The sequence below is a fragment of the Macaca fascicularis genome, chromosome 16 (genome assembly GCF_037993035.2).
Source record: "Macaca fascicularis isolate 582-1 chromosome 16, T2T-MFA8v1.1".
Taxonomy (NCBI): Eukaryota; Metazoa; Chordata; class Mammalia; order Primates; family Cercopithecidae; genus Macaca; species Macaca fascicularis.
In genome coordinates, this window is record NC_088390.1 from 10,557,926 (window position 1) to 10,628,393 (window position 70,468).

The 70,468-nt window shown below is 39.0% G+C and overlaps 2 protein-coding genes and 1 long non-coding RNA gene across 5 annotated transcripts in view; 1 reads left to right on the forward strand and 2 right to left on the reverse strand.

Annotated features, from left to right (window-relative positions):
• Positions 1-18,057: 18,057 nt before the first annotated feature.
• MYH1 (myosin heavy chain 1) lies at positions 18,058-44,410 on the reverse strand. 2 transcript variants are annotated; one of them, XM_015437642.3, is made up of 40 exons: positions 44,346-44,410; positions 44,066-44,096; positions 42,279-42,518; positions 42,035-42,178; positions 41,763-41,919; positions 40,655-40,682; positions 39,790-39,904; positions 39,598-39,690; positions 39,403-39,466; positions 38,644-38,742; positions 38,453-38,556; positions 38,180-38,318; positions 37,846-37,964; positions 37,611-37,760; positions 35,077-35,247; positions 33,964-34,273; positions 33,504-33,571; positions 31,639-31,726; positions 31,439-31,556; positions 31,016-31,139; positions 30,791-30,927; positions 30,436-30,691; positions 28,601-28,843; positions 28,333-28,509; positions 27,395-27,540; positions 27,223-27,313; positions 26,739-27,128; positions 26,264-26,390; positions 24,510-24,628; positions 24,156-24,352; positions 23,254-23,437; positions 22,807-22,972; positions 22,589-22,713; positions 21,759-22,067; positions 21,468-21,671; positions 21,009-21,134; positions 20,748-20,918; positions 20,386-20,490; positions 20,175-20,270; positions 18,058-18,318 (listed from the first exon to the last, which is right to left on the reverse strand). In XM_015437642.3, the coding sequence occupies exons 3-40, from the start codon at positions 42,480-42,482 to the stop codon at positions 18,166-18,168; spliced, it is 5,817 nt and encodes a 1,938-aa protein (XP_015293128.2). In that variant the 5' UTR covers positions 42,483-42,518; positions 44,066-44,096; positions 44,346-44,410; the 3' UTR covers positions 18,058-18,165. The 2 variants fall into 2 exon arrangements, with proteins under 2 accessions (XP_015293128.2, XP_005582955.2); XM_005582898.4 differs by having other exon boundaries at positions 42,279-42,522.
• Positions 44,411-47,008: 2,598 nt separating this feature from the next.
• MYH2 (myosin heavy chain 2) overlaps positions 47,009-70,468 on the reverse strand; it is a 28,926-nt gene continuing 5,466 nt past the window's right edge. For both annotated transcript variants that reach the window (XM_005582896.4, XM_005582897.4), the window contains exons 6-40: positions 70,007-70,034; positions 69,809-69,923; positions 69,618-69,710; positions 67,570-67,633; positions 67,357-67,455; positions 66,201-66,304; positions 65,534-65,672; positions 65,050-65,168; positions 64,811-64,960; positions 63,530-63,700; positions 63,098-63,407; positions 62,428-62,498; positions 61,172-61,259; positions 60,967-61,084; positions 59,403-59,526; positions 59,179-59,315; positions 57,490-57,745; positions 55,686-55,928; positions 55,418-55,594; positions 55,190-55,335; positions 55,016-55,106; positions 54,544-54,933; positions 53,607-53,733; positions 52,801-52,919; positions 52,463-52,659; positions 51,543-51,726; positions 51,301-51,466; positions 51,078-51,202; positions 50,610-50,918; positions 50,318-50,521; positions 49,614-49,739; positions 49,351-49,521; positions 49,163-49,267; positions 48,946-49,041; positions 47,009-47,291 (exon numbers count right to left, since the gene is read on the reverse strand). In XM_005582896.4, coding sequence (XP_005582953.1) covers positions 47,139-47,291; positions 48,946-49,041; positions 49,163-49,267; positions 49,351-49,521; positions 49,614-49,739; positions 50,318-50,521; positions 50,610-50,918; positions 51,078-51,202; positions 51,301-51,466; positions 51,543-51,726; positions 52,463-52,659; positions 52,801-52,919; positions 53,607-53,733; positions 54,544-54,933; positions 55,016-55,106; positions 55,190-55,335; positions 55,418-55,594; positions 55,686-55,928; positions 57,490-57,745; positions 59,179-59,315; positions 59,403-59,526; positions 60,967-61,084; positions 61,172-61,259; positions 62,428-62,498; positions 63,098-63,407; positions 63,530-63,700; positions 64,811-64,960; positions 65,050-65,168; positions 65,534-65,672; positions 66,201-66,304; positions 67,357-67,455; positions 67,570-67,633; positions 69,618-69,710; positions 69,809-69,923; positions 70,007-70,034 — 5,315 coding nt within the window. In that variant the 3' untranslated portion in view covers positions 47,009-47,138. The remainder of the gene's footprint in view (positions 47,292-48,945; positions 49,042-49,162; positions 49,268-49,350; positions 49,522-49,613; positions 49,740-50,317; positions 50,522-50,609; positions 50,919-51,077; positions 51,203-51,300; positions 51,467-51,542; positions 51,727-52,462; positions 52,660-52,800; positions 52,920-53,606; positions 53,734-54,543; positions 54,934-55,015; positions 55,107-55,189; positions 55,336-55,417; positions 55,595-55,685; positions 55,929-57,489; positions 57,746-59,178; positions 59,316-59,402; positions 59,527-60,966; positions 61,085-61,171; positions 61,260-62,427; positions 62,499-63,097; positions 63,408-63,529; positions 63,701-64,810; positions 64,961-65,049; positions 65,169-65,533; positions 65,673-66,200; positions 66,305-67,356; positions 67,456-67,569; positions 67,634-69,617; positions 69,711-69,808; positions 69,924-70,006; positions 70,035-70,468) is intronic.
• The window catches only part of LOC135967940 (uncharacterized), a 27,736-nt gene continuing 16,517 nt past the window's right edge, over positions 59,250-70,468 (forward strand). Inside the window, exon 1 of the long non-coding RNA XR_010582273.2 lies at positions 59,250-59,381. This is a non-coding gene — a long non-coding RNA (uncharacterized lncRNA). The remainder of the gene's footprint in view (positions 59,382-70,468) is intronic.

Here is a 70,468-nt window from a genome sequence, read left to right on the forward strand (position 1 = left end):
CATTTTCTCTGCTTTTATGTTCCTAAAATTATTGTGGGTAATTAGTATTATTTCTTCCTTAAATGTTTCGTGGAATTCACCAGTGAAATCATCTGAGCTTGGTGCTTCTTTAGGGAAGGTGATTAATTCTTGATTCAACTTCCGCAATAGATATAGTCCTATTTAGATGATCTGCTTCTCCTTGTGCAAGTTTGTGCAGAGGCTGGATAGTATGATTGAAATTGAGGTTTTGGAGGAGGTACACACATAGTGGTGATGACTAAGTCAAGGATGACTATGTGCTGAATCTAAACGCTGGGGAGTCCCAGAGGCAATTTTCTATACATGCAAACACATTTTTGTACACACATATATAGTGTATGTATTTATACAAATGGGATTGTATTATACGGATGGTGTTCAACTTTTTTTTTTCTTTTTCATCATACCGTATTTTGAGCTTCTTTCCATGTTAGTATTCACTTGTTCAATTGGTATTTATTGAGCAGATATACAATGGTTTAAAAACCAAAGTGCTTGCTCTGATAGAATTTACATTTTGATGGGGGGTGGTAGTGGAGACAGTATGCTCATAAAAATACTTAAAGAAGAATTTCATATTCCGAGTGCTAGACCATGGAAGGCATAAATTAGAGTAACGAGATAGAGATTGATGTGGGGAGAGGACTACAAGAGGTAAGCTTCTTTCAACTGTGACTTGAACAATGTGAAAGAATTAGCCATGCAAATTTCTAAATGAGGAGCATTCCAGGTTGGGAAAATTTGGGGGAAGTGAATGAGAAAAAAATAGCTCCATATTTTGAATGCCTACTACAAACCATGTGTATATTCTAAACATTTAATATACATTGCTTCATGTTATTCTTATGCAAACCTGAAGAGTAGAAAGTACTATTATTGCCATATACTGAACAGGAATTGAGCCACAGTCTGGGTAAGTAAATTGCCCAGGCCACATAGCTGATGTGTGGTAGAGTTAGTACTCAGCTTGGGCAGGTTTACCCCAGAGACCATGGCCTATCCTTTTCTCCCCCGCCCTCCTCTCCCCTCCTTCCCCTCCCCTCCCTTTCCCTCCTCTGTCTTCCCCTCCCTGCTCCTTCCTTCTCCTCCCCTCCCCTGTCCTCCCCTTCCCTTCCCTCCCTTTCCTTTTTTTGTTTCTGAGATAGGGTCTCACTCTGTTACCCAGGTTGGAGTGCAGTGGCGCTATCTTGGCTCACTGCAACCTCTGCCTCCCAGATTCAAGCAATCCTCCCATCTCAGTCTCCTGAGTAGCTGGGACCACAGGCATGCACCACCATGCACAGCTAATTGTTTGTAGTTTTGGTAGAGACAGGGTTTTGCCATTTCCCAGGCTGATCTTGAACTCCTGAGCTCAGGCAATGCATTTGCCTCAGTCTCCCAAAGTGCTGAGATTACAGTTGTGAGCCACCATGCCTGGCACATTGCCTATCCTTTTACTGTATGGCCTCTAAGGGCCCTTCCAACTCAAAGATTCTGTATTTATCTAATGTGGTATTTTATTGACACAATAAAGGCAATACCAGAAGTAAAAAGCTAACAGGATAATAAGTGAGGGACCTCCTGTCAGATAGTCGACTTACACTTTATGAAAACCTACATGTATGGGAACTTCATGTGATGTTATGGTATCCAGTTGTTGAAAATACCATAATGCCTACCCACCAGAAGCAGACATTTTCAAAACCAGGAAGCTACAAATAAATTAAAATCATGACACATAGAAATATGGAAAGTACATGATTCTGAAAAGATAGAAATGTATAGAGACTTATGTTTTCTTTGCTACAGGATATAAGTAGAGCCTTGAACCTGTTTTTCAAAAATTCTATCTTGGTGACATATTCATCATTTGGACCCAACACATGTAACTGTTTTGCTCACTTACCACTTACCCCTCCTGGCTGTCTACACCTTTCCTCTTCTTCGATTGTATGAATAGAGAAGTATATATGTGATGTCATAATTAACTCAGAGGCACACATTTTCTTGGGCAAGCAAATCTAAATGGGAAAAAATGAGGGGATAGAATCTTTCAACTCTTTCTAGTTATTCTATGTTATTATTTAAGACCTGGATTTCCAAGGGTCGATACTTATTTGTGTGGCTTACTCTTGTTTTCCTTCCTTGTTGTTATCTGACATGTCTACCCTAAGGTATGAAAAATCTTATGCTAGCTCCACTGCTCAGGCAATATTAATACTTACTTATTTGAGAATCTGATTTTCCAAGTATTGGTGAACAGTAGTACAAATAAATCAGTGGACAAACTTAATTATATCATCGATTTCCTTAAATTCTCACCTCTTCCTCAGTTCCAGTTAGAGAGCAAGACTTGCTTAGGCATCTTGCTCCAGGAGGTGGACTTTTATGTTAAAAGTCATGCTTCCCTTCAGGAATCTTTTTTGTGTTCAAGTTTTGGATATGACACTAAGATACCTTTAATCAAGAAAAGAGGTGCCAGGAAGTCACTGCTGTTCCTGCCGACAGCTAGCATCTCCTATAGAGTTGGAATTAGAGATAGGAAAAGAATACACTCTATTTCCAAGTTGTGGGACAGCAATGAAAGATAACTGTAAAAAAATAAGGGCAGTTATGTTGGGAAAATGGATTAAATGTTTTCTTTTTCATGTACTAGTTGTTTGTGAGTACTTTGGATTTCTATAAATTTTACTGGGTAAACAGTTGCCTATTGATTTTGAAGGTGTTGGAACTAAGAGAAAAGATTGAAAAAAATAATTGTTTCTTGAACAGATTGTAGCTGGAGAAAATGTAGAAGTAAAATGTGGATAAATACAGCTATTTTTCTTTAAACAAGTAAAACAAATATATCTCTCTGAAATCTGGATTTTCCTTGAGTAACAGGAGAAATAAGACAGGATGCAATAATTCAAGAGGAGAGGTAAGTCAGGATGCAATAACTGAAGGTAAAAAGACAGGATGGAATAACTGAACAGGAGGAATAAGACAGGATATAATAACTGAATGGGAGAGATAAGACAAGATGCAGTGATTGGAGAGGAGAGATAAGAAAAGATGTGATAAATGAAAAAGACAAGATGGGATGTAATAAATGAGAGGGAGAGATTAGACAGGATACAACAAATGAGAGAGAGAGAGAGAGAGAAGACAGGATGCAATAAATGGATGTGAGAGGTGAGACAGGATGCAATACATGAGCAGGTGAGATAAGACAGTACAAAAATGAATAGAAGAGACAAGAGGGAATAACTGAATGTAAAAGATAATGTGATGCAATAAATGAAAAAGAGAGATAAGACAGGATACAATAAGTGAACTGGAGTGATAAGACAGGATGCATATGGTAAATGAGTGGGAAAGATAAGACAGGATGAAATAACTAAATAGGAAAGATAAGACAAGCAGGAGTAACTGGTAGAAAAGATAAGACAGGATGCGGTAAGTGAAATGGAAAGATAAGATAGGATGCAATAAAAGGGCAGAAAAGATAAGAAAAAGTGGAATATCTGGATTGGAAAGTTAAGACAGGATGCAATAACTAAGCAGGAGACATAAGACAGGATGCAATAACTGAACAGGAGAGAGAATCAGGATGGAGTAAATCAACAGGAGATGTAAGATAGGAAGTAATAACTGAAAGGGGAAAGATATTAGGTTATTACAGACAGATTCTCCTTCCTACTAGGGAATGCTTTTTGAAGCTGGTAACGAAGTATGAGTAGGGTGGACTTGCAAAGAGGAGGAAAAAGCATGACAACAGGAGAAAGAAGAATCTGACTGTGATATTAAAATATGGGAAAAGAGCACTTAAGTCTACCTAGGTATCACAGAATTTATAAAAGTGAATAATTTGATGCCTAAAGAAGGTATGAAAGTTGGATAAAAATTAGAAACATTCATTTACTTATACTTTCAAAATGTAAGTATTGAGCATAAACTCTGTTCAAGGCACAATCCCAAGTGGAGGGATACAAGGATAAACAAGTAAGAACCCCAATTTACATTCATGTAGCTTGTATTTTAATGAGGGAGAAGATATTATCATAGTTATTATAAGTAATAAATGATGAGATCATATAACAGGGAAATCTTAACTGTTCTAGAGGGACTAGGAAGTGAAGAGTATCACAAGGTGAAACTTCCAAGGTGGGAAAAGCCTTCTTTAGGATTTTGGCCTTTGTGCTAACAGCAAAGGTATGGTTTTAAGCTAGAGAGTGATGTGATCAGCCTATTATTTTTAAAAAGCTCTCTCTGCCTGCAGTTTAGAATAGATTTGTGAAGTAAGAATAGGTATGTGGAATACCAGGCAGTAGATGATAGTAGTTTGGTCAAGGAAGATGACAGTGAAGATAAAGAGAAATTGATGGTCTTGAAAGATGTTTAAGAGTAGTAAAAAAAAAAAAAATTAATGATTGATTGGATATGGGAGAATGAAGGACATGTAGATTTCAAGGCTGATTCCTAGTTTTTAGCTTGAGCCAACCGAGTGGGTAATGTTGCCATCCACTATGATAGAGTGGTATGGGAACAAAAGCAAGTTTTAAGGAGAGGAAGGGAAGGTCATGAATACCTCTTAGCTGTGTTGTGTTTGAAGTGCCTATTAGTAGAGAGATTGAGTCTGACTCTCAGGGGAGAGAATTAGGCTTGGGATATAAAGTTGGAATTCATAGGTTATGAATGGTAATAGAAGCTAAGGGAGTGGATGAAATCATTTAGGGAGAAAGTCTAAAGAGAAGAGATGGGGTCTAAGATGAGACTTTGAATCATATCACATTGAGGTTACATAAACACTTGAAGGTTACAGAGAGGAAGTTGAACTGACAAATGAAAGAGAAGGAGAGACTAGAGAGCCAAAGCTCTGAAGAAAACCAGGGCAGGAAAAAGTCTTGGAAATCAGGTGAAGAGATCAATTTCAGAAATAAAGAATGGTCAGATGTATAAAATATAATTGGAAGATTATGTTAGTTAAGGCTTGGGAAGTGTCCATTTGATTTAGCAACAAATGAATCATTGAATCATAGTGAGATCCATTTCAGTGAAGTGGAGGGAGCAAAAACTACTTTGAAATGAATTAAAGAGTAGGTGGGAGGTGAGGAAATGAAAACAGCGTGTATACACAATTCTTTTCAGACACTTTGTTGTAAAGTTGAGAAGTGAGACAAAATCTGGTGAAAGAAACAGGATCAAGAGAGCGTTTAAGAAAGGATTCAGTAGAGTGGGAGATATCGGGGATGAAAATGAAAGAGAAGTAGTCTATTATATAAATCTTCCAAAAAAGAAAGGAGGGAGGGAATGAGATTTAGTGCCAGGAAGAGAAGATGGCCTTAAATTGGAGGAGACACCTCCTCACTGGAAGGAGCAAGATGGTTTGGCAGTATAAATGTGAGTCCATTTCCTTTTGAGCAAGATGGCTTGGCAGTATGAATGTGAGCCCATTTCCTTTTGGTGACATCTATTTTTTTCTTTTTTTTAAAATTTAAAATATTTAATTGACAAATTGTACATTTTCAAGTTGTACAGCTTGATTTGCTATACATATACATTGTGTAATGATTACATCAATTAAATTAACACATCCATTATGACCCATGCTGTACGTTAGATCCCCAGCATTTAGTCCTCTTATATGTGAAATTTTTTACCCTTTGACAAACATCTTTTTGATTCGCCCCACTCTCAGCCCCTGGCAACCACTGTTTTACTCTCTGCTTCTATGAATTCAACTTTTTTGGATTCCACCGTATAAATGAGGTCATGTGGTATTTGGTTTTCTATGACTGGCTTATTTCAGTTAGCATAATGTCCTTATGGTTCGTCCACGTCATTGTAAATGGCAGGATTATCTTCTTTTATACGGTTGAATAATATTTGTGTGTGTTACATTTTCTTTATCCACTCACCCATTGATAGACACTTAGGTTGTTTCCATATCTTTGCTGTTGTGAATAATTCTGCAGTAAATATGGGAGTGCTGGTGTCTCTTTAAGTTACTGATTTAATCTTTGTCTGTATGCTCAGAGGTGGAATTGCTGTTTTATTTTTAATTCTTTGAAGGACCTCAATACTGTTTTCCAAAATGGCTATACCAATTTGCATGCCCAGGAACAATATACAAGTGTTCACTGTTCTCTATAGCCTTGCCAATACTTACTATCTCTTCTCTTTTTCATAATAGCCATCCTAACACACATGAAGTGACAGTTGTGGTTTTGATTTGAATTTTTCTGATTAGAGATATTGAGCACCTTTTCATATATTGATTGGCCATTTGTATGTCTTCTTTTAAGAAATTTAGGTCCTTTGCCCGTTTTTAAATAGGGTTATTTGTTTTCTTGTTATTGAGTAGTTTGAGTTCCTTTTACATTTTGGATATTAGCTCCCTATCCAATTTATGATTTGTGAACATTTTTTCCCGGTAGTAGTCCATTCTCACACTCCTAATAAAGACATACCTGAGACTGGGTAATTTATAAACGAAAACGGTTTAATTGACTCAGTTCAGCATGGCTCGTGAGGCCTCAGGAAACTTAAAATCATGGCAGAAGGGGAAGCAAACACATTCTTCTTTACAGGGCAGCAGCAAGGAGAAGTGCTGAGCAAAAGGGGGAAAAGCCCCTTATAAAACCATCAGATCTCATGAGAACTCACTCACTATCACAAGAACAGAATAGGGTAACCGCCGTTATGATTAAATTATTTCCCGCTAGGTTTCTCTCATGACAAGTGGGGATTATGGGAACTACAATTCAAGATGAGATTTGGGTGGGGACACAGCCAAACCATGTCATTCTGTTCCTGGCTCCTCCCAAATCTCAGGTCCTCACATTTCAAGACAAAATCATGCCCTTCCAACAGTCCCCCAAAGTCTTAACTCATTCCAACATTAACCCCAAAGTCCAAGTCCAAAGTCTCATCTGAGACAAGGCAACTCCCTTCTGCTGATGAGCATGTAAAATCAAAAGCAAGTTTGTTACTTCCTTGATACAATGGAGGTACGTGGATTGGGTAAGTAGATCTGTTCCAAATAGGAGAAATTGGCAAAAAAAAAAGGGGGAGTCACTGGTCTCATGCAAGTCTGAAATCCAATAGGGTAGGAATTAAATCTTAAAGCTTTGAAATAATCTCCTTTAACTCCATGTCTCACATCCAGGTCACTCTGATATAAGTGGTAGGTCCCATGGCCTTGGGCAGCTTTACTGCCATGGCTTTGCAGGGTACAGCCTCCCACCTGGCTGCATTCATGGCCTGAAATTGAGTGTCTGCAGCTTTTCCAGGGGCATGGTGCAAGCTATTGGTGGATCTACCATTCTGGGGTCTGGAGGACAATGGCCCTCTTCTCACAGTTCCACTAGGCAGTGCCCTAGTGGGAACTCTGTGGGGGCTCTGCACCCCCATTTCTTTTCCATGCTGCCCTAGCAGAGGTTCTCGATGAGGGCTCTGCCCCTGCAGCAAATTTCTGCCTGGACATCAAGGCATTTCCATACATCCTCTGAAATCTAGGCAGAGGTTCCTCGATTTCAGTTCTTGACTTCTATGCACCTGCAAGCCTAACACCATGAGTCAGCTGCCAAGACTTGGGGCTTGCATCCTCTGAAGCAATGGCCTGAGCTGTACCTTGGCCCCATTCCCTGTTTAGGCATAGGTGGAGCTGAAGCAGCTGGAATGCAGGGCACCATGTCCTAAGGCTGCGTAGAGCAGGTGTGGCCTAAGCCCAGCCCACAACACCATTTTTTCCCTCCTAGGCCTCCAGGTCTGTGATGGGAGGAGCTGCTATGAGGGTCTCTGACATTCTGTGGAGACATTTTCCCCATTGTCTTGGTGATTAACATTTGGCTCCTCATTACTTATGCAAATTTCTGCAGCCAGCTTGAATTTCTCCACAGAAAATGGAGTTTTCTTTACTATTGCATCATCAGGTTGCAAATTTTCCAAACTTTTATGCTCTGCTTCCTCTTGAATACTTTGCTGCTTAAAAATTTCTTCCACCAGATACCCTAAGTCATCTCAAATTCAAAGTTCCACAGATCTCTAAGGCAGGGGCAAAATGCCATCAGTCTCTTTGCATAGCAAAAGTCAGCTTTACTCCAGTTCCCAAAAGTTTCTCATCTCCATCTGAGACCACCTCAGCCTGCACTTCATTGTCCATATCACTATCAGCATTTTAGTCAAAGCCATTCAACAAGTCTCTAGGAAGTTCCAAACTTCTCACATCTTCCTGACTTCTGAGCCCTCCTTCTGAGTCTGTAGGAAGTTCCAAACTTTCCCACATTTTCCTGTCTTGTTCTGAGCTCTCCAAACTGTTCCAACCTCTGCCTGTTATCCAATTCCAAAGTCGCTTCCACATTTTTCAGTAGCCTTACAGCAGCATCCCACTCTCTGTGGTACCAATTCACTGTATTAGTCAGTTCTTACACTGCTAATAAAGACATACCTGAGACTGGGTGATTTATAAAGGAAGAGGTTTAATTGACTCACAGTTCAGCATGGCTGGGGAGACCTCAGGAAACTTACAATCATGGCCAAAGAGGAAGCAAACATGTGCTTCCTCACATGCTAGCAGCAAGAAGTGCCAAGCAAAAGGTGGAAAATTCCCTTATGAAACCATCAGATCTCATGAGAACTCACTATCATGAGAACAGTATGAGGGTAACTGCAACTGCCCCCATGATTCAGTCACCTCCCACTGGGTCCCTCCCACAACGTGTGGGGATTATGGGAACTACAATGCAAGATGAGATTTGGGTGGGGACCCAGTCAAACCATATTGCTCCCAATCTGTGGGTTGGCTCTTCACACCATTAACTTTCCTTTGCTGTATAGAAACCTTTTAACTTGATGCAATCTCATTTGTTTATTTTTGCTTTTGTTTTCCATGCTCTTGGGGTCATATCAAAGAAATCACTGCCCATACCATCGTCATGGAGATTTTTTCCCCATGTTTTCTTCTAGTAGTTTTACAGCTTCCGGTATTATGTTTAAGTCTTTATTCCATTTTGAGTTATTTCTTCTATAAATGATGAGATAAGGATCTATTTCACTCTTATGCATGTGGATATTCAATTTTTCCAACACTATTGAAGAGACTATCCTTTCCCTGTTATGTATTCTTGGCATCTTTGTCAAAAATCAATTGACTGTAGATGTGCAAGTTTATTTCTGGGCTTTCTATTCTTATTCCATTGGTCAGTGCATCTGTTTTTATGCAAGTACCATGCTATTTGGATTACTATAGTGTTTTAGTCCATTTTCATACTGCTATAAAGAACTACCTGGAACTTGGCAATTTATGAAGAAAAGAGGTTTAATTGACTCAGCTCCATAGGCTTAACAGGAAGCATGGCTGGGAGGCCTCAGGAAACTTACAATCATGGCAGAAGGCAAAGGGGAAGCAAGGACCTTTTTCACGTAGTGGTAGGAGGGAGAGAGAGAGAGAGAGAGAGAGAGAAAGAAAGAAAGAGACAGTGCCACACACTTTTAAACCATCAGATCGCATGAGAACTCACTTATTGTCACAAGAACAGCAAAGGGTAAATCCACGCCCATGATCCAACACACTTCTAAACTATCAGGTATCATGAGAACTCACTATCATGAGAACAGCGAAGGGGAAATCCGCCCCCATGATCCAGTCACCTCCCACCTACTCCCTCCTCCAATTTGACATGAGATTTGGGCAGGGACACAAATCCAAACCATATCATATAACTTTGTAGTGTATTTTGAAATGTGGTTGTGTGATGCCTTCCACTTTGTTCATTTTGATGAAGATTGCTGTGACTGTTTGGGGTCTTTTGTGCTTCCATACAAATTTTAGGATTTTTTTTTTCTATTTCTGTAAAGAGCAACATTGGAATTTTTATAGGAATTGCATGGAATCTGTAGCTCACTTTGGGTAGTATGGAAATTTTAACAAAATTTATTCTTCCAATCTATCAGCATGAGATATCATTCCATCTATTTGTGTCATCTTCAATTTCTTTCATTAATGTTTTGTGGGTTTTGGTATACACATATTTCACTTTGTTGGTTAAATTTACTCCTGTATTAGTCTGTTCTCACACTGCTATAAAGAAATACCTGAGACTGGGTAATTTATAAAGAAAAGAGGTTTAATTGGCTCATAGCTTTGCAGACTGTACAGGAAGTATAGTGGCTTCTTCTGGGGAGGCCTCAGGAAATTTACAATCATGGCAGAAGGTGATGGGGAAGCAGGAGCATCTTACATGGCTGGAGCAAGAGGAAGAGAGAGCCGGGGAGGTGCTATACATTTTTAAATGACCAGATCTTGTGAGAACTCTATTACAAGACAACACCAACGGGATAGTGCTAAGCCATTTATGAAGGATCCACTCCTGTGATCCAATCACCCCTCCCTGACCAGACCCCACCTCCAACAATGGGGTATTACAATTGAAAATGAGATCTGGGTGGGGACACAGATTGAAACCTATGGGGGAACCAGCCCCCGATAATTCATCATAGGTTCTTTTCTATTTTCTCTAAGTGTCAGCTGGTCTGAGAAATAAAGGGAAAGAGTACAAGAGGGAGAAATTTTAAAGCTGGGTGTCCGGGGGAAACATCACATGTCGGCAGGTTCCGTGATGCCCCCTGAGCCATATAATCAGCAAGTTTTTATCAGCAGTTTTCAAAGGGGAGGGAGTGTATGGATAGGGTGTGGGTCACAGAGATCACATGCTTTAAGGGCAACAAAAGATCACAAGGCAGAAGGTCAGGATGAGATCACAAGGTGAGGGCAAAACTAGAATCACTAATGAACTTCCATGTCCCACTGTGTACGCATTGTCATTGATAAACAACAGGGTTCAAGAGCAGAGAACCGGTCTGACTAGAATTCGTCAGGCTGGAATTTCCTAATCCTAGCAAGCCTGAGGGCGCTGCAGGAGACTAGGGCGTGTTTCATCCCTGTCTACATCTGCTTAAGGCAGACACTCCCAGGGTGGCCATTTTAGAGGCCCTGCCCTGGGAATGCATTCTTTTCCCAGGGCTGTTAATTATTAATATTCCTTACTGGGGAAAGAATTCAGTGATATTTCTCTTACCTGTTTTTGGTAATAACAGAAATATGGCTCTGTCCTACCTGGCCCACAGGCAGCCAGACTTTAAGGTTATCTCCCTTGTTCCCTGAAAATCGCTGTTATCCTGTTCTTAAGGTGCCCAGATTTCATATTGTTCAAACACACACGCTCTACAAACAATTTTTGCAGTTAACACAGTCATAACAGGGTCCTGAGGTGATATAAATCCTCAGTTTATGAAGATGATGGGATTAAGAGATTAAAGTAAAGACAGGCATAGGAAATCACAAGAGTATTGATGGAGAAGTGATAAATGTCCATGAAATCTTCACAATTTATGTTCAGAGACTGCAGTAAAGACAGGTATAAGAAATTATAAAAGTATTAATTTGGGAAACTAATAAATGTCCATGAAATCTTCACAGTTTATGTTCTTCTGCCAATGGCTTCAGCCAATCCTTCCGTTCGGGGTCCCTGACTTGCCACAATAGAAACCATATTAACTTCTATGTATATTTGTTTTTAGATGCTGTTGTAAATGGGATTGATTTCCTAATTTTTAAAAGATAGTTGTTTGTGTAAAGAGTCAGTAGTATACACTGCTGATTTTTGTATGTTGATTTTGTACCTTGCAACTTAGCAGAATTTCTTTGCTAGTTCTTATGGTTTTTTTGGTGATATCCTTAGGGCTTTTTATATATAAGATTATGTCATCAGCAAACAGAGACATTTAGATGGCTTTTTTTTTTTTTTTTTTTTTTTTACTTGCATAATTGTTCTGCCTAGGACTTCCACCACTATGTTGAAAAGAAGTAGTGAGAGTGGGTAACCTTATCTCGCTCTTGATCTTAGAGCAAAACCCTTCAACTTTTTGCCATTGAGTATGTTAGCTGTGGCGTTGTCATATATGGTCTTAATTGTGTTGAAGAACATTCCTTCTATCTATATCTATGTCGTTTTTATTATGAAAGAATTTTGAATTATATTAAATGCTTTTTCTGCATGGTTAAGATGATAATATGATTTTAATCCATCCTTCATTCTGTTAATATAGTATGTTATATTTATTGATATGTATATATTGAACCATCCTTGAATTATAGGAATAAATCTCATTTGATCATGGCATGTGATCCTTTTAATGTGTTTTTGAATTCAGTTTGCTAGTATTTTCTTGAAGATTTTTGTATCTGTGTTCATCAGGGATATTGACCTGTGATTCTATTTTCTTATAGTGTTCATATCTAGCTTTGGTATGAGATTAAGGCTGGTTTCAAACAAATGAGATTGGAAATGTTCTCTTCTCTTCATTCTTTTGGAATAGTTTGAGAATTATTGCCATTAATTGTTTCATTGCTTGATAGAATTCACTTGTGAAGCCATCTGGTAATGGGCTATTCTTTGTTGGGACTTTTTGATTACTGATTCATTTTCGTTACTCATTATTGGTCTGTTCAGACTTTTTATTTATGCTTCAGTCTTGGTAGGTTGAATATTTCTAGGAATTTATCTATTTCTTCTAGGTTATTCAATTTATTGGCTATAGCTGTTCATAATAGTCCCTATGATCCTTTATATTTCTGTAATATGAGTTGTAATGTTTCTTTTTCATTTATAATTTTTTGTATCTGAGTCCTCTTTGTTTCTTGGGTAGTTTAGCCAAAGAATTGCCAATGTTTTTTATCTTTTGACAAAACCAAGTCATGGTTTTGTTGACCTTTTGTACTCTCTTTGTAGTCTCTGTTTCATTTATTTCTGCCCTAATCTTTATTTCTTTTTCATTCCTTCCTCTGACTTTGACCTTAGTTTATTCTTTTTCTGATTTCTTGGGATGTGAAGTTAGGTGGTTTATTTGAAGTCTCCTTTGTTATTAATGTTGGTATTTATCACTATAAACTTCCCTCTTATAACTGCTTTTTCAGCATCCCATAAATTTGAGTATGTTGTGTTTTCATTTTTATGTGTCTCAAGATACTTTTTGATTTCCCTTTTTGATTCCTTTTTTGATCCATTGGTTGTTCAGGAGTATGTTGTTTAACTTGCACATATTTGTGAATTTTTCAAAATATTCTTGTTATTTATTTTTAGTTTCATACCATTGTGGTTAGAAATAATACTTGATCTTAATATTTTTAAACTTGTTAAGACTTGTTTTGTGGCCTAATATATGGCCTGTCCTGGAAAATGCTCAGGTGCATTTAAGAAGAATATGTATTCTTGGCCGGGCGCGGTGGCTCAAGCCTGTAATCCCAGCACTTTGGGAGGCCGAGACGGGTGGATCACGAGGTCAGGAGATCGAGACCATCCTGGCTAACACGGTGAAACCCCGTCTCTACTAAGAAATACAAAAAACTAGCCGGGCGAGGTGGCGGGCGCCTGTAGTCCCAGCTACCCGGGAGGCTGAGGCAGGAGAATGGCATGAACCCGGGAGGCGGAGCTTGCAGTGAGCTGAGATCCGGCCACTGCACTCTAGCCTGGTCGACAGAGCGAGACTCCGTCTCAAAAAAAAAAAAAAAAAAAAAAGAAGAAGAATATGTATTCTGTTGTTTTGGGATGGAATGGCCCATATATATCTGTTAGACCCATTTGGTCTATATTGTTATTTAAATCTGCAGTTTCCCTTCTGATTTTCTGTCTGGATGGTCTATCCATTGTTAAAAGTGGGATATTGAAGTCTTCTACTATTATATTGCTGTCTGTTTCTTCCCTTAGTTTTGTTAATATTTACTTTATATATTTAGGTGCTCTAATGTTGGGTGCATATATAATTACAATTATTATATCCTCTTAATGGATTGATTATTTTATCATTACATAGTGACCTACTTTGTCTCATGACAGAATTTCACTGAAATTAATATAAGTATAGTCACTCATGTTATTTTTTGGTTACCATTTGCATAGAATAACTGTCTGTCTCTTTACTTTCTGTCCATTTATGTCCTTCAGACTAAAGTGTGTCTCTTGTAGACAGCATATTTTTGGATCTTGTTTTTTAAATCCATTCAGCCACTTTGTTTCTTTTGATTGGAGAATTTAGACTATTTACATTGTAAGTAATTATTGAAAGGACTTACTATTGCCTTTAATTGTTCATTGTTTTCTGATTGTTTTGTAGATCTTTTGTTTCTTTCTTCTTTCTTGTTGTCTTTGCGATTTTTTGGGTTTTCTTAGTGGTACATGTTGATTTTTTTTCTATTTATCTTTTGTGCATCGACTATAGAGGTTATTTTTGTGGTTAACATGGGGCTTACATAACCTCTTTTTAGTGGATAACAACTTTAATCATATACAAAAACTCTACACTTTTATTTTTCTCCATGTTTTATGCCACAGTTTATATATTTTTATGTTGTATATAAAAATTATATATATCTATTAGTTCATATTAAATTATTATAGCTATAGTTTAAAAATTTTTTTGTATTTTAACTTTTATACTAGAATTGGAAGTGAAATACACACTGCTATTACAGTATTATTCTGATTTTGACTATGTATTAAACTTTCCCTGAGTTTTATACTTTCGTATGTTTTCTCTTCTCCTTCCTTCCTTCCTTTCTTCCTTCCTTCCTTCCTCTCTCCTATTATTTTTCTTTCCCTCCCTCCCTGTCTCCCTCCCTCCCTCCCTTCCTTCCTTCTGAGTCTTGCTGTGCTGCCTAGGCTGGAGTGCAGTGGCATGATCTTGGCTCACTGTAACCTCAGCCTCCTGGGTTCAAGTGATTCTCCTGCCTGAGGGAGAATCAAGCAATTCTGCTGAGTAGCTGGGACTACAGGCATGTGCCATCATGCCCGGCTAATTTTTGTATTTTTAGTAGAGATGGGGTTTCATCATGTTGGCCAGGCTGGTCTCAAACTCCTGGCTTCAATTGATCCACTTGCCTTGGCCTCCCCAAATGCTGGATTACTGGCATGAACCACCACCTCTGACCTCATATGCTTTTGTGTCTTACTTAGCATTCTTTCATTTCAATCTGAAGAATTCCCTTTAGCATTTTTTGGTAGGCAAGTCTTGTATTGATGAACTCTCTGAGCTCTTGTTTGTCTGGGAATGTCTTTATTGCTTTTTCATTTCTGAAGGATAGCTTTGCCAAGTACAGTATTTTTGCTTGTAATGTTTTATTTCAGCACTTTGAATATGTCATCCCACTCCTTTCTGACTTGCAGGATTTCTGTTGAGAAGTCTATTGTTAGCCTTATGTAGGTTCCCTTGTATGTGATGAGCTGCTTTTCTCTTGCTTCTTTCAAAATTTTCCATCTTTGACTTTCACAATTTTATTACAATATCTTGGAATATTCTTTTTTTGGGTTAATTTGTCTTGTGATTCTTTGAGTTTCATGGATGTAGATATGTATATCCTTTTTAAGATTTGGGAATTTTTAGTTAGTATTTCTTTAAATAAGCTTTTTGTCCCTTTTTCTCTCTTCTCCTTCTGACACTGTCATAATTTATACATTTGTATGCTTGATGGTGTCCATAGTCCTTTATGCTTTTTCTCTTTTTCCTTTTTTGATCCTCTAATTGGCTAATTTCTGATGACATATCTTTGAATTCACTAATTCTTTCTTTTGCATGATTGAGTCAGTTGTTGAAACTCTTCATTGAATTTTTCTATTCTTTTATTGTATTATTCAGCTCCAGGATTTCTGGGTTTTTTTGTCTTTACTATGGTTTCTATTTTTTTGTTAAACTTTTCGCTTTGTTCATGCATTATTTTCCTAATTTTGTTTAGTTGTCTATTTTGGTTTTCTTGCTTCTCATTGAGCTTCTTTAAGATAATTATTTGAATTCTTTTTCATGCAGTTTATAGATCTCATTTCTTTGGGGTTGGTTATTGGAGCTTTATTAGTTTCATTTGGTGGTGTCATGTTTACGTGATCCTTTGTTATCTGTGTAGTCCTGCATGGGTGTCTGAATTTATTCAGGTTTAGTTATTTCCACTCAAATGTAATAGGGTGTACAGAATGGCAGAGAAATTAGGGAGTTCTCAAGAGAATGGCTATAAAGATAGGTTATGAATTTTTCCATAAATGGGAAGAGAAATAAAGATAAAAATGATGCTGATTTAGATGAGAAGTAAAGAGACCAAATACTCAGGTGCTAATGGGGTTGAAGAACTGTTATGTTGGGAATAGTTCAACAAGCAAGATAGAGAATCAGAAAGGAGATGCTTTATGTAGTTAGTTTGGAGAATGGAGATTGGGCAGTTTTGTGATACTTTCTAGAGTGAGATGAGACTATGGAGGAGGGGTAGTGGCAGAGAAGGTAGTTGAGGTGGAAGTCAGTGTATTCAATGAATCATCCATGTGGACACTGAAATCTCTCAGGAATGTGGTAAGGATTGGGTGGAAAGGAAAGGCAGGTGCCAAAATCTTCGATGAATGAAGAGTTAGTAAATGACTGCAGTAGGTTATGTGGAATAGCTAAATAATATGAACTTCAAAGAAGGAAGAGTCTTCTATAGGAGGATAAGCAACAAGGGGAATTGAGAGGGGTATTATTTCTAGCTTAGGACTAAGGAGTTCTTGAACCATGAGAGAATAATGGCCACCTCTTAAGAAGACTTACAGGGAAGGATTTTTATCAGGGAGAGGCAGATTTCAATTTAAACCAAGAAGTGGATTGGGGGGAATATTCCAAAGAGCATAAGAGATCTCATGTTTTCCAGGAGGGTCAATATTAAGTGAGGGTACAGCTAAGATTTGCTACCATAATCAGGTCCTTCTGTCCTTTCCTGACTCTTTGCTTAACATATGCCCATTTATTTATCCATTTTTCTCATTGTCAATAACCAAAGGAAATGGAAATGTATAACTGGAATATTACGATATAAACTTTGGGAGAAAACTGAATATTAAAATCTATTAAAATTATTTTAAAGTCCAGTCCAAGATATAGCATTACAATAATGAGTTGTTTCCAATAATCAATAGAAAATAAGTGGAGGTGCATAATGACCCAGAGAGAATCTTCCCCAGGAACTGAGGTCCAGAGATGTATGATTGGATATTTTAACCTACTGCATCATAAGATTAGAAACATTTAATTGTATATTGTTCCTTTTAAGTAGACTGGGTACTATTCTCACAAGACCTTTGTTATATCTTTAATAGACAAGATACTTGCTATTTTACTTGCTCATGTTGTATAAAAAATTGACATAGGTGGAAGGCCCATGCTACCCTCAGTACAGGTAAACCTGTGGTAGTAATACCACAGTTACAACAATGATGACAACAATTGTCATAGCACTATAGAAAGACACAATACAGAAATCTAAAGTAATGAGAGTAGCGTACTGACTTTAAAACATATGAACTGACCTATTGCTATCAATATACTGGAAGAAATCTTTGTAAAATACAGAAGTATCCAAAGAGATAGAAGACATAATAGAAACATATTTCTTAACAATTTTTAACTCCTGGTTACCATTTGATTGTGGTAACCAGGGAGGGGGCACAATCAAGCAAACTAAACATCTGTAGAAAACAAAAAACTTAAAATCTCTTATATTTAGAAAGAGCCAGAAAACCTACAGAACATGCTTCCCTCTCAAGGGATTCTAATCCCAATTTAATGGTTCATATAGTTATAGTGAAGAGTTTGCATTTTAAATATTTTTGACAATACTTAAACCTAATTTTTTAATTTTTCTCTTATTTTATGTAAACAACATGTTTTAATTTATTTTTACTCAGCCTTAGGATGAAGGATTTCATATCATTTTATGAAGAAAATCAATAATTTCATTGACAGAAACTAGCTATGTTTTGTCAAGTAAGGTTTACCAAATATTCTATGTTTTGTGTGCCTGTGATATACCTTTAGGTTCACCTACTTCCCATAGGGACGCATATAGTGGTACTTACCGGGGTCAGCCTAGCTGCTCTCTATCATGTCTTAATATTGGTGACTAAGCACTTTTCTGTAAAATGTAACCAAACTGTTGAGATGTTTTTCTTTTCTCAGTACTTCTAAAGACAAATTGCCATAGAGGGGAAAAAGAGACTCACAAGATTTTGGCAGATAAATTTTTTATCTCCAAAAGTCGTAAGTACAAAATGGAGTGACAAAGATTTTCACATTTTGTGCATTTCTTTGGTCACCTTTCAGCAGTTGGATAAATTACTCTTCACTTATGATTTTTGTGTGAACCTCCCGGCTCTTCACCCGGAGCTTGTTGACCTGGGACTCAGCAATGTCAGCCCGTTCCTCGGCCTCCTCCAGCTCGTGCTGGATCTTGCGGAATTTGGAGAGGTTGACATTGGATTGTTCCTCCTGTGAATGGAAATCCATTTATGAGGAAGAAAAGTTCAGAATTTTTCAGAAATTCAATGGCTCTTGACTTTCCTTTTTACTTAAAAATGAATCACTCTAGCAGATCTTTTAAGAAACCTAGAGAAGTGCTCTTGAATTTGTATTTTTATTTTTTTGCATTAGCTTCTTGAACTCGTAGATAACAAGGAAGGACAGGTGACATTTGTATCTGAACTTTTAGAACAGCAAAACATCCTGGAGCTACTACTAAATATCCCAGGTGTCCAGCTTTGCTTTTTTTTGTTTCGTTTTGTGTTGTGTTGTTTTTCAGAATCCTGAGAATGGAACCAAACCTTTTAAGAATGCAAGTATGCAACCAAACCTTTTAAGAATGCAAGTATGCAATCTATACCAAACCAAACCATTAGGCTTGAATATAAGTTATTGCCATGTGAATATAAATTATTGCCGCTTAAGTTTAGAAACTAAGCAAGAAGTTTGTTTCTTAAAATAGTCTGAGCTGTCTCTGATTATACTCAAATATATAGCAGAGAATTTGAACAGGTCAGTTCTAGTTTAGTCTCTGGTAATCATTCTTATTTAAAAGTCTCAGTGAGAACCTCTAAAATGTGGCATTCAAATTTAGAACAGACATAAAACTTAGAATCATTAAATAGTATAGCTTGAGAAAAAAACCTCAGCTTTTCCTCTTACAGATGAGGAAAGCAGGAACTGAAGAAAGATTAAGCAATTTGTCCAAGGTATGGACAGTTGTGTGTATGTGTGTGTGCGCGCCCGTGCATGTGTGTCCGCATACACACATGTGTTTGTTTTCTCTCCCTCCCTCATTCCCCTCCATCCCCATCTTTCTCTCTCTCTTACCTTAGATGTCAGGGGTAAAATAAAAACCCTCAATGAACAGAGGAACTCATTTGTGATATATAACTGTGCATATTTATATGTAGGAAATTGATACTATTTGATTATTAGTCCAGATGAATCATGGGATAGGGAAATGAGATAAAGTGGAGTGTTAAGAATCTACTGATTTGAACATAACCAAGACCTTCTGAGTTTCAGAATCTTATATTTAATGATTTACTTGACATGTTTACTTGTGTATATATGGTATTATGTATCTAAAACAGAATTCCTGTTTCTTTCTTGCCCTGCAAATCTGTTCTTCCCTTTGTTCCCCACTTAAGTGTTACATCATCCACCTGATTACTCAAATCATAAACTTGATAAATTACTCTTAATTGCCTTCTTTCATCTCCCAAGTGCAACCTACTAGCAATCTTGTAGTTTCTGCCTCCAAAATATGTCCTGAATCTCTCCACTTCTCTCTGTTCCACTTTCTTTTCCAAGCCACAGAACTAACCCGAAAAGCTTCCTAACATGTCTCTCTGCACCCACTTGTGTTACCCAATAACCCATTCTTTACATAGTAGCCCGAATACTCTCTTTAAAAAATATAGATCAGGTAATGACTGACCCACATTAAAACCCTCCCTGGCTTCCCAGTACCTTACTGTACTGAGAATAAAATCCAGACTTCTTACCATGGCCTGGAAGACCCTATGAGCTGCCTCCTGCCTGGCTTTCCAGCCCCAGCTGTGGTACTTGCCTCCTTTTTTTTGTCTACTTCTTGAGCCAGACTCTTTTCCACTCAAAAGCTTTGCCTTTGCTCTTCCCCATCTCTAGAACATCTTCTGCTGGCTTGTCAGGCGGTTGGTTTTACCTTAGCTTTGGACCTCCATGTAGTCATTTGTTTTCCTTTGATCCTTCCTCATTTTACTCATCTTTTCTTTTGTTGCTTTAACTAAACTGGCCTGGTCATGTCTGAGAAAAATCACCCCAAGGGGTTGTGAACTCACCGCTTCCTCAGCTTGTCTCTTGTAGGCTTTCACCTTTGCTTGCAATTTGTCCACCAGGTCCTGGAGCCTGAGAATATTCTTGCGGTCTTCCTCAGTCTGAAATAATATTTTCAAGAGTAAGTTTCTTGAAAGTACAAATATCACATTTTGTCATACATATGGCTTTTAATCCCATGTAGACTAAAGTGAAAACTTAGGCCATTTTCCTTACTTGGTAACTGAGTTCCTTCACTTTTCTCTCATGTTTGCGTAGACCCTTGACGGCTTCAACATTGCGCTTCTGTTCACTTTCAACTTCACCTTCAAGTTCACGAACCTACAAGAAGATGGACATTTTAAGGACATTCACTTGACGAATTTTTACTTCTTCATATGACACACATACTTCTTTTACTCTGCTTTGTATGTAGTTTTTAATGCCCTAGTTCAGTTTTCCTTATTATGAGCTTTTGGGCATGACGGAATAGCTCTCCCTCATCTCGGTATGCCCCACATCATCTAGTAGTGCTAGGTATTCAGAATCATGCGTTGGATTGGAATGAGATAGGAATACGCGCTGATTGGGAGACCCACCCTGGCCTCCAGTTTCTGGATCTGCTTCTTCCCGCCCTTCAGGGCCAGCTGCTCAGCCTCATCCAGACGGTGCTGCAGGTCCTTCACTGTCTGTTCCAGGTTCTTCTTCATCCGCTCCAGATGGGCACTGGTGTCCTGTTCCTTCTTCAGCTCCTCAGCCATCATGGCAGCCTAATTAGCAGTAAAACAGAATGGGTTAAGACAGCTAAGACAGGAAATTAAGATTCAAGTTTGACCACCACTGTGTTACCCTTCACTCACATCAGTGATGGCCTTCTTGGCCTTCTCTTCTGCATTGCGGGCTTCCTGGACGATGTCTTCCATCTCTCCCTGGATTTGGGAAATGTCTGTCTCCAGCTTCTTCTTGGTGTTGATCAGGCTGGTGTTCTGTTTAAAATGTGAAATTTAGAAATATTAGGCACATGAGAGAAAAATTAGGAAGCCTGATGTTCTAATGAACCCATAAACTAATTAACTAAATGAATTCATTAATATTCCTCCTTGTTTCATAAATTATCTAAGTTGACATATATTTAAAAGACGATCAACTATGGATGTTATAGTTCAGATAAACAAAAATATAGATAATCAAAAAATAAAATATTTTAAACTTTATCCTTCATGAGATCTTATAAATAGATTACTTAATAGTACCAAGATTTCAGCAAGAATGTCATTTTCATACCCTTATATTTTTTACTATTCTGTTATTACATGCACCTGGGTGTGCAGGAGCTGAACACGCTCACTGGCATCCAGGAGCTCCTGTTCTGCGATTTTCCTGCTCCTCTCTGTCTGCTCCAGAGTGGCCCGCAGCTCCTCGATCTCAGCCTGCAGCAAGTTGGCTCTGCGCTCCACCATGGCCAGCTGCTCCTTCAGGTCCTCCTGGGTCCGGAGAGCGTCATCCAGGTGGAGCTGGGTATCCTGTGAAACAAACCGTCATTGAGACACCATGTATTCAGGGTTGCAGGCACCCCGATTGTCCTGGGACCATCTCTTAGACATATTTACCTTGAGGATGCCTTGGGTGTTCCTGTAGTTCCTCAGGGCCTCGGCAGCCATGCGGTTGGCATGGTTCAGCTGGATTTCCATTTCATTGAGGTCTCCCTCCATCTTCTTCTTGAGCCTGATGGCATCATTCCTGCTCCTGATCTCAGCATCCAGCGTGCTCTGCATGGACTCCACGATTCTAATGTGGTTTCTCTTTAGCTGGTCAATTTCCTCATCTTTTTCAGCAATTTTCCTATCAATCTCAGACTTGACTTGGTTCAACTCAAGCTGGATGCGCAGGATCTTTCCCTCTTCATGTTCAAGAGATGCCTTAATGACAGCAAGAGGTGACATTAGTAGGGTAATGGAAGTGTGTAGTATTCTAGAGATAAGAATGATTTATCCTTCATGAAACCTTATTTATAAATAGATTTCTAAATAGTAGTAAGATTTAAGCAAGAGTGTCATTTTCATGGCTTTGCATTTTTTTACTATTCTCTAACACACACACAGTTTCTGCCTTTGTGCTGCCATCATACATTTTTATTTTGTTGTTATAGAAATTTCTACAAATTATTGAACGTTATTATTGGTTTTATATGCTTCTATCTCCCTAGGTAAGTTGTGTCCTTGAAAACAGGGCCTTTAACTGATTCATCTTTGTTTGTTCAGCGTCTAGCACAGTTCTTGACATATGGTTATGTTGGTTGTATGCATGGTCAGTTCTCTATTCTCATCCCTAGTACATGGAGCAAAAAATATTTTTCATTTCTTTTGATTCACCATTCCTTGCATTTAATAGAGCCCAATTCCTCTTGTAATTGTTTTAGAGTATGCAATAAAATGCTTACCTCTGCCTCCTCTAAAGCAGCCTGAAGTTCAGACTTTTCTTGCTCAACTTGCTTCTTTACTTTTTCCAGTTCATGGATACGCTTTCCTCCTTCTGCAATCTGTTCGGTGAGATCAGAAATCTCCTCTATTGGTGAACAAAAAATATAGAAATTTGTTCATCGATGGAAAAGAGTCTTTCAAATCTTTTATTGTTAAAGAAAAGGTAAAATGTGCTCACGTTGCAAATTCTTATTTTCCCGCTTCAAGGTTTCAAGTTGGTCTAAGGATTCCTCATAAGCATTCTTAATCTTGAATAGTTCTGTGCTGAGGGAGCGGGACTCCTTTTGAGAAGCTTCAAGTTCAGCATGAGTTTCTTCACACTTCTGTTTCCATTCTGACAGGATCTGAAGGTCAAGGAATGGACAAGAAATTTAGTGGAGAAAATTTGATGAGATAAAAACCATCTATTCTAGCAACTCTGAGTTGAGGTGTTCTGGGACTGAAAAAAAAAATTACAAGTGAGAAGAATAGAAACCACAGCAGCACCTCCCCTCTCCACAGACAGCTGCTGATGGGTCGAGAGCCACTGAGGACAGCCCTCAGATGGTTTGAATTGGGCACACTGAAGGCAGTAGGCTATTGTTAATTCTATGTTGAAAGTTGAAGCAAAAACTGGAGAAAATACCTTATCGAAGTTCCTTTGCTTTTTGTCCAGGGCGGCACAGGCAGCATTTGTCCTCTCAACATCAATCATGAGGTCCTCAACTTCATTCTGGAGCCTCTGCTTCGTCTTCTCAAGGGAAGCACATTTGGCATTCACAGCTTCTACATGTTCCTCAGCATCCTGCAGACGCTGAGCCAGCTTCTTCCTAAAAAGTGAGATATGGACAATAAAAGTGAATGGCTGTCAACTGAATTGGGTGTTTCAAAGTACAAGAGAGTGAATTCCACAATCAGACTTCTTTAATACTTTGCTTCTCAAGCTTGTTTTGTAGGTCCAGTTCTATATTAACGCATTCCCATTATCCTACCACCAAATACTGAAAACAACTCTAATTTTGGTATTGCCATACTTCATAGAGTGGCTTTAAGGCCATCCATGACAAGCATGAGCTAACATTTTACCCTTCCAGGTAGCTGTCTTATTCCTCTTCTGTAGAATATTAATATCTACCTTGAATTACTGCTTTGTATGTCTGTGTCTCCATATAATTTTAATCCCCAGAGGGAGAGTCTGTACCGTACTGATCTTTGTATTCTTGTAGGCTGTCCAACATATTAAGGGCTCAAATGTTGGATACATTGAATTCAAATGAAATATATTTGATTTCGTCTGTCTAATTATGTCCCTTATTTGTGCTAGCTTTTAATTAATCCATAAATAATAAAGAAGCCTTCCCACATCGATATAAATTTTGCATTGAGAACTCCTCTCAGAATCTCTTCTAAGGCGTCTACCAAAACATTAATTCCAACAACAAGGCTGTATATGGTCCCAGAATGTTTTTTCCCTAGTTTTTCATATGTTTTGGGAGCAAGGAAACTGTTTGCCCTTATAGTTCCATTTTAACTAAGTCTGGAACATACTTGGCCTCCTCCAGCTCCTCTGTCCGCTGGATGGCGTCCGTCTCGTATTTGGTCCTCCACTGGGCAACCTCACTGTTGGCCTTGGACATTGCTCTCTGTAGCTCAGCCTTGGCTTCCTGCTCCTCCTCATACTGTTCCCGCAGCAGGTCACAGTCATGGCGGGAGGACTGCAGGGCGTGTGCCAGGGCACTCTTGGCCTGAGAACATAGAGGTTGGTGACTTAATTTTATATATTTAAAGTGATGTTTGATTCCTGATCTCCTATAGGCCACCAGAAGAAAGTCTGTAAAAGTAAGTGAAAAACAAACAACTACAAGAACAATAATGACAAGAACGACAACAAGTGGAACTTACCTTTATCTCCTCTTCAAGTTGCCTTTTCAGTTCCTCAATCTGTTGTGTAAAAGCTTGTTTGCCCCTCGAGAGCTGGGAAACTAATGAATCCTTTTCATCTAGCTGGCGTGAAAATTCACCTATAAAAGACCCAGGTCCGGAAAACTCAACCTTACTTTGGAAATTAAAACTCTAAAATAAAAACTTGAGCAGGGAAAGGGAGCCAAGTCTGAAACTCAATGGAGGGCATGGGTGACAACAAACCACCAACATCCGCTTTAACCCCGATAAGCAAATCCATGTAAAAATTAGAAGCATGGAGAAATTTGAGGCAGATTACATGCTTGTGTACGGCACAAAAGATTTCAAGAGATATTTATGATTATTTGATCATAGTCAGAATTGACGAAGAAATGTGAAAAAAGTGTAAATCAAGCCAACAAAATATTCCAGTACTTTTTATTTTATGTAAGGCAATAATGTTGACTAATTTGCCTTCCATTGAAAGTTGGTTGAAACAAAGGATTTATACTGTGGAAAATAAGAGACTGTGGGCAATTTCTTCTGTAAGTAGAAGTGATAGTCAAAAGAAATTCTGGAAGGATTTTTATATTAAGAAATGATTAAGTGGTCTCCCATCCCCAGAATGAATTGGTTTCTGGATAAGTACTTTCCAAACTAAATGGCATTTACACATGTCTTTAATTTTTTAAGCACCATAATGCAGAAAATACACTATATTATGTTAGAAAGGTAGGAAAACTTTTCCACACCATTTTTAAACTAGTTATCTTGAACTCTATCTCTTTGGCATTTAATAAGAATTATCTTTTTTTTTTAAACACCACTGAGTTAGGAGGAATAAACATGTATTGAGGAAGAGAAACTACAAGGAACATTTTGACTCCTTGAGGATATAGTTTTTCTTTTTCATGAAGTGTACTGACCACCTTTTAACAAAAATAAAAAAAACTTATTCTGAACTTTGTTATAGAAAGAACGTATTTGAATACCAAAGATGTAGAGTGATTTTCCAACACTTTAACCTGCCTGTTACTTTAATAGCCTAAATTACCCATAAAACAATTTCCATCTTGTTATCTGTACTTGGGGAGATAGAACTTTGGTAGAAAGTTGGACAGGTCAGTAGGAGGAGGAATAAATGCAGAAACTTTCCAATTTCTCTAATCAAAAATCTACAAATCTTACTTGAATGCTTCTCAGTTGGGTTGTGGTCTTGAATATTTCCCTACTTAACCATGTTAGTTACCAGTAATTGGCAAGACTTCAGGAAAAAGACTGGAGTAAACATTCTTGGACAAGTCGCTTCATCACCACCATAATCCGCTGTCTTTAAAATGGGGATAGTATTACACAGACTAATGAGGAAAATAAAGTAACACATAGCTTGTGAAAGCATTTTGAAAAGTGAAAAGAGGTACTGTAAGGATACACTTTGTTTTTGATAACTTTCTGATTAAAGCCAAATCTTCCTTAAAGTCTTCAAAACTAAAAGGGCCTGATTCTATTTCTCTCTCTCTCTCTCTCTATAGATATATGTGTGTATATATATATCTTTCATATATATACACATATATTTCTCTCATATATATGAAAGAAAGCAACCTCATGCCAGTGGTCAATAATGTTTTCATATTAGGGGGGATCTCCCAGGGAGGTAGTATATGACCTCAAGTAACTAAATGCAGTTTCTCAGCAGGTCGCACATGCAGGGTGAATTCATCATTCAAGGTCAGTACTGGTAAATGGCCCACCTGATTCTGCCTGCAGGCGCGCTCTCTGCGCTGTGAGGTCATTGATCAGCCGCTGCTGCTCCTCTTCCTTGGTCTTAATTTCACTCAGTTGATCTTCTAGAGCGCGGCACATCTTTTCAAGGTTTCCCTGCATTCAAAAAGTGGTAGAAGGCATCTCAAGTCAGTAGTTGGACCAAAGAAAGTTTCAGTAATCTAAACATTCCATAGGAGCTGCAGTACTCATTTATTCTGAGAAGAAACTATCTTTACAAACAAAACCAGCAAAGGTCTTAGATTGTGATGGAAAGACTAATACATAGTCCAAGCATACTGCCACTGAATTGCTAATCTAACTACTTTACTAAATTGTACTATCCATGATATGAATAAAAGGGCACCTGATTTAGTTCATGAGATGTTTTTGAGATACAAATCATATTTGTGCTGAAGGGAAAAACAAAAAAACCAAATAATACATGTGAAGTGTTGATTGTACCTTGGCTTTGGAGACGGTCTCCATGTTACCAGCAAGGTCATCGATCTCCATCTTCATCTCACTCTTCTCCTTCTCCAGCTTCTGCTTCACCCGCTGCAGGTTGTCAATCTGCTCCCCCAGCTCGGCCACACTGTCTGCGTGCTTCTTCCTCAGGGTGGCCGCCGTGGCTTCGTGCTGCAGGGTGGCCTCCTCCAGGTCCCTGCGCATTTTCTGGAACTCAGCCTCCCGCTTCTTGTTCATCTCAATCTGGGCTGAAGTGGCCCCACCGGCTTCTTCCAGCCTCTCGCTGATCTCCTCCAGTTCCCGGGAGAGGTCAGAGCGCTGCTTCTCTGCTTTGGCCCGGGAGGCCCTCTCTGCCTCGATTTCCTCCTCCAGTTCCTCAATACGGGCCTGGAAATGGTGAAAAATATTAATATAAACTCAACTTCTTGGTGTCAGTAACTTTTGGATGTTGAATTAGCCTGGTGAAAATCATTTAACGTACTTGTAACTCCTTGATTTTCTTCTGCAGCTGCATTGCAAGGGCTTGTTCATCTTCAATCTTGCTTTGCAGACTGCTCATTTCAAACTCTTTCCTATTAGAAAAGCACTTTATGTCAGTCTCAGAAATATTAAGAGTAATTTCCCCCCAAAACTCTTGTCCTGAAACTGCTTACTTTTTAAGCTTTTCATCAAGTTGTTGTTTGTCATTTTCTATATCCATTGTGGATTCTTGAGCCAATTTTAGGTCTCCCTCTAGTTTTCTCTTTGCTCTTTCTAGATCCATCCGGATTTTCTTTTCTTGTTCCAAAGATCCTTCAAGCTAAAAGTTAATAATCCATGAATATGGTTCTCAGAAGGGTACCACCTTTTGTCCCAGATTAAAATTTTCAACATTATATCTATTCAGCGAACTATTTTTTCTATGAATTAGGCAGATTTGTCCCATTGATTCCATTCTCCTTGGTACTTACCTAGTCGAAAGAGTCATCATTTAAAAGGTAAAATATGCCTCTTTGTCACATTGTTACAATAAGTTACTAGTGAGACATTATGCTTTCTGCATCTCCCCACTGGAATCCAATACTTTTCCAGCTGGGATGGACACCATGCTAATACTTCCAAACCATGACTTTTTTAATGTCTCCCTTACTCAGGCATTTTCAGTGGGTTCTTCATCTTCCACATTCCTAATTCTGAGTGTCCTTTGTTTCTGTGAGAGAAAACCTTATTGATCATTACAACTTCTTTGCTGTTGCTATGTTGCCTGGTTAAAACACCCCCCCTCTTCTGTAACTGCACATAGCCACTTGTCTTTCAAGCCCAGCTAAAGACCTGCTTTGCTTGTATAGCTTTTCTTTGTGAACACGTTAAGCTTCCTTTCCCTCAATTCTTTTACCCATATTGTCTATTATTCACAGTTAACTTTCTTTATTGATTTTAACAACTTTCTTGTGTGTACATCTTAGTCCTTGTAATAGGGATGGTATTCCATATTCCTCATTCATAGGAGGTACTTGATAAATACTCACTACGTCATAAAAACACAAACTCACGCTTACTTAGTTTGTTACAAAATTTTTAAAAAATCGTTTTTATATAATGTTAAGCTTACGTCATCCACTTGTTGTTCAAGTTTGATTTTAGCTTTGGTCAGGGTGTTGACTTTGTCCTCCTCTGCCTGCAGGTCATCCAGGGTCTGCTGGTGGGCCTCCTGGAGAGCCTTCTTCTCCTTGGTCAGCTTAGCGATGGTTTCGTCCAGACCTGCCATCTCTTCTGTGAGGTTTTTCACCTACAAAAGTGAAGAAAGCAGCTTAGTTGTTCTAAAGCAGCTGAGTTGGGTGGCAGAACCTCTATACAGTATTGTAGAATATGATTGATACCTTGTTCTCTGTGGCATGTTTCTCCTTCTCAACCTTGGCTAGTGTCAGCTCAAGGTCATCAATGTCTTTCTTGAGTTCTGAACATTCATCCTCCAGTTTCCTCTTCTTGGCTGTCAGCTCAGCATTGATCTCTTCCTCATCCTCAGCTCTTTCAGTCACCTCTTTGATTTTGGCCTCTAGCTGGATTTTGGTTTTGATCAGCTGGTCACACCTTTCCTCTGCATCAGCCAAGCTGTCAGCTTCCTGAGAAGAGGTAATAGATACTTACAGATTTTAGTTTCCTAGACATGTTCAGATTTTATTAATATTTTGAAACCAAACAAGTGAATTGTTTTAAGGCTTCAGGTTAATTTTTATTAGCTTTCTACCATTCAGCAAATATTTATTGGGCACTTATGAGTCTGGTGATAAAAAAAGGAACTTAAGTCATGGTTCCTGGTGAAATTATGTTACAATTATATTTGCTATAACATATATAATGTGTTGCTATATAATTTCAGGTCAGCCAATTTTCTTTTTTTAATATGTATTTTCAGGAGCATTCAATATATGAAAAACCAATAGACAGAAGGATTGGGTTTCTAGCAGGTTGCTAGGAGAGAGGGGTACTATCAGAAAAGTGCCTTAAAAGGAAGAAGTGTCATCCAGTGACAGAGTAGCTTGGAACTAAAGGAACACCTGGAAGCACCAAAGGGAATGGAACATGTTCAAGGTGATGCTTAGAGAAGTAGCAAGCATATTTCTCATGAGAAGAAATAGGAGTTGGGATAAACTGTGAGGGAAGGACCATGTCTCTCATTCAAACTTACATCCCTGTCTGGAACTTCACCCAATATTTATTAGTGGATAGTTGATAGAATATTATTAAGCAGAGGTTATATAATACTATCCTCAAAGGAGAGGAGTATTCTTGGATAGATTATCTCCTGTTTCTTGAAGGCATGATGAACCACTCCTCAGTGTGGAAAACCCTGATCTATACAAAGTACAGGAAAGTCACAGTGCCAACCTAGGTCTTCGCAATTCATCATTCTTTAGATTTTCTAAATATGTGTCCCAAACTTGTAGGCACAATGGGACTAGTCCATTCCCTTTCTGAATTCAGAGAACTGGGAGGGTAACTTTTAATGTTTCTGCTGTTGGTTTTGGTGGCAGCAATTGAACTGTCTTGTTATTTGGGTTACAAAAATGGGTTAGGTAGTGGCTCTTGAGCAAATATTTCTTCCCAAGCCTCTGGATAGTTACTGGGACATTAGAATGAGAATATCTACCCTGTCTCTCATACTTTGCATAAAAATAGGCATTATCTATGGAAGACATTGCCATTATCCTTACCAGAAAGCATTGCCATTATTCTTGCCATAATCCTACTCTTTCAGGTACTAAAAAGTTTCTAAAAATAAAGTGGAGCAGAAAGTTGCTCGGGGATTGTAGATACAAAATTCAGAATATTAATTTCAAGTTAATGCATTTTCATCAAAATCTCCTTCCTCTTCACGGACAATATTTTTCTTTTTCACAGCTCTTACTTGCATTTTTCAGTAGGGAGAATTTAGGGAACAAAGCTCACTTTATTTCCTGTTCACATTCTGCTATGGAAAACAACAGAGGGGAAGGAAAAATGCTTTTATTTTTCCCTTCTTAACAGCAAAGAATCCTACCACAGTGATTTTTAGTAATATTGTGTATGGAATTTCATAGAACATTCTAAGGAGTTGTGGATTATTAAAGATTCATAACCTGTCCCTTATTTAGTGGAATCTAGACCTCTCCTTAGTGACCACTGAGCTGAAGTTTTAGCATCAGATTGCAGGAAATGACTTCTGGATACTCACAGCTTGAACTTGGAGTTGCAAGTCATTTTTTTCTTGCATCAGAGCAACCATTTTTTCTTCCAGCTCTTTTCTTTTGGCCTCAGCTTTTGCAAGGCTTTCTTTCGTTTTCTCAAATTCTTCCTTCATGTTGGCCATCTCCTTCTCTGTCTCTGCACTCTTGAGGAGGGGTTTGATCTTGAAATACAGCTTCATCCAGGGCCAGTGCTTCACATTCATGAAAGCACGGACATTGTACTGGATGCAGAAGATGGACTCTCTGTCATAGGAACAGAAATGTTCAAATCAGATTATAATAAGAAGCAGAATTAAAAGGCCTAGGATGATGAGGTTAAGTAAATAATTCTTTACTTAATACCTTCTTTCCACCATTTTCTGGTACTCCACTCTTGCCAAGAACCCTCTACACATGGCCTGGGTTCGGGTAATCAGCTGGGCCAGCTTCTCATCTCTCATCTCCTCTAGGAGCCCCAGAAGACCAGCTTTGAAAAAGACCTATGTGTGGGAAGAATTTCAGATCAGAAAATTTACATAAAATTCAAAGGGACAGGGGTAACGTCAGGTAGGATTTACAGAATATTACCTTGGTGTGCCCAAATTTATACTGGGTGTGGTCAACATCAATGGACCCAAGGAGCTTCTCAGAAGCCTTCTTGCTATCGATGAATTGTCCTTCAGGGATAGCACTTGCATTTAATACCTTGTATCTGTTTAAGCCAGGCAAAAAAAATGATATGGCTGTTGTCACAGACAAGAAATCTTCCTGTCTGGCTATAGAAACAACATAGCCACTGGGTAATCTGAAATAAACAAGAACTCATATCTACCCCTTTATCTATCCTCTGTATATTCAAAAGACTTCAGATTTTTCTTATGTCAATATGAAGTTTGTTAAGTGAGTTTATCTTCTCTTCAATTTTAAGAGGAGGTATAAAGGGTTCTTTCATTGAAAAATGTTTAAGAAGTAATAAAAACCTTAAAATAATATACAGCAAAAATGTCTGACCTCTGTTTGAAGTCTGCATAAAGGATTCTGCTCGGGAATCCTTTCCTACAGATGCGGATGCCTTCCAGCACCCCGTTACACCTCAGCTGGTGCAGGACAAGCTCATGCTCCATGGCACCTAAAAGAATGAATCCACATGCCATACTTCCTGGTCTATTGCACACACGCTGGAGCTTGTCTGGATATCAGAAATGTCTTACCAGGAGTTTTAGTTTCATTGGGGATGATGCACCGCACAAAGTGGGGGTGAGTGCTCCTCAAGTTGGTCATCAGCTTATTCAAATTCTCCTGTGGAACCATGTGAGTTTACATTTTTAAAAGTGTACTGTTTTCTACATTCATATTTACAGACATAATCATTGTGATCTATGATACTGGTTTAATTCTTACGAATAGTATCCAGATGAAAATTTTCAAAGAGTTATCTCTGGAATTTCCACATTCCCAATATGTCCTCCTATTTTCTGTTGGTGTGCATTAGAAACATAGATTTCTACTAGCTGTTGAAGTGACTGTTCACTGCTGTTGAATTTCCTAGTATATGTTTTAAATTCACTATGACACTCTAAATACATGGAAATACTCTACCCATTCTCTTTTTGCCTAGATACGTGGTCTGATTTTACTACTAATCAATGCCTTCCTCTCATTCTCCCACTTTTTTCTTTTTCTTTTCTTCTTCTTTTTTTTTTTTCTTCTGAGACAGAGTCTTGCTCTGTTGCCCAGGCTGGAGTACAGTGGTGCAATCTTGGCTCACTGCAACCTCTGCCTCTCGGGTTCAAGCAATTCTCCTGCCTCAGCCTCCTGAGTAGCTGGGATTACAGGCACACGCCACCACCCCCAGCTAATTTTTGTATTTTTGGTAGAGACGGGGTTTCACCAGGTTGGCCAGGCTGGTCTCGAACTCCTGACCTCAAGTGTTCCACCCGCCTCAGCCTCCCAAAGTGTTGGGATTACAGGCGTGAGCCATGGCGCCCAGTCACACCCACTTCTTTCTTTACCTGACTTTCACTTATATCTGTGTGTCTATCACATGCTTATTCTTTGCCATAGATACAGAGCTGTATCCTCCTGCTTATTCCACAGAAAGTGGCCTTTATTAATGCCTATTCTGGGAATTGATAGAAAACTGACAGCCATGTTACCAAGTGTGTAAAGTTTTCCATCTTTTGGAAATCCTGGTTTTTCCAAATATCTACAGCATCAGTTATTAGAGATGGAATCAGAAATGGGATTGCCAAAAGAAAAATAGACTTTCCTTTTTTTCCTTGAGATGGAGTCTTGCTTTGTCGCCCAGGCTAGAGTGCAGTGACATGATCTCAACTCACTGCATCCTCCGTCTCCTGGGTTCAAGCGATTCTCATGCCTCAGCCCCCTGAGTAGCTGGGATTACAGGCGTGCACCACCATGCCCGGCTAATTTTTATATTTTTAGTAGAGACGGGGTTTCATCATGTTGGCCAGGCTAGTCTCAAACTCCTGGCCCCAAGTGATCTGCCTGCCTTGGCTTCTCAAATTGCTGGGATTACAGGCATGAGCAACTGTACTCGGCCGTATTTTTTTTTTCAAGTGCTTTTTTTTTTTTTTTATCACATCTGGTTTCTTATTTCCTTCTTTTGACGGGGGCTCCAATTCCCACCACTGTTCTATCTTTAGCTTTCAAAATCTACTCATTTCTGTTCTATACCAATATATCTTTAAGCACCTAAATCACTTGGAGGCTCCCAAAGCCTCAAGCAAATCTCAGCTTTACTTAATCCTATCCCAGTGGAGTCTTTTAAGTGTTAAATGACCTCATTCTCAGGCCCCAGAATTGAATTTTGCTGTCTGATACTGACTTCTGCAATTCACTTTCATCTCCCCTGACTCCTGTGTCTTCTGAATAGTGAAGTGTGTCTTCCAAACTATCCCCAAGCTCCCTAAAACTCAGTTTTACCACTACCAGCTGAACTATCTCATTGAGTCACATCCAGTTCTAGAATCCTTGAAAGATTAGTTTTTCCCCCACACCATAGAATACATTTAATATCCTAAATCTAATTAGACAGAGAAAATGAAGTTTGTACCCTGAAGAGAGCAGACACGGTCTGGAAAGAAGAACCCTTCTTCTTACCACCTTTCTTTCCACCAGCCTCTAAGGGGAAAAAAAAGAAGCAATCATAGGACGGCCTTTCTCTGGTTATGGTTTTTGTTGTTTGTTTTGTCTTTTTTTTTTTTTTCCTGAGACACTGGAGTGCAGTGGCGTGATCTTGGCTCACTGCAACCTCCACCTCCCGGGTTCAAGTGATTCTCCTGCCTCAGCCTCCCGAGTAGCTGGGATTATAGGCACCTGCCACCACACCCGGCTAATTTTTGTATTTTTGGTAGAGATGGGGTTTTGCTATGTTGACCAGGCTGGTCTTGAACTCCTGACCTCAGGTGATCTACCCACCTTGGCCTCCCAAGATGCTGGGATTATGGGCACCGCATCTGACCTCTGGTTATGTTTTATATATTAGGTAAAAGATTAATTATATTGATAATTACCTGCTTCTGCTGCCGTTGCCCCAGTAAAGAGGAGAGCCAGAGTCTTCATTGCAGACTTCTGGTACAGCCCCACCACAGTCTCATTCAGGGGGTCCTTGTTCTTGTCGAGCCAGCCGGCAATGTTGTAGTCCACGGTGCCAGCATAGTGAATCAGAGAGAAGTGAGCCTCAGGCTTGCCTTTGGCAGGCTTGGGCTTCTGGAAGTTATTGGATTTTCCAAGATGTTGTTCATACAGCTTGTTCTTGAAGGAGGTGTCTGTTGCCTTGGGGAACATGCACTCCTCTTCCAGGATGGAGAAGATGCCCATAGGCTGGAAGCATGAAAAGAAAGAAATGCCACTTGAATTCTGTCTGCTTATAGAAATAACACGTGACATTAATAATGATCCCATCTGAATCAATTCACCGTTTAATTCTACAGAGTTAATGAAAACTCATTCCTTTGGTCAAAAGTTGTTAACTTAACAAATATTTATTGGGTGCTGATCAGGAGCCACGTGCTGTTTCAGGCTCTGGGATATGATAGAGTAAGACAGATGAGGGCTGTGCTCCTGTGGAGTTTGTGTCTTTACCCCAGAGACCTTAGAGCAATATTTCTCCAAGTGTGACTTGCAAATTAGCTGCATCAGAATCACTTGTTCAAAATGAGGATTCCGATGTTTCATCCTACACTTACCAGAAAGTATTTCTAGGGGTGAGATGAGGGAAACCTGCAACTGTACATTCTTGGTGAGTCTTTCACATACTGGATTTTAAAAGCCTTTGCTTTAACGCACAGTAGTAGAAATTCATACTTCTAATGCAGTAATGATGACTTTAGGATGACAAAAAAGTAAAAACTATTCTAGTCAGTGCACCTTTTGTAAGGAATGATGACTTTAAATGTAAGACTTTGTATTGCAAACTGTGGGTAAGTGTTGAGTTCGGACTCTATAGAAAATATTTAATCTCCTTTTATCAGAATATCTACCTCAGAGTTGGCAAAATAAGGAATTTTCCTCATGTTTTTCACAAGTAGAAATATTTAGCCATTGCCTATATCATCAAGATTTTATGATTTTCTTTTAAATACTGTACAGCAGTATGATCTGTGGTCTGTAAAAAGCAAGCCAACCTTCTCGATGAGCTCGATGCAGGCAGCCAGGTCCATCCCGAAGTCAATGAACTCCCACTCGATACCTTCCTTCTTGTACTCCTCCTGCTCCAGCACGAACATGTGGTGGTTGAAAAACTGTTGCAGTTTCTCGTTGGTGAAGTTGATGCACAGCTGCTCCAGGCTGTTGAACTAAATAAGTGGAAAATACAAATTAGCCTTCCATTTATAATGAAATCTTCTCTTTGAAAGTGGTGTTTTTTTAGTTAGCCAAATTGCCCTCTTAGGATGGTATCGTTTTATCCTGCCTATACCTACGCAATGAAGTTTTTGCTGCTGTTAGCATACTTGTTAAAATTGTCTCTTCAACACCCGTCAAACAAGCTCTGAATGATGCTTTCCTATGCAATAAAAAAAAGTTGTTTGGAGCTGGAGGCCGTTATTCTTAGCAAACTAACGCAGGAACGGAAAACCAAATACTGCATGTTCTCACATATAACTGGGAGCTAAATGATGAGAACACATGGACATATAGAGGGAAACAACACACAATGGGGCCTATTGGAGGGTGGAGAGTGGGAGGAGGGAGAGGATCAGAAAAAAATAACTCATGCATACTAGGCTTAATGCGTGGGCAACACAGCTTTCCTATGTCACAAACCTGCACATGTACCACTGAACTTAAAAGTTTTTTTGAAAAGGTTGTTTGGTTTTTACAGTATTTGTTTTAGTTGGTTAGAGGTTTCTTAATGATTTATTATTATGTTGTAAACTAGCTAAGTTTGTTAGATCTGAGCCATTATGGTCTGTATGTTGTCCTTAATATTAAAATTTCAACAGCTAATATTTGGTGAACATGTAGTCTACAGTAGACACTATGCTAAGTGCCTTGTATAAGTGACTGCATTTAATCCTCACAGCTACCTTTGTATGGTGGTATCATTTGCTCATTTCATGGATGAGGAAACACTATTAGAGAGGCTAAGTAACTTGTGTAAGACCATGGCAGTAAGGGTCATGGCAGAAACCCCAACATTTTGATACCAGAGCCAGTGTTTGTAACTACTCTCAGAACTTGAGTAGGCCTTCCCTGCTTTATTATTCAGGACACTTACATAGAAACACAATTGAGGATGCCCTTATTTAAAGGCACTATCACCATACAGAAAAGTCAAAGGAGCTCTACAAGGGGGAAGCTTGTAAGCTTAGTCAAGAGATAGGCTGCCTTGTCAGCAACTGCAGAAACATAATTCAGATACCCAATGTGACCTACTCTGGGACCCACAGTTCACAGGGGCAGAGTATTGAGTGAATAACTTTGTAGAAAGTCTGTGTGTGGGTACATCTGAGTATGTCCATCAGGAACTCAGCTGTAAAGAAGACTTGAGTTTTGGCAAGCATAAGCTAAGTCAAGAAGCCAGTCACAAATACCACATATTATCTGATTCCATTATATGATGTGTGCAGAACAGCCAAATCCAGAGACAGAAAGTGGATTCGGGGTTTCTGTGGCCTAGGGGGAGGACAAAATGGAATTTCCTGTTGGGGTGATGAAAATGTTCTGAAATTGTTGTGATGATAGCAGGTACCTGTGAATATACTAAAAACCATTGAATTTTATACTTTAAATAGGTGAATTGTATGATACGTTAATTATATCTCGATAAAGCTGTTACTTAAAAAAAAAAAAAAAAAAAAAGCTCAAAATGATTGCAAGTACCCTGTCATTAGTTTTCTTATTTTAAAAAGTGTGATTTGCTTTTTCTGTTCCTGCTTGATGACAGATTATTCCTTTCTTCCCACGTTGGCTTGGAAATGTCTGGAAGTGCCTCCATTTCTAAAATTTCATCCAGTTTCAATCAGTCCATACATAGACAAAAGTTTGGAAGTGCAACCTCTAAATGAGACACATCCAAGATACTGCTGTCAAGTGGAGGATTTCCTAAGCTGTGTAACAGATACTCTGTTAGGCAGACAAATTTGAGTTTATTTATGGTGCCATTTCTATACTCAATACCTGGGTGTTGCAGAGGTTCTCCTAATAATTAAACACATTTCATTTCTCAGCAAACAGAATCTCAAAGTCTTTCTTTTAAAGACGTTGTCTTCTCCACTGCCATCTTTGATTCTATTGTTGCCCTCACTATCTTACTGTTTACTGAGTGCTGCCTGCATGATTGGGGACTGTGTTAAGGGCTGAAAATTCAGAAATCTTGAAACTAGCAGACAGATCTCAGAAGTGAGTCTGTGATCTGGAATGCTAAGTGCTTTACCTACCAGTCCTAGTTGAATTTTCCCAATGATCAATCGGGTACCATTTCCCATTATTACACAGCTAGTAATTGGCAGAGCAGGAGTTTGAATACAGGTCTGTCTCATTCCAAAGTTCATTTCCTTTCATGGTCTTTTGGTGCTCTTTCATGTGTCAGTTAAGTTTATAGTGCAGCTATTTTTCATAGACCCTTTCCATAAGTGACTACAGTCATGCTATAAGACTGCAGCAAAAAGCTTGCTTGTTGGAAACTTTTTTTGGTACAATTTTTCTGCTAACTCACATCAAAGATCTCGAAGCCAGCAATGTCCAAGACCCCGATGAAGTACTGCCTGGGCTGCTTGGTGTCCAGCTGCTGGTTGATGCGGGTGACCATCCATAGGAACATCTTCTCGTAGACGGCTTTGGCCAGAGCACCCACCGCGTTGTACACCTTCACAGATAATGTTTGTTGGTGTTGTTAAAGGCATGTCATGAAGGCCTGAGATGTGTGTGATTCATTGAGGTCATGTACTTACCTGCTGCACAGTCTGACCTTTGGTGACAAACTCATTGCCGACCTTGACCCTGGGGTAGCAGAGGGCTTTGAGCAGATCTGCAGAGTTCAGATTTTGGAGATAGGCTGCCTTGTCAGCAACTGCAGAAACATAATTCAGATACCTAATATGACCTACTCTGGGACCCACAGTTCAAAGGGGCAGAGTATTGAGTGAATAACTTTGTAGAAAGTCTGTGTATGGGTACATCTGAGTATGTCCATCAGGAGCTCAACTGTAAAGAAGACTTGAGTTTTGGAATGGACGTTTTTGCCTATATTCTCTCATTAAGCCCAGATGGAGATTCATTTGGTACCTTCAGTGCCATCTGGCTCAGCTTGCTCCTCGCGCTGCTTTTGCTTGAATTTCATGTTCCCATAATGCATCACAGCCCCTGTGAGCTTATAGATGGACACTCTTTCATCTGACGTGAAGCCCAGAATTTCAATGGCACTCTACCAGGAGAGATGAGAAGACAAAGATTAGGGCACAAGAGAATTTATACTGTATCCTTTACACACATATAGACGGCTGTTATTGCCATTCCCATGCATAATGGATTTTAAATGAAAATTCATGTATAACTTACATCTGTAGCCATCAACTCTTCTTGGTCATCAATGCTGGGCACTGTGATCTCCCCTTGACTGACGAAGGCATAGTCATATGGGTTGGTGGTGATCAGGAGCATTTCTGGGTCACAGAATTCAGGGCATTTGTTTTACATTAGAAGATAGTACAGTGACAATCTTCTAGCTGTGAATTTAAGTTATTTCTTACCAATTAGATCTGGCTTCTTGTTAGACATGATCTGATAAAAAATATGATAGCTTCTTTCAGCCTTTAGCTGGAAAGTAACTCTAGACTTCTCCAGAAGATCTGCAACAGAGAGTAGACATCAGATTACGGGGGGAAATTACACAGTGTCCTGGAGTGATGTGGGGACTTGGGATCATTAGCTAAATCTCATTGGCCTCTTGAGATTTCAGCTGAATGTTCCTGTGAAGTACCACATATTGTGTCTCTACAGACACAATTGCAGTTCCTCCTACCGTCTGGGAAAAAAGTGAAATATGCTTGGATCAAGACATTCACTTCACATACAGAAGATCCTTGACATTTGGAATATAATCGAGTCCTGAGACTCCCTCTGCAGCATCCTGTTGCCATATAATAGAGGGACTACTAAAAGCAACAGTATTAAAGCTCAGGCTGGGAAGAAATCACATATCCTCAATCCCTGGACAACTTGTTTACTCCTAGTGTTAGTCTTTTCTTTAAAAAAAATTTGAAATCATTCTGGGGCTGGAATACTTTGGACATGCCCAGCAGTTCCTGGCAGTTCCCACAGAAGCATTACCTCATGACTGGAGTGGGTAAAGCACACTGTGGGCTGTGGATAAGACTGACATTAACCACAGGCATGTTTGGCAGCAGACTGGTGCTTTACAAGCTCCATATTCAGCAGGAGCTGCAAAGTGTTCCTCCAAACCAATATTTGCCATTCTTGGATTCTATTTAGGAGGTCCTGTTACTCACATGTTTCAATATCAGCAGAAGCCAGTTTCCCTGTGGTACCGAAGTGGATCCTGATGAATTTACCCTTGTAAGGAAAAAAGATGTTGTTATACCCAAAACTTGAAGTACATAGTAGGGATGCCATTGAAATAATTCAGACATGCTTTCTCTGGCATCTAAAGGCAGAGAAGACCCTTCGGCAACCAAGAGACTTACAAAGCGAGAGGAGTTGTCATTCCTCACGGTCTTGGCGTTGCCAAAGGCCTCCAGTAGGGGGTTGGCACTGATGATTTGATCTTCCAGAGTCCCCTGCAAAGGCAAGAGCAGTCCTTGCATCTGGGGCTTGGGAAATTTCCTACCCGAGAGTCCCAACAGAGCCTGGATTGTGACTGTGACAATCAGACTCACCTGCATTTTGCCAGAAGTAACTTCTTCCTTCTTCTTCTCCCCAGTAACTGCAATTGTTGCAAAGTACTGGATGACACGCTTGGTGTTCACAGTCTTCCCCGCACCAGATTCTCCGCTGTCAAAGGCCAAACACATGTCACATTAAGCACTGCGACAAATGAAACTACAACTACCTCGTGCCTTTGTCTTTATATCTCTATCAGAGAGCCTTTTACATCTTTCTTTTCAGCCTACATATAGCTCATATTATTTCTAGTGCTTTGCACTGACAAGAAGTAGAAAAGATCAGTCATTATTCATTTAACACGTATTTCTTGAGTGTTTATAATGTGTCAGCTTTTTTTTTCTGGGTGCGGAGACCTGGGCTTGAAGGGTCTGAAAAGCAGCTACTCAGCACCTCTGTAGTGAATGGAGCAGTTGGTAGGAAACTCTATGAAACGTGCATGTGTTTTTCCATTTCCTCGTACTAGAGACATGGCTCAAGGTTGGTCTTTGAAGGAACAGACATTCTCTAAGTGGGCCTTAAAAATGAACCGCTAGTAATATTTCCAAACTGCTGTACCTTTCGAATGCTGTATGCTGCTCATTGCACTCTACTGGGTTCCAGCCAAGCTCATTTTACACTTTCTACTCACCGCAAAGTTCTGTGGAACTTTCAAGCCTGAACTAGCAAATGAGGTGATTTAGAACATTATTATTTTACATTCTAATGCAATGTAAACCTTATAATAAAGCTAAACCTATATCTAGTTCCAGGTTGATCATTCACTGCTTTAGTAGGGAGCATTAACTAATTTCTTCTTTCTGTTTGTCATTTTTCCAGTGAGAATAAACTGCCAATAAATCTCAGAATAGGAATACGTACGTGATCAAGATAGACTGATTCTCCCGATCTAGAAGAAAAACAGTGGACAATCAGCATATGTATCAGTTATACAAACAAAACTTTCTATAGGGAAACAGAGCATTTGAGTATAAGTGTCATGTATTCAATGGGGTTTTTCAATATATTGTGGTAAAGTTATGGTATTATATTTAAGCCTCTTAAATTGGGGGAAGAGACACATAAAAATGTCATATCTTAAATTCCTTAAGTTAATACAGAAAGAAAGTGTGTCCTGTTGGTTTAATATAAAGAGCAGTATTCTCCAAAGCTAGGTACATTCCTTAGTTGTCATCTGTAGATTTCAATGGCATGTTGTCTGCTGATTAGTGCATATAGCTGAAAAATGCATAATATGCTAAAGGCTTGAACTGTCATTTAATAGATTGAAATACTGTTAAGCCATGATTGAGATTTTGTTTCTAAGACAAACAGAAAATATTTAGTGTCTTTTGGCCACCGACTATAGCCCTGACTTCGATCAGCCCTCCCAAAAGTGTACCATGGTGTTAAAGAAAGATGAGGTAAGAGAGGATGCCTCAGTCAAAATAAAATCTTTCTAAGGCAGGAAAACAGTTTCTGTTCATATGTGTGTAACTCCAAAACATCATCTTCATTCAAAGGATATCATCTCTGAGATGTACTCTGATGACTTTAAAGAGATGACAGTACTTGTAAAAGTATCTAATTTATAATTAACAAGAAACTGAGGCACCAAAAGGATTGAACTCCTATTTTTCATTTCTTTCAGATAATATATGATTTATATGATTCAGTTGTTACTTAATCTTGGCTCTTATTTCTTAAATATATAAAATAAATTGTGTATTTCCAAGCAAGGAGACCATACACAAATTCAACTTAATGGGATGGAGCAATAGCATGGCCTAGTAAAGTCAGGGAGGTGTAATCAGGAGAGCAGAGTTTTAATACCAGCTTTGACAGTATGTACTTCTCTGTGCTTTAGTCACCTCTGCTGAACAACTAGGGGGGTGGATTGGGTTTTTTTCTAAAGGTCTTTTTTTAGTTCTAACATTTTGTGATTATGGGTGGTAAAATAATTCATATGAAAACCAGCTGAGCCACTCACCAGTCAGCATGAACTGATAGGCATTGTCAGAGATGGAGAAGATGTGGGGCGGGGCCTCCTGGCGCTTTTTGCCTCGGTAGGCTGTCACCACCTCTGCATTATACACTGGCAACCACTTGTAGGGGTTGACGGTGACACAGAACAGGCCTGAGTAGGTCTGCATCCAAAAAAAGGGGGGGAACAGAATTATTTGATGGGGACCTTAATCATCTACTACTTTTCAAAAACTATTAACTACTCTCATGAGTAGAAGGCCGTGAGAAAGAACTCACGTAGATCATCCAGGCTGCATAGCGCTCTTTGAGGTTGTACAGCACAGCAGGTTCATGCAGGTGAGTCATCATGGCCATGTCCTCGATCTTGTCATATTTGGGAGGGTTCATGGGGAAGACTTGGTCGTCTTTCACCGTTACGGTCTGTCCAGTCAAACAAGAGAGGCCAGATCAAAACATAAGTGTCTGCTAACTTAACCCGAAATGAGGCAGAGTCTAATCAGCTCCAGATGTTTTTACTCACAGCTCCAGCTTCGGTCTTGGCTGTCACCTTCCCCCCTTCCCTGCTCTGCACTGTTGCTTTCACAAAGGACTCCTTGGGGTCCACCACGAAGACTGATGTCTTGGCATCAAAAGGCTTGTTCTGAGCTTCAATTCGCTCCTTTTCAGACTTTCGGAGGAAAGGAGCAGCCTCCCCAAAAATGGCCATCTCAGAGTCGGAACTCATGGCTGCAGGTTACTGATGGCAGCCCAGTTAAGGACCCTGGCTGGCAGAGGAAGAAAAGAAATTGTAGAAATTAAGAAACTGGACCATTAGCTTCACATTTAAAACTTTTTTTAAAAGTTTACCGACCAGTTGAGTGCTTCGTATTGCATTGGGTATGACCACCTCCCTGGCTTGGTTGAGGATGAAATGTCAGTCTCTTTGTTCTGTGCCAGTGCTGACAGATACTTAATCATGCATTTGGAAAGAGATTGTTGTTTCTGGCTCACCTATCGCAGTCTCTTAGCTGCTTTCTCTGTTTCATTTGTTATGTATATTATTCTTTATAAGCTGTCTATCATTGGCTTATGGAGAACATAAAGCTGTAATGGTAGCAGGATAGTCTCTAGTTCTTTCACTTATAGTTTTTTATCTTCCCAACTGGATTATAAGCACCTTGCAGGCAGGGAGTTCTCTTCTTTTTATGGTATCCTTCACACCTCTTAGAACACATGCTGGACACAGAGAAGGGCTCAAAGCTGGCTTGGTGAATTAAAAGAACAATAGGAATATGTTGCTATAATTTTAGGAACTACTCTGTACATGATGGAAATATTTTCATTATAAACTTGGGAGTTACAAAGACTTCCTAATATACTGGAAAGCAGAAATGCATGGATCTTTGTTTTGCATGGTTAAAAAATATTCTATTATCTATCAGTTTCTGTTGTCTCTGTATAATAATTTTGACAAACTCAGCTTCTTCCCTGGTCTTTAGCATTTCTCAAATATTTATTATAAAACATTACCTATGTTTTCTTGCTTTATTGTTAACATTTTTATAACAATTTCACAAGACTTGTTCTTTTCAGGATCCCATTAACTAGCATTCATTAATGCTGTCAATAATCCTGATGTATATTCTACTTTGTAATAATAAAAGTACCTTTTCCAGGAAAGCTCATTTGGATACATTTTTCACATTTTTCCCATTGAAACTATGTTGACGCTGATAACACAATTAAAATGCTTGCTGAATATGCTCACAATCATGTTTCATATTGTGTGTGTGTGTGTGTGTGTGTATATATATATTCGTTAATTTTTATTTTACAGATTGTGAAACAACATGCAGATTTAAGCAACTTTTCCAAGGCAAAGATTCAGACCATTCTATTTATCCATTTAGACATCATCTCTCATAGTTTTTTATATTTATAGGGCTGAGGAAAAGCCATAGTATAGAAAATTTAGATTTTCTCGATAATTGAGTAACACTTTGAAATGTTACATTGCATGTTGTTGTAATGCAATCATTTAAAAGATAAACTACAATGCTGGAAATAGTGAATGAAATTCACTATTGTGAATAAAATTCCCAAAGACTCTGAGGAAACATTTTCATATATTGCAAGGGATATGAGTTAATGAGAACCAGTTTCTCAAGTCATTCTCCATTTTTTAAGAGAAGAACGATCAACCATGAAATGGAAATGATTTTTTTTATCACTCCCCTCATCCCGCCCCCTACCACTTCCAAACCACTGCAGAAGATTCCTTGTGCTTTGTGAGCAATGAGAAAAAAAAAAAAAAAATCAGAATCTTACCGTAGAGATGCGACCTTAAAGTGGATCAGAACTGTAAGAAAAAGAGCAAATCTCTTCTGATTAAATTATAACAATTCCCAATTGTAGAATAATTCTTAACTGAGAACCAGGAAATGACTGGGAAGACTACAACATCTAATTAAAATTGCTAAAGAGTAAGCTGGTGCTTCACTGGCAGGGCTGCCAGGGGCAGTGGGAGCCAGGATGTGTGGCATGCGCGGGGGCAGCCAGACATCCCTTACCGTCCTCCAGACAGAACCCTGTCCTCACACACACTTACCTTGAAGCTTTAGGAGGAGAGACAAGTCATACTCATTCCAAGGGTACTTTTATAGGCTCCAATATGGAAAACATGTAACCTCCTCCTCTTTCTTAAAACATATTTGGCAAAACATGTTTTTGGCATTGCCGGTCTCCAAGCCTAATTCCCCTCATATTAAAGATGTTTGGATATAATTAGAAATATTTCCTCTCACATTGGGTTGAGTATATGAATCAATCTCCTATAAATAATTTGAGTCGTTGGCAATCTTAAAGTTGTTGGCCTTTGGAATAATGTAAGGTGTTGTTTCAAAGACAGCTAAGTTCTGGAATCCCTGGACTTTGTTGCCTACTGCTCTTCTGTTTCACAGAGTCGCCTGTGTGAAGTCTTTTCAACTGCCTGCACAGTTATGATAGTATACTCGGGAGGAAAGCTTCTGCTGTTTAGCAGAGTGTTATGAAAACGTTGTTGCTTTCTCTCAAAAAGATTTCCTTTTTTTTTTTTTTTTTTTTTGCAATTTATTGTGCTTTTTCAAGGATACTTGGAAATTTAATTTTGAAACTTGCTTCATGAAGAGCAGCCAAAGATAGCTTCTTTTGTTTCCTTCAATCAGTCGCCTCTGATTCATTGTCAAATCATTCCACTGGCACTTCAGACTTGCTCCGAAATTGCATTGCCTTGCCAAGCAGAGATGTCCTGCTTCTCTCATTTTTTTTCGATGCCCAAGTTGCTTGTGAAATCTAGTTTCCTCTATGAAACTCAACATAAGAAAATGTTGGAAACAGGGCATTTCTCTATCTAAATATGCAGCATCGATGATTTTTCCTCTATCAACTGTCCATGGGATATATTTAATATTTTGCTTACAAACAATACCTGAACATTGTTTTCTATTTTAATTTTAATTTTTTTTTGAAGTTTATTTTACTATCTTTGTGGCTTTGCGTCTCTCTCTGTAAGCATTGTCTGGCTGGGACTGGGACCACATTTGCTTAATATACCTGGTTTTGCAGCCACATCTGTATTATTGTACTTATATTTCAATTGATTGAATGGCTATAGCTTGCCTTATGAAAGGAGATATCTGGATATACTAGTTGTAAAGGTCACATTGTTTTATTACCATAAGGGATCATCTAATTCATCTTCCTCATTATACTAATAAAGCAACTGAGATCCAAAGAATAGAAGAGAATCTCCACAAATCACACCGCAGTTTAGACTCTGGTCACCTGACTTGCAGTCCAGCGTACTCGCTTGTGACACTCTTCTACCTGGGGTAGATTAAAGCCATCAGGAAGGGTATTGCAGGGATGTGCATCTGAGAGGGCCTTTCCTAGCCATCTGTTAGCCTGCTTTGTTACCACAGGTACATAATTTTACTTTCTTACTTGTCTGTTTCTTTACTAGGCACCTGCAAAATGTGGGTAATGATTTTCAGGATGACAGAACATTTTAATAATGCTCTCAATAGGATTTGATGGGAATTTTCAGACAACCTTTTGTCTTGCTCTGGGTAAACTTTTCAATAAGTAGGAAGTAAGATATTGTTTTTGTTTATTACTGCCATGTTATAAAGCACTTAAGCAATTCCAGGTGATACAGGAACAAAGTGAAAGAGAGGCTTATGCTGTGAGAAGAGCAATTCCACACCCTTTCTAAGGCCAGTGCGACAGTGTGAATCCAACTTACCTGTTAAACTACCATGTCTAATTTACACCATTTTCATACAGTGCCATTTAGACCAGGATACTCTTACTTTCTATTTGATGGGAAGTTACCATTTAGCTTTTCCTTTATTCTGTCGAGGAAGGTTATATTTTTGGCTATGCATCTCAGCTGCATCCAGTTTAAAAATCTTGATCCTCTAGGAAAAAGTCTCTGAGTAGTCCAGATTGCTACGATATCTACTTTTTGTACCAAACTCATACCCGTCATTATGTGTGTTGAATATACACTTGAATAATCTACTTTGAGATCATGTTTTCTTGACACTTTTAGTCATTTATTTTGACTCTTTATATGATTATATGAGAGACCATAAAGACTGGAAACATAGGCTAATAGCTCATGAATACTACATTGTAACACGTAAAATAATACTCTCTAAGTCTCCAGGTTTGATAGACACCCTGTAGTTTTCACAGGGAGAAGAGTCATATTTAATTTAATTTTGAAACTTGCTTCATGAAGAGCAAGGTCATGTCAAACCCATTACCCAGTGCACGTACTGTGGGCATATGGTACATTGGAATTAATAATGTAAATATCCATGAGCTAATTAAGAATATTTTGGATTTATATTCTTGATAACAGTTACTCAACAAAGAGAATTAATGATACCATTCAGTTTGAATCCCCTATGTGAGAATATAGCTAGTACCATCCTGAAAAATGTTCATGGTAGGGGAAGCAAGAGCTTTCTAAGATTTTACTGTACTCAGATATAAGGAAAGGTCAGAAAGAAATAAAATGGACTTCTAGATTTCTGTTCATTAGAACAGTCTTTCTTGATAAGTGACACCTTTACAGCCTTAAGATGTGCTGTAGACCCAGAATAAAAGTGAATACATAAATACTTAGTCAGTCGCCTATTAAACATGATTGTTTGACAGCTCTGTGACTCTTCAAACTTTGACATGGCTTCAGGAAAGAGAAAAGACAAGACCAGTCTAAGGATATTGTTTGCAAACTACCCTATGCTTTATTTCCTTTGCAACAGGGTAGAATACACAATAATTACAGAGGGAAATGACCAAAGATGTCACATTTTGTGCCTGTCTTCAGTCACTCCATGGCATCAGGACGTGGTCACTCTTCACTTATGACTTTTGTGTGAACCTCCCGGCTCTTCACCCGCAGTTTGTTGACCTGGGACTCAGCAATGTCAGCCCGTTCCTCGGCCTCCTCCAGCTCATGCTGGAGCTTGCGGAATTTAGCTAGATTGGTGTTGGATTGTTCCTCCTGAGAATAAAAATGGAATTGTAAGCAACTCACACTTACATCTTTCTAGACTCTTTAGACCTAAGAGAAGAAAGGATTCTTCTTTAGACCTAAGGGAAGAAAGGCATCTATGGAGAAGCAACATCTAGGGCTTATCATTGAAATTAATTGTAATATTTATTTATTGGTGTCATATATATATATAATATATATCTTACATCTCTATTTTGGCAACCAAAACACATAATACATATGTACCACAAGTAGAATAAGAAGAAAAATATAAGCTTGGAGAGAAAGGCAAGAATATTAAAGTCATAGTTGTTAATGCTTGCTGTAAGATGGTGATTTTCACTTGGGTTAGTTTTTTATCATATTAAGAATGAATTTATTAAGTTTTTAAAAATTGAAATAAATACTGGATTTTTTCATGTATCATTTTGGCACATTTCAAAATGGTTACTTTTTTCCACCTGCATTGGATGTAATGATTCTATTGACAGATTACCTAATATTAGGTAATCTTTACATTGTAAGAATTAACCTTATTTAATCACTGGAAGACGATTCCTTTAATAAAGTAAGACTTTTACTACTTAGTAATTTATCTTTGCTGTAACTGTCTTTATGAGTAAAACTGCCTTTAGTTTTTCTCCCTCTGTTCTCTCTTGGACAGGTTTTGGTATGAGGGCTATGTGAGCTTCTTAAAATGAATTGGACAGCTTTCCATCTTTTCCCATGCTCTTGAACAGCCTACATAGCTGGGGGATTATCTGTTCCTTGAAATTTTGAAAGATCTATCTGGACTTGGGTCCATTTCCAGAAGTAATTCAGCCAACTTGGTAATTTATATTCTCCTAGAAAAATCATCAATTTTTTTCAGGGCTTCAACTTTATTGATAGATGTATGTTTTATATTAAAAAGTAATCCTCTATGTGTATAGCTTATTCCCTTTCTCATTTCTAATGTTGTATTTTCTGTCTCATTTTCCTTGATTAAATTAGTTATAATACATTTATTTTGTTAATTCTCCAGAAGTTACAAATATTAATGAAGTTATCAAATAGAAAATAGTATACTCTAATTCACCAGTTTCTACTTTTATTTTTAACAGTACTTCTTCTACTGTTTTATTATTATTTATAATTTCTTTATTGGACTGTCCATTTATTTATTTATTTTTACTTTTGGTTCATCATGAAAGCATTTAAAGCAATGAATTAGCCTCCAAGCACAGCTTTGACTACATTCTGTAGGTTTGTAAAAGTAGCATCTTCCTTGTGATATTTACTTATAATTAATAATTATTTAGTAATTATGTTTTTATTTTCACTTTAAACCAAGAGTTATTTAAGAAAGTTAGTTTTTTAAATATTTAAGTACCCAAGAATTTTTGCTTATATTTTATCATCACTTTACAACTCCATCATACTGTGGCCAGAGAGTATGGCCTGTATTATTTCTGCTTTTAATTTTTTTCAGGTTTCTTGGTGGATTGAAAGTTTACTTTTAAAGTGAAGCTACTGATATTACAAATGATACACAATAATTATTGTACAAAAACAAATGTTAAGTACGCATGCAGAAGTCTATAAAGCAAACAGCTTGGTTACTACAAGAGGTAGTAATTATTTATTAGCTTAATTTGAGGACTTCAATCTTAAAATTACTTACAGCCTCCTCAGCTTGTCTCTTATAAGATTTCACTTTTGCCTGAAGTTTATCTACCAAATCTTGAAGTCTGAGAATATTCTTTCTATCTTCTTCCGTCTGAAAGATTATAAAAAGTCCAGGACCTTAATTACTAAAGCACATGACTATTGCATCATTGCATATGAGTATTTCACATAGACTTCGACCAGTGCTTAGCTGCTAAAAACTACTGCCGTACCTGGTAAGTGAGTTCCTTCACTCGCCTCTCATGTTTGCGCAGACCTTTGACAGCCTCAGCATTACGCTTTTGCTCACTCTCAACCTCTCCTTCCAGCTCCCGTACCTACAAATAAGTAGGCTCTTAAGAACTTTGATCCAATCAGGCACTGAAAGCAGATGGAAATAGACAGATATTGGGAGACGCACCCTGGCCTCCAGTTTCTGGATCTGCTTCTTCCCACCCTTCAGGGCCAGCTGCTCAGCCTCATCCAGGCGGAGCTGCAGGTCCTTCACTGTCTGCTCCATGTTCTTCTTCATCCGCTCAAGGTGGGCACTGGTGTCCTGCTCCTTCTTCAGCTCCTCAGCCATCATGGCGGCCTAAATAGCAAATAAATCAAGAAAACCAAGAAAGTTATAGATGTCAGGAAATCCTACTGCTAAATCAGTGGGCAAGTGTTCCTGCCACTCACATCAGTGATGGCCTTCTTGGCCTTCTCTTCTGCATTGCGGGCTTCTTGGAGAATGTCTTCCATCTCTCCTTGCATTTGGGAAATATCTGTCTCCAGCTTCTTCTTGGTGTTGATCAGGCTAGTGTTCTGTTTAAAAAGAGTTTGTACATTTTAAAAATTGTGTTACCACAGTATTTATTGGTAACCACTTCTTGAAAAAAATTCAGATAGAAATCTGCAAGTCAAAAAATGCCTTTTAATATGAAAGAATTAAAGGATTGTGTTATGTAGTACAATTAAATAAAATAGAAATATTATAGAATATTCAGCATCTTCAAGTGCATAGGTCACAAGCAGACCAAATAGCTCTATAATTTTATAATTATCATTTACCAATGGACCATTCACAGGGATAAAAGTATAATAGACATGCACATAACATTCCATTTCTCCAGAATGAAATGTGAATATTGATAATGAGGGCCAATAAAGATATTAACACAATAGAATATGGGCAGCCTTAGAATATTATAGGAAGCAAATCAACAATAGTTTTTCAAAGCAAAACAGGGAAAGATTTCTCAATAATGCAGAATTACTATTCTGTATTATTTGCAAAGAAAATTTGGTAGACATATTAGGTCTGGCTGTCTTATAAAAACTCAGGCTTATCTATTCTGACATATACAATTTACTACGGGGGAGTTCTTTGTGCTGAATCCCACCTGGGTGTGGAGGAGCTGAACACGCTCACTGGCATCCAGGAGCTCCTGTTCTGCGATTTTCCTGCTCCTCTCTGTCTGCTCCAGAGTGGCCCGCAGCTCCTCGATCTCAGCCTGCAGCAGGTTGGCTCTGCGCTCCACCATGGCCAGCTGCTCCTTCAGGTCCTCCTGGGTCCGGAGAGCGTCATCCAGGTGGAGCTGGGTATCCTGTGAAACAAACCGTCATTGAGACACCATGTTCTCAGGGTTGCAGGCACCCCGATTGTCCTGGAACCATCTCTTGGGACCCGTTTACCTTGAGGATGCCTTGGGTGTTCCTGTAGTTCCTCAGGGCCTCGGCAGCCATGCGGTTGGCATGGTTCAGCTGGATTTCCATTTCATTGAGGTCTCCCTCCATCTTCTTCTTGAGCCTGATGGCATCATTCCTGCTCCTGATCTCAGCATCCAGCGTGCTCTGCATGGACTCCACGATTCTAATGTGGTTTCTCTTTAGCTGGTCAATTTCCTCATCTTTTTCAGCAATTTTCCTATCGACCTCAGACTTGACTTGGTTCAATTCGAGCTGGATGCGCAGGATCTTTCCCTCTTCATGTTCAAGAGATGCCTTAATGACAGCAAGAGGTGACATCAGCAAGGAACCAAAAGCTTTATGAAGTTTTTCTGGACACCAATAATTTTGTGCTATGTGTCTTTTTATTCACTCTATGCAGATGTACCTAATTTTTTTTCCAAATTTTTTTATAATGCACAATTTTACATGTACCTCTGCTTCTTCTAAAGCAGCCTGAAGTTCACACTTTTCTTGCTCCACTTGTTTCTTTATTTTCTCCAGTTCATGGATACGTTTCCCTCCTTCTGCAATCTGCTCCGTGAGGTCAGAAATCTCCTCTGTCGTTTGAGTAAAAGGTAGGTATTTGGTTAAACACATGATGTAGGGGAAAGATTCTTCCAAGTTATGAATATTATTGAATGTGATAGGGACTCACGCTGTAAGTTTTTGTTCTCTCGCTTCAGGGTTTCTAGCTGATCCAAAGATTCCTCATAGGCATTCTTCATCTTGAACAGCTCAGTGCCAAGGGAACGGGCCTCCTTCTGGGAGGCCTCAAGCTCGGCATGCGTTTCCTCATATTTCTGTTTCCATTCTGCCAGGATCTGAAAAACCAAGACCTGTTACCTGCTGTAAAGACAAAACAGTAGAGTACAGAGCAGAGGATGCTGGAGGAATTACCTTATCGAAGTTCCTTTGCTTTTTGTCAAGGGCGGCACAGGCGGCATTTGTCCTCTCCACGTCAAGCATGAGGTCCTCGACCTCATTCTGCAGCCGCTGCTTCGTCTTTTCGAGGGAAGCACATTTGGCGTTCACAGCTTCTACATGTTCCTCAGCAGCCTGGAGCCGCTGGGCCAGCTTCTTCCTTGAAGATTATACGTGTTTTCAGAGAGAAGCGAACCATAATATGAATTATGAGCTATTACCACACACACTGAAGAGTATTAGAAACTTCACAATAATGCTACCCAGCCACTTTTCATTCTTTCAACATATATCGATGGGCCCCTTTTATGAACTAGACACTGGCTACACAGCAGTGACCAAGACAAAAAAGGTCTCTGCCTCATGAAGATCACAAATAAGTGAGAGAGGTAAACAATAAGCAAATCAGAACATTGTAATAATACCTTACAGATATAAGTGCAGTGAAGCAAAATAAAATAGAGTAAATGGCGGGCAACTATTCTAGATATTCAGTGAAGGCCTCCATGAAGAGATAATATTTGAGTCAAGAGCTAAAAGAAGTCAGAGAGTGAGCCAAAGGGAAGTCTGTGGAGAGAGTATTTCAGACAGAGGGAACAGCAGGTACAAGCCCCTGATGCAGTGATGAACTCATTGTGCTTGACAAACAACAGTGAGGCCCCTAATTATCAGTGTAATTATTTGCTTTTCTTTGTTTTCTTAACTAGATTTTCGGATCATAAGGCAGGGACCATATTTGACTTATTCATGTCTTACTCTCAGGGCCTGATCGTGACTGGCACATAGAAGCCAATTAACGAGCATTTGTGGACTAATTCACTGAATCTTCAAAGGTCATGTTTTTCTGATTCAATATGCAAAGTTTTCTGCTCATTCTCTCCTATCTGTGCACATACTTTGCCTCCTCCAGCTCCTCTGTGCGCTGGATGGCGTCCGTCTCATATTTGGTCCTCCACTGGGCAACTTCGGTGTTGGCCTTGGACAGCGCCCTCTGCAGCTCAGCCTTGGATTCCTGCTCCTCCTCATACTGTTCCCGCAGCAGGTCACAGTCGTGGCGGGAAGACTGCAGGGCATGCGCCAGGGCGTTCTTGGCCTATGGAGACAGTTACACCTTCATTTTACTGGATATTTAAATATTTAACTCTTAACTTTCAAAACCTTTTGAAAGCTGGTATAACAGCCTCCATGTAGAATCAGCTCATATGGGAAAAGTCTGTCTTAGAGTCATAATTACTTTTATCTCCTCTTCAAGTTGCCTCTTTAATTCTTCAATCTGTTGAGTAAAGGCTTGTTTGCCCCTTGATAACTGAGACACCAGAGCATCCTTTTCATCGAGCTGGCGTGAAAATTCACCTGATGGACAAAAGAAATGGCACCATTTTTTAAGTGAAAAACAAGATTCTGCAAGCCCATGTTAGAAAGAAATTTTGACTCTTATTTTCCCAAATTGAGTGCTCAGATGGTTGAATTTTATGCTGACATCTTCATGCTCAGTGCCAAGTTTTCAGTTTTTATGGTGAAACTTTCAGATCAATCAGAATGAATAAATACAGCTTAAATTCTTTTTGTCCTTTCCATCACTGATTCTTTCAGGATTCTATAATATCGTACGAAACCTCATGATGACTGTCAACGAGTAAGCGAAAATGTCTAATTCTACATAGTCCCCATTCCATAGGACTTTTGAGAGACTGGGCTATTTGTTGCCCCATTCTGGAAGTTAGTTGACCCGCATAAAATAAAGAGAAACTTGGCCTGAAAGAGAAGCCCTGGACTCATGCTGGAGTAACCCCTAATCCCAACGTCCTCACAATGAGCAAATACTCAAGGCCATTCTGGAACAGAGCTTGATCCTGTTCAATTGAAACCTTTATCTCCAGCATTGTCCCAAGATGACCTTGCACACAGGTCAGGTGTCTGAGTCGTTTGGTGAATCAGACATGTTCTCAGCTGCTATTATTAGGCTCCCACATCACCAAATCAGTTGTTCTTAATTGCATCCTCTCCACCCTGAAGCTGCACAGAAGAGGGGAGCGTTACCAGATTCAGTCTGCAGGCGCCCCCTCTGCGCAGTCAGGTCATTGATCAGCCGCTGCTGCTCCTCTTCCTTTGATTTCAGTTCACTCACTTGATCCTCTAGAGTCCGGCACATTTTCTCTAGGTTTCCCTATGGAAGAAAAAGTAAAAGAAGAAAACAGAGACCTTTTAAGCAAATAATAATCACCTTTGCAGTTGCTAAACCTTCTCCCCGAAATAAAAAATACAAATTTATCTTAATATAGAAAATAAACCAAATTGTCTTGTATGTAATGTAATGCATAAAAGTTTTTCTTTTTTTTCTTTTTTTTTTTTTTTGAGACGGAGTCTTGCTTTCTCCCCAGGCTGGAGTGCAGTGGTGCGATCTTGACTCACTGCAAGCTTCGCCTCCCAGGTTCTAGCGATTCTCCTGCCTCAGCCTCCTGAATAGCTGGGGCTACAGGCACGCGCCACCATGCCTGGCTAATTTTTCTTATATTTTATGAAAGCTGATCATGAAGCTCTGTTCAATATTAATATGAAAATGTTAAGGTTATGTTCTAATTTTAAGATTTTGTTAGAATGGTATAATGTACATTTTCTAAAAGCATGTTCCAAAATACTTCATTGCTTTTATGTATGATGAAACTTACTTCAATTTCCTTGAAATTATTGGAGACCTTTGTTCTCTAACTGGAGACTTGGAGAACACAGATGGCTTATATTCAAAAACTGGTGTTGTCGTTTATTAATGGTGTGATGGGTCAAAGTGCTTGGCCTCTTTGAATTTCTGATCCTTTATTTGTTAAATGGAAATAGTAAAAACACTGATTTTTTTGTGCTTACTTCCCTGAATTACTGCAATTAACAAATGACTTTATGTGTAAAAAGTGCCCTGTGTAAACTATGATGTGTCCGTAAGGCATTATTTTCAATAACAATTTCCCAGAACTTGTAGTACCTTGGCTTTGGAGACCGTTTCTACATTACTAGCAAGGTCATCAATCTCCATCTTCATCTCACTCTTCTCCTTCTCCAGCTTCTGCTTGACCCGCTGCAGGTTGTCAATCTGCTCCCCAAGCTCGGCCACACTGTCTGCGTGCTTCTTCCTCAGGGTGGCTGCCGTGGCTTCATGCTGTAGGGTGGCCTCCTCCAGGTCCCTGCGCATTTTCTGGAACTCAGCCTCCCGCTTCTTGTTCATCTCAATCTGGGCTGAAGTGGCCCCACCGGCTTCTTCCAGCCTCTCGCTGATCTCCTCCAGTTCCCGGGAGAGGTCGGAGCGCTGCTTCTCTGCTTTGGCCCGGGAGGCCCGCTCTGCTTCAATTTCTTCCTCCAGCTCCTCGATGCGGGCCTGGAAATGGTGCAAAATACAAACTCAGCTTCTTTGTATCATAACTGCCTCCTAGCCAGACTGATGAAAATCATGTACTTACTTGCAATTCTTTAATTTTCTTCTGCAATTGAATACCAAGTGCCTGTTCATCTTCAATCTTGCTTTGCAGATTGCTGATTTCAAACTCTTTCCTTTTAGAAAAGTAGCAAAGGACAACAATTTAGTCCATATCCAATGTTGGAAGCAAATCCATAAGCAATTCTTTCTTACTTACTTTTTGAGCTTTTCATCAAGTTGCTGTTTCTCATTTTCAATGTCCATTATGGACTCTTGGGCCAACTTCAAGTCACCCTCAAGTTTCCTCTTAGCCCTTTCTAGGTCCATGCGAAGTTTCTTTTCTTGCTCCAAAGACCCTTCAAGCTAAATATAAATAATGTTGAATCAGAAGGAATGCTTATCTTCCTTTAGAAGAAAATAATGTCCTTGATGATACTAGACATACGTCATCCACTTGTTGTTCAAGTTTGGTTTTAGCTTTGGTCAGGGTGTTGACTTTGTCCTCCTCTGCCTGCAGGTCATCCAGGGTCTGCTGGTGGGCCTCCTGGAGAGCCTTCTTCTCCTTGGTCAGCTTAGCGATGGTTTCGTCCAGACCTGCCATCTCTTCTGTGAGGTTTTTCACCTACAAAGGTGAAGAAAGCAGCTTAGTTGTTCTAAAGCAGCTTATTTGGGTGGCAGAACCTCTATATAGTATTTCAGAATATGACTGATACCTTGTTCTCTGTGGCATGTTTCTCCTTCTCAACCTTGGCCAGTGTCAGCTCAAGGTCATCAATGTCTTTCTTGAGTTCTGAACATTCATCCTCCAGTTTCCTCTTCTTGGCTGTCAGCTCAGCATTGATCTCTTCCTCATCCTCAGCTCTCTCTGTCACCTCTTTGATTTTGGCCTCTAGCTGGATTTTGGTTTTAATCAGCTGGTCACACCTTTCCTCTGCATCAGCCAAGCCTTCAGCTTCCTTAAGTTGGAAACAAGATCAAAATTGGGAAGAAAGAATGAAATACTTTACAATGATAAGAGTGTATGTTTCTGCATTTGATCTTTTGACTTTCCTATATTCATTTATTTACGCCTTCACAAATTCTTGTTCCATGAACCACCCTACTGTATACATTTTCCACATGTGGGTAAGGCAAAATGTACCCGTTGTTGTTCTGTTCCCCTAAAAGAATGTATTCTACAGTAGATTAGAAAATAATGTAGAAAGTAATTAGTGACATAACAGATCAGAGAATTTGGATCAGAGATGGTTTCATGAAAGAACTGCTATTTGACTTGGGCCTTGAGAGAGGGGCAAGATTTGCTTTTGCAGAAATCAACTTATTGTGGAGAGGAGCAGGAGGGGTGTGGGGAAGCATTCTAGCAGGACAAATTCAAGATACAGCTGCTACTGATTTTTTTTTTTTTTTTTTTTTTTTTTTGGAGTACTGGAGGATGCTCCTGATTATGATGTACTAAATTCAAGTTGAAACATAAAGTAATCAAGAAATTCCTGGCAACCTGCTGTTTCCAATTAAGGGGGTCAGGGCAGGCAGGAAATGAAGGAGACACTGGAATATATACTCATCAGTAATCTTCCATATCAGCCTTTGAATACATTAAGCAATGCAGGGTGCTGTGTATAACCATGCAATGAATACAGTGGTTTAGTACAGATTCCGCATAAATCGCTGGGGGGCAACAGAAGAGAATACAGGATAGATTGGAAGGGCTCTCTTTCCTTCTGTAATCTAGGAGTTATTACACTGCTCGGAGTTATTACACTGCTCAACGTTGACAGAGAGACCAGTCTTAACAGAAAAAAATATGACTTTGTGATAAGTAGACCAATTCAATTCACTCCAAATAAAACATAGTCTTATAAATTATAGTCTCAAGTTGAAGGAAGCACTTCTCAAATGATTAGTTCAGGAGAGGGCAGTAAGCAGGCTGAATGGAAGAAGAGAGAATTGGGAAGTAGGTTGAGCAACTTTGGTGCTGATGTAACAATGTGGGTGTGACATGATGGGACACTGACTGTGGAGACAGATTAGAAAGAGGGAGTCTGAGTTTTTTAGATCAATATCACACGATAATTCAGTAAAATTGGATGTAGAGTGCTGTCAGCTGTTCCTATTCTAATTTAAGACCCGTGGACATCTAGAAGTTCAAGGAAGTTTCAGAAAAATATTACTCTCTCCATGCTATCCTCCCCTTCATATTTTATTTGGGACTGTGTTATATTAAAATCATTTTTAAGGACTGTATTTAAAGGGAAAATAAGTCAAAAATCTTGTGGTTTGATGAAATTGTGTACAGTGGAAAATGAGGGACTTTTCTACCTACTGCCCTGGTACTGGTTTGTTGGGGGTTATTGGGCAATGGAGGAACGTTTGGACCTTTTCACACCATTGGAGTGTTTTAACCTTTTGCCTCCAATGAGTGTCTCCCATGCAATTACCAAACTCATGGCCCACAGTGGTCAGAGTCCTAGCACTTGCATCCTGGTTAGTGATACCAAGGGTGATATTCCAACTCACAGCCTGAACTTGAAGCTGCAAGTCATTTTTTTCTTTCAACAGCGTCACCATCTTTTCTTCCAGTTCCTTCCTTTTTGCCTCTGACTTGGCAAGTTCATCTTTAGTTTTCTGAAATTCTTCCTTCATGGTGGCCATCTCCTTCTCAGTTTCTGCACTCTTCAGCAGAGGCTTGATCTTGAAGAAGAGTTTCATCCAGGGCCAGTGCTTGACATTCATGAAGGCTCTGATATTGTACTGGATACAGAAGATGGCCTCCCTGAAATTTAATTGATGCAAATTAGTATTGTGTGGCTGATGAAATGAGATGAAACCTTGGCAGTGAGAGTTGGAGATTTGGCTCCACCTTGTTCCTACTCTGCTTTCAAACATGCAGATGAAAGAAATTCTATTTTGGGATGATGGTCAAGGTCTTGCTAAGGTCACTCATTTCTCTACATCACTGCTTCTCAGACTTTGGCATGCATAAGAATCACCTGAAGGGCTTGTGAAAATACTGACTCCTGACCCTCACCTCCACAGATTCAGATTCAGAAGATCTAGGGTGGGGCCTGAAAATTGGCACTTTTAACAAGTTTGCAAGGAACGCTGATGTTGCAAGTCCAAGGAGCACCCTTTGAGGAGCCTTGCTGTACATCAGTGCTTCTCAAACATTGCTACTAAAACACCACTAAGGGCAGTGAAGGGGGACACAGCTCTTTAGGGATATGTGGGGCCTGAGATTTTAAAAACTCAGAATTTCTTCAAAAATCTCTGGCATTATATATTGATGTTGTGTGAATGTTGCATTCTACTCTCTAATACCACTTCTGTTTTCATCTAAATGATTTTTATAACTAATTACCGCATATATAGACAGTTACCCAAATATATATGTATCATGGATCATGACCAGAATTTATTGTTTTTAATGAAATGGAATATAGTTGAAAACATTAGCATAATTACAAGTGGTAAAAATAAAATTTGCTTCATGTAAATTATTTATATATCTGCATACACATATGTAGATGTGTAGATGTATAGGTGGCAATGTAAAATGCCTTTCTCAGCATGGAGTAATGGTCCTGGTTACATACATCCTGTACTTTGAGACACCTGGCTCTATAGTCTTTGAACTCTGTCCTTGCATCAGATTAGATGACCGAAAAGCAACATTCCCTGATGACATTGTGTTAACTTACTGCAAAAAGTCTTTCACAGATAAATGGCCCCTAATATTTTAAACCATGATAGTTTGATAACATAAATGATCGGAGGGAAAAAGTTGTCTCTGCATCCTGTGTTAAAACCACTCTTGACTATACTGTCTGTTATGCAGGTCAACGTCCAGCTGCTACCCAGTCCTTCCCCACCTCTGCCTTTTCTTTGATTCTTATCTAATGATCTGTCCAATAAATTCACATTAGAAACAAGTGCTAGGGCAAAAGTTTGCTTCTGCTTACTCACTGGTGTATTTTATCTTGTTAGGTAAGAAGTACACACACTTTATGCTTCTCAAGTTTTTACCCATACAGTCAGAAGGTGATGGTTCCTTCCTTAAGTTTTCTGGTACATGTATATTCCCACTTCATTATAGGACTCTTATTCATATCTTCTTTAGTGTCCTTATCATAAGCCGAGTCTTAATTGTAAGCCATTTCAAATATGTTTTTGAAGACGGAATATGTGAATAAACATAATGTTTTATACCTTCTTTCCACCATCCTCTGGTACTCCACTCTTGCCAAGAACCCTCTGCACCTGGCCTGGGTTCGGGTAATCAGCTGGGCCAGCTTGTCATCTCGCATCTCCTCTAGGAGCCCCAGAAGACCAGCTTTGAAAAAGACCTATGTGTGGGAAGAGTTGCAGATCAGAAGCTTTAATGAAGTTCAAAAGGACAGGAATAGCATCAGGTAGGATTTACAGAGTATTACCTTGGTGTGTCCAAATTTATACTGGGTGTGGTCAATGTCGATGGACGCAAGGAGCTTCTCAGAGGCCTTCTTGCTATCAATGAATTGTCCTTCAGGGATTGCACTTGCGTTTAATACCTTGTATCTGTTAAAGTACATATAACTTTTAAAAACTAGTTTACTGATGACGCAAATCGTAGCTAAACATTAAATGATTCACTTTTTAAAGCAGAGCTTTTAAAAAAATATTATTCTTTGTTCACAGGGAGAACATTGTTTATATGAATGGTCATCCCTTTGGCAACCAATTTTTACTCCACTGCCTTTCCCTCAGTTGCAACTTTCCTTTCTGTCTCATCAGACCCTGTTCTTAGGAAAGGGTTCTGCCTTAGGAAAGGCACACATGATGGTGTGTCTAACCAATAAAATGCAATGTGTTATCTTTACTAGATGCATTTGCTTTTTAAGGCCCTGAATCCAAGAGAGCTACTTTTCATTGAAGAATTTGGTAGAGAGTACACTTTAGGTATTTGGAACTATCCTAATCACCTAAAATCAGACTTAGACATGCTTTGGATCTTGAGCCCTGGAATTCTCTGTCAGTGCCACCAGACCTAGACCTAGGAGAGATCAGCTCCTAGCAGCTGCTACCCAATCCTTCCCCACCTCTGCCTTTTCTTTGATTCTCAAGATGGGCTTATCTAGAAAGGAGAAAAAGGACCTGAGGAACAGTCATTGTGACATGTTCCTTCCGTGTCCGGGAAACACTGGGAATCTAATATATGAGAGAAAAAGACGAACATAGATGATACCAAAGGAAATGACAGAAAATGAATAGTTATGTTTGTATGGAAGAGTTTCTAGCTCAACCACTTATTAACTGTTACTTTGGGCAAGTACCTTAATCTCCCTGAGCCTCAGCTTATTCATCTATAAAATGAAGTCTTAATAGTACCTACCTCTGCTGTGTTTTTGTGAGGATTAAACAAGATAATCTAAACATATTAAGCACTCAAAAAGGTCGTTCTTATCATTATTGGAGTTAACGTGTACATCTATGAGCTAAGCCAAGAGCCTGGCGAATCCAGTGAAAATTCCACAAGGTGCTTAAAAGTTGCATATTTACATTTTAAAAGTGTTTGAAGCTGGGCATGGTGGCACAGGCTGTAATCCCAAAATTTTTGGAGAGCAAGGCCAAGGCCGGTGGATGACTTGAGGTCAGGAGTTCAAGACTAGCCTGGCCAACATGATGAAACCCCATTTCTACTAAAAATGCAAAAATTAGCTGGGTGTGGTGGCGCATGCCTGTAGTCCCAGCTACTTGGGAGGCTGAGGCAGGAGGATCGCTTGAACCCAGGAGGCAGAGGTTGCAGTGAGCTGAGATCACGCCACTGCACTTCAGCCTGGGCAACAGAGCAAGACTTTGTCTCAAAAAAAAGTGTTCGAGACTTGAGGCTTGTCATTTTTTGACTTGTTTTTGTGACAAAACTAACAAGTAGAGGCATGCGTTTCACTAAATTGTTTTGCTTGCATTAAATTTGTTCATATTAAACTTCAGAATACACCATAATCAGGAGAAACTGACCTCTGTTTGAAGTCTGCATAAAGGATTCTGCTCGGGAATCCTTTCCTACAGATGCGGATGCCTTCCAGCACCCCGTTACACCTCAGCTGGTGCAGGACAAGCTCGTGCTCCATGGCACCTAAAAATGCATATTTATTTCACTGCAGAGCTGTTAAAAAGGAGGTGTGGCAGTCACCCTTTGCCCTTTCATTATAGAACTTCTTACCAGGAGTTTTAGTCTCATTGGGGATGATGCACCTCACAAAGTGAGGATGGGTACTCCTGAGGTTGGTCATCAGCTTGTTCAAATTCTCCTGTAAAATCGGGAGAAATCCTGTCATCTTAGACTCTAGACATGGATATGAGCAGTCATTGATGTCTATAAAATCAATATCTATAGCTGAGTTGAATGACCAGTATGGACTGCGTTCATACAAGGCAACACTTTGAATGCTTCTCCTGAGATGCACTTTCCTCCTCAATAGATCTTTCTGCACTTGAGTTTCCAGGAGTTACACACAGAAAGCATCCTGGCATGTGCTTCTTTTCAGTTTATACCAACACCATCCTTCTTCCTACCCTGGTCCCTGGCCATACACATACATTTACAAGGCCATTGCCTTCCCATGCAAGACGATCGCTCTTTCTTCTACTCAATTCCATAGTTCTCCAATAAGGAAATGGAAGCCTGCACCACATTTGGACTTTTTCCTTATAATACAGCTCCTCTTTTCCAGCTCTATCAAGTTTTGGGGATAAAGATTATCTACAGGGGAGCAATCCTACCAATTATAATTGAAAATTGACTCGATGAAGAGCAAGGATACATATTAGTTGCACTACAGATTTGCTGCTAGAATTCATGAGTTCATTAGCCATACTGATGTCTTTTGGTCTCGCTGAGTTCATGTCATTGCTCTTTTTCATGGCTCAGCTAGATTGTGAATGACAGAGTATTATGGTCTATAACATTTTCTATAAAATATTTCTCATTATTTGACTCAGCATGAAAAGTGAACTAATAATTTCTGAGTAATTTAAATCCCTTCTTTCCAAAGTTAGATCAACAGAGTCACTAGTTACTATCAGTCCTTTTCTAAACTACTCATGGAACGATCTTGTACTTTTCAAAGCAAATTTTAACGCATTGGGTACAGTGTACACTGCTCTGGTGATGGGTGCACCAAAAGCACAGAAACCACCACTAAAGAACTTATGCATGTAACCAAATACCACCGGTTCCCCCAAAACCTATTGAAATAAAAAATAAATTTTAAAAAGAAAAGACGAGGGGAATTTTGCCCAGCAAGATGTCAAAGCGTATTATAAAGTAATTTTAATAAATGTAATGTGATATTAGTACATGAATAGATAAATATATCCTTAGAACAAAAATAGAAATTCAGAAAAACAGACCCATGTAAAAAAAAAAAAAAAAATCCCAAAGTAATTGGAGAATGTCAAAAACAATTTCTTCCTTACTCTGAAAAGGGCAGACACTGTCTGGAAAGAAGAGCCCTTCTTCTTACCGCCTTTCTTGGGCCCTCCACCTTCTGAAGAAGAAGGAAGAAAATAATTACAGTTTTGAATTGGCAGGGCTACTTCTTGGCTATTTGCTGATTTCCGTGTTCATCGAGTGCAGCCTTTTTTCTACCCAGCTGGCCTCTCTGATAGAGCCTGAATGAATCTTATTTTTCAACTAAGTTTGCAGCCACTTGAGACCAGGGATATTCACCTGACCGTATAGAGAGGGATTCCCTAATATTAGGACACGTGGGGAGCACTAACTTCAAAAATCATCAATAGAAGCTAGTACTGAGAGGCAGAAGTTTGTCACTCTGTTGCTTAAGATTTATACCCTCAGATACTCTATATCCTGCAGATGTGGAGGAAGAAGTAGGAGAGAATCGTAGAAGCTGAGGCTTTTCATTGGTTGACAGTCTGATAATTCCTCTCTGACTCTGCAGTAGGGCTCCTGTCAGTAGTGGAGTGAGCCACAAATATGTGATTACAAGGCTGCCTATCTATTCAATACTTGGAGGAACCAGGGGCTTGGTCTGCAACCCTTCTACAGGCCTAAGAGATCACTAGCTTCAAATTTAACATCACGTTTTATAATACCTAGAGAGTATTATTAACATTTGAGCATTACCTGCTTCAGCAGTTTGAGTCCCAGAGAAGAGGTGAGCTAGAGTTTTCATTGCAGACTTCTGGTACAGCCCCACGACGGTCTCGTTCAGGGGGTCTTTGTTCTTCTCCAACCAGCCAGTGATGTTGTAGTCTACAACACCAGCATAGTGAATCAGAGAGAAGTGGGCCTCAGCTCTGCCTTTGACCACCTTGGGCTTCTGGAAGTTGGCAGACTTGCCCAGGTGCTGGTCATACAGCTTGTTCTTGAAGGAGGTGTCTGTTGCCTTAGGAAACATGCACTCCTCTTCCAGGATGGAGAAGATGCCCATAGGCTAAAAAGCAGACCACAACACAATACTGCACTTCTATTTTTTTTTCTGTCTGTAGAATTAAAATAAAAAGCAGTGAATAATATAGTTGCCACAAAATATGGTTTCGGAAATGCAAAACCAACCTTCTCAATAAGCTCAATGCAGGCAGCCAGGTCCATCCCGAAGTCAATGAACGTCCACTCGATACCTTCCTTCTTGTACTCCTCCTGCTCCAGCACGAACATGTGGTGGTTGAAAAACTGTTGCAGTTTCTCATTGGTGAAGTTGATGCACAGCTGCTCCAGGCTGTTGAACTAAATAAATAGATATGTTTACTTCTCTCTTAAGCAAATTGAGCATTTTTTTAAAATACAGAATTTTTCCATTTTAAAAATATGTGTCCAAGAGCCTTCATATTACAGATGTTAAAAATCATTGGATTAAAGAGACTTTGAAATAAAAGGTGAAAAGTATGGAAGGTTTGAGGGCATATGGAAGCTACTATTTTTCTGCTGTCATTTTGTAGAAAATCCTACCATTATGATATTCTTTTCCTGTGTTTGCTTAAATTTATTCAGGTATTTTCCTGAGTACCTACTTAATCATCCTGTGTTTATTCGCATTATCTTCTACATTTTCCAGAAGGTTTACAGTTTTCTGTTGACTCATTTAAAAGCCAACTTGCAACCCCTGAGAAGCTGCCTGGGAGGAGTCTATCTTGCATGGCAATCACATGGTCAGCATGGCAAGTGAGCAATAATTGCCACCTGGGTTATTCTTTAATGTGAAATGAAAAAAAAAATCAAGATACCAAGTATTATATAAAGTATGACAATACACATTTATATTTTTAAAATATACCAAAATACACCATTTTGGTATTCACCAAAATGTTAATATTACATATAAATAGTAGAATTATGTGGAATCTTTTTCCTTGGGACCTTCTATGTCCTCTGCAATGCCCTAAGTTTTGCTTGTATAATTAGAAAAAAAAGTAAACTTCTTAAAAACTATAATCAAGAAAAATATATTTCATAATCAAATATGAATTTTTATTTCATGATATCATACTGAGTCTTAAAAGCTAATTGCATTTTTTAATGCTGACTCTAAATTATTAATGTTTCTCAGCTCTTATTGTCTCTGAGTATTTCTTAGAATAGACCTTCAATCCCACTGCACTAAGCTAATTCAGAACTCCCTTTGGATCATATAGCAAGTTGGGGAGTCCTTATTAAGTGCATTGTTGTTTTTTTATAGAAGCGGAATTGCTACTACAGTAACTGCCCAGTTACTCTCTTTTAAGGCTTAAAATAATTTCAGTGGTGGTAAGAAAAGGTCATAGTCTTCACTAATTCCTTCATATAGATATTTCCATTGCCTCACTATAAAATCCTGTCACCAACCAGCTACCAACTCACATCAAAGATCTCGAAGCCAGCAATGTCCAAGACCCCGATGAAGTACTGCCTGGGCTGCTTGGTGTCCAGCTGCTGGTTGATGCGGGCGACCATCCATAGGAACATCTTCTCGTAGACGGCTTTGGCCAGAGCACCCACCGCGTTGGTCACCTTAAAAGACAAAGTTATAACTCTCAAAGTTATTAGAGGCCTGTGAAAATGCTTTCATCCTTGGCAGTTACTTTGAATTACGCACCTACCTGTTCTACAGTCTGGCCTTTGGTGACAAACTCATTGCCGACTTTGACCCTAGGGTAGCAGAGAGCTTTGAGCAGATCTGCGGAGTTCAGACTCTGGAGATACGCCGCCTTGTCAGCAACTAAAAAGAAGAAAGAGTAGAACAGTGTTATTGTGGCCCAAAGAAACGCACTTCCTTAAACATATTTTTTAAACTACAAGTATTTTGTGCAGTGTTTCCAATATCTCTTTCCGAGTATCCTTACCCATGTTTTCACTAAGTTCAAGTTTTTGATTATGGGGTAGTTTGTCCTAAAGAACTTCAATAATTATAAGAAACATCTACCTAGTGCTTATGTTTCCCGTGGCATATTATTTAGGTATACAGATACTTTCAAACTTAATTCTTAAAAGTGAGTTTACCTTCCCTAGGAAGATTCATGGGTAACAAGTTAAGAATGTGATTTTCAAACAAATGCAAGATCGTGTGGGTGACTTAGTTGATACCTTCTGTGCCATCCGGCTCTGCTTGCTCCTCACGCTGCTTTTGCTTAAATTTCAGGTTCCCATAATGCATCACAGCCCCCGTGAGCTTGTAAATGGAGACCTTTTCTTCATTGGTAAAGCCCAAAATATCAATAGCACTCTGTCAATATAACCAATAGGATAGCTGTTAAGTTGTGATCCACACGCTTACTATTAATAGTGCACACTTCCATTGCTGGCCTGAGGAAACTATCAGTACTAATGGGAGACAAGGAACCCCTTAGATTGGGTATATAGAGAGTTGGTCAACCAAAGGCCAGCACAGAGCATTAGAATTATAGGTGCATACCCTCTGAAGATTCAAAACGTGAACTTAGAACAGAGAATAAGGATAGTAACTCTAAGGAACTTGTTATTTTGAGAGATGGTAGGAATGTAATGCAAGTCAATTGCAAAAAAAAAAAAAAATAGTTTAGAAATTCAGAAATGACAGATCTTTAGAAGAATGTTAACGGGTAAGTAAAATGCTGTAGGGGCACATCGTACTCTTTTCATTTGACTCCAGGGAGCATGTCCATTTGCGTCCTGGAATCTTCCTTTGCCATTTCTACTAGACACTGAATATTTATCTGGATCACCATTACTCTGACCGACCATAATAATTCCGACTTTCTTGTATTCTACTTACATCTGTGGCCATCAGTTCTTCCTGATCATCGATGCTGGCCACACTGATCTCCCCTTGACTGACAAATGGGTAATCATATGGGTTCGTGGTAATCAGAAGCATTTCTAAGTACAGGAAACAGAGCAAAGATAAGCATAATTATCTTCTTCATTAAAACGAGATTTCTGGACAAATTGTGAGGCACTATGATGCTTGGTTGATGATTGATGGGCACTGAAGAGGCATTTAAAGGATATTGGGCACCATTGCAAACACCTTGAAGTTGATGTCATGGTACTCTTATAAACCTTATTTAAAAAAAAAAATGTCTGGGCACAGTGGCTTATGCCTGTAATCCCATCACTTTTGGGAGGCCAAGGCAGGTGGATCACCTGAGGTCAGGAGTTCAAGACCAGCCTGGACAACATATTAGCCAGGCATGGTGGCGCATGTGTGTAATCCCAGCTACTTAGGAGGCTGGGGCAGGGAGAAACGCTTGAACCCGGGAAGTGGAGGTTGCTGTGAGCTGAGATTACACCATTGCACTCTGGCCTGAGTGACAAAGCGAGACTCCGTCTCAACCATCAAACAAACAAACAAAACTATTGTAATCCAAAGAGGATAATCACATAGTGGGAAAAGTTGTATCACTATAGTGTTGATTATATACAATCCAGAATTGGAAATAATCTATCTGCAAAGAGGGTATGGTTAAGTAAATTGTGCTTCTTTCTAGAATAAAACACTATGCAACCATTGGAAATAATGATGTGGAGCTATATTTAGTGACATGGAAAAAGCTATGATATATAATTGCTCAGTAAAAAAGTAGATTACAGGAGAGCATGTAACCACGATTTCAGTTATGAAAATTGTATGTATGTGTCTATATGTAGAGATATGTATATAGAAAATAACTAGAGTGATATTCATCCAAGTGTTCATGGTGGTTATTTCACAGTAGTAGGAATTAGAGATGTTATTTTTACTTTTCCTTTTACTTTCCTTTGAATTTTTCTAATAAGCACATATAAATTTTTACCAAACTCACAAAGCTATTTTAAAAAATAAAATGGCATATAAACTTGACAAAATTCAGTCACAGAATACTAGGTTGGACTATGCATTGATAGATACTGATGCAGTAATTCTGGGAAAGAATTATGACATTTCTTACCAATTAGTTCTGGTTTCTTATTCGATGTAATCTGATAAAAAATATGATAACTTCTCTCAGCCTTAAGCTGGAAAGTAACTCTAGACTTCTCTAGCAGATCTGGAAGGAAACAAATAACAAATAAGAAAAGTGTAAAAATTCATGTGACATGTGTGGTCAGTTTTTTTAGGTCATAAGAATCAGGAATGATTTTAAAGATATCTGAACACTTACATGTTTCAATATCAGCAGATGCCAGTTTTCCAGTAGTGCCAAAGTGGATTCTGATGAATTTACCCTTGAAATAAAAACTAATATTACTACCTTGTTTTTGTATAATATTAAATCTTTGAGAAATTCAAAACATTTGATGCTAGTGCTTTAATATTAAATCAATTCAGAGAGTATTTGTATCAGGTAGAAAAAGGTGTATCTCCCGTCTTATAAGTAGAAGAGTTTTATCTTAGATTTAAAAATCGTAAATATTTATTAAGTATGTGAAGTAATGGATATGTTAATTAGCATGTTAATCATTCCATAATATACATATAACATATATCAAAACATCACATTGTATTTCATAAGTACAATTATTATTTGTAAATTAAAAAGAGATATAGACCAATGGAACAGAACAGAGTCCTCAGAAATAATACCACACATCTACAGCCATTTGATCTTTGACAAACCTGAGAGAAACAAGAAATGGGGAAAGGATTCCCTATTTAATAAATGGTGCTGGGAAAATTGGCTAGCCATAAGTAGAAAGCTGAAACTGGATCCTTTCCTTACTCCTTATACGAAAATTAATTCAAGATGGATTAGAGACTTAAATGTTAGACCTAATACCATAAAAATCCTAGAGGAAAACCTAGGTAGTACCATTCAGGACATAGGCATGGGCAAAGATTTCATGTCTAAAACACCAAAAGCAACGGCAGCAAAAGCCAAAATTGACAAATGGGATCTCATTAAACTAAAGAGCTTCTGCACAGCAAAAGACACTACCATCAGAGTGAACAGGCAACCTACAGAATGGGAAAAAATTTTTGCAATCTACTCATCTGACAAAGGGCTAATATCCAGAACCTACAAAGAACTCAAACAAATTTACAAGAAAAAAACAAACAACCCCATCAAAAAGTGGGCAAATGACATGAACAGACATTTCTCAAAAGAAGACATTCATACAGCCAACAGACACATGAAAAAATGCTCATCATCACTGGCCATCAGAGAAATGCAAATCAAAACCACAATGAGATACCATCTCACACCAGTTAGAATGGCAATCATTAAAAAGTCAGGAAACAACAGGTGCTGGAGAGGATGTGGAGAAATAGGAACACTTTTACACTGTTGGTGGGATTGTAAACTAGTTCAACCATTATGGAAAACAGTATGGCGATTCCTCAAGGATCTAGAACTAGATGTACCATATGACCCAGCCATCCCATTACTGGGTATATACCCAAAGGATTATAAATTATGCTGCTATAAAGACACATGCACACGTATGTTTATTGCAGCACTATTCACAATAGCAAAGACTTGGAATCAACCCAAATGTCCATCAGTGACAGATTGGATTAAGAAAATGTGGCACATATACACCATGGAATACTATGCAGCCATAAAAAAGGATGAGTTTGAGTCCTTTGTAGGGACTTGGATGCAGCTGGAATCCATCATTCTTAGCAAACTATCGCAAGAACAGAAAACCAAACACCGCATGTTCTCACTCATAGGTGGGAACTAACAGTGAGATCACTCGGACTCAGGAAGGGGAACATCACACACGGGGGCCTATCATGGGGAGGGGGGAGGGGGGAGGGATTGCATTGGGAGTTATACCTGATGTAAATGACGAGTTGATGGGTGCAGTACAGCAACATGGCACAAGTATACATATGTAACAAACCTGCACGTTATGCACATGTACCCTACAACTTAAAGTATAATAATAATAAATAAATTTAAAAAAAAAAAAAAACATATATCAAAACATCACATTGTATTTCATAAGTACAATTATTATTTGTAAATTAAAAATTTTTAAATTGTGAATAATTATAGATCATGACAGATAAGAAAGAATTCAGGAAAAAGGCCATGTATCTTTCAAGATGGGGTTTTGATCCACATTATTACATGCTCAGAGGAAAAGGAAAGAACAATGATGTAATACAATGGGAATGAACAAGATTCAGAGAATGTATTTACAAACATCTCATAAAGTTTGAGCAGTGAGCAGTATCTGTTCGAGTGTCCAAAAGACTTACAAAGCGAGAGGAGTTGTCATTCCTCACGGTCTTGGCGTTGCCAAAGGCCTCCAGTAGGGGGTTGGCACTGATGATTTGATCTTCCAGAGTCCCCTGCAAAGGCAAGAGCAGTCCTTGCATCTGGGGCTTGGGAATTTCCTACCCGGGAGTCCCAACAGAGCCTGGATTGTGACTGTGACAATCAGACTCACCTGCATTTTGCCAGAAGTAACTTCTTCCTTCTTCTTCTCCCCAGTAACTGCAATTGTTGCAAAGTACTGGATGACACGCTTGGTGTTCACAGTCTTCCCTGCACCAGATTCTCCACTGTCAAATCAAAACTCAATCAGATATGGTCTCAAAGCTAGCAGCTATCACGGCCGTGTAAAGAAAGCATAAAATGTACTTACGTGATCAGGATTGACTGATTCTCTCGGTCTGCAAAAGAAATTGTAGGCATTTAGTACTGTTTTCTTACATATTTGCAAATGATAAGTAAAGTAAAATGGAATGAACTTAGTATTATGCAGTCTGGGCTTTGCAACCTTTAGGGCTTGGCCAGCTCTAGACCTACCACTTTCTCCTCCCCAACTTCAGCACACATCCACCCATTTAAACAGAACACCATCATTTGTACTGGTTTTATGTTCAAATCTTCCAAGAAATATTTCATTTGAGGAAAAAAATTCTAAGATGAAGGAAAATGTTTGAAAGCCACTCTATAAGTGATGACCACCCAGCTGTGTATTCCTGAAGCACCAGACTTTTTCTTTTTAATACTTGATCACTAAATAAACACTGAAAGTAGACTGGGCTCTTTGGTTAGGTTTAGATGACAATTTAAGTTAGGGACTTATATATTGTGGGTGCAA

Bases quoted from the DNA above. Each gene is read 5' to 3' on its own strand.
- MYH1 (XM_015437642.3), bottom strand. From the start codon at position 42,482: ATGAGTTCCGACTCTGAGATGGCCATTTTTGGGGAGGCTGCTCCTTTC. The intron at 42,179-42,278 runs GTGAGTAAAAAC...TTGACTGGACAG, and splicing joins CCAAGACCGAAGCTGGAGCT to ACCGTAACGGTGAAAGACGA. The intron at 28,844-30,435 runs GTGAGTATCCAG...ACCTCTTCTCAG, and splicing joins TGCAACTCCAAGTTCAAGCT to GAAGCTGACAGCTTGGCTGA.